General features: G+C 38.3%; 5 protein-coding genes and 1 long non-coding RNA gene across 8 annotated transcripts; 3 read left to right on the forward strand and 3 right to left on the reverse strand.

Annotated features, from left to right (window-relative positions):
• The first annotated feature begins 206 nt into the window (after positions 1 to 206).
• LOC126619668 (uncharacterized) lies at positions 207 to 3,332 on the forward strand. Of its 2 annotated transcripts, XM_050288088.1 has the most exons (7): positions 211 to 633; positions 1,108 to 1,167; positions 1,268 to 1,350; positions 2,153 to 2,217; positions 2,309 to 2,342; positions 2,501 to 2,571; positions 2,716 to 3,332. In XM_050288088.1, exons 1-7 carry the CDS (start codon positions 351 to 353, stop codon positions 2,804 to 2,806), a joined length of 687 nt encoding a protein of 228 aa, XP_050144045.1. In that variant the 5' UTR covers positions 211 to 350; the 3' UTR covers positions 2,807 to 3,332. The 2 variants fall into 2 exon arrangements, with proteins under 2 accessions (XP_050144046.1, XP_050144045.1); XM_050288089.1 differs by lacking the exon at positions 2,309 to 2,342 and having other exon boundaries at positions 207 to 633; positions 2,716 to 2,758.
• Positions 3,273 to 4,593, reverse strand: LOC126619669 (uncharacterized). The gene is made up of 2 exons (XM_050288090.1): positions 4,280 to 4,593; positions 3,273 to 4,059 (listed from the first exon to the last, which is right to left on the reverse strand). The coding sequence occupies exons 1-2, from the start codon at positions 4,337 to 4,339 to the stop codon at positions 3,469 to 3,471; spliced, it is 651 nt and encodes a 216-aa protein (XP_050144047.1). The 5' UTR covers positions 4,340 to 4,593; the 3' UTR covers positions 3,273 to 3,468.
• Positions 4,594 to 11,914: 7,321 nt separating this feature from the next.
• Positions 11,915 to 14,641, forward strand: LOC126619665 (putative transferase At4g12130, mitochondrial). 2 transcript variants are annotated; one of them, XM_050288084.1, is made up of 5 exons: positions 11,915 to 12,718; positions 13,216 to 13,469; positions 13,570 to 13,668; positions 13,899 to 14,057; positions 14,150 to 14,641. In XM_050288084.1, exons 1-5 carry the CDS (start codon positions 12,267 to 12,269, stop codon positions 14,386 to 14,388), a joined length of 1,203 nt encoding a protein of 400 aa, XP_050144041.1. In that variant the 5' UTR covers positions 11,915 to 12,266; the 3' UTR covers positions 14,389 to 14,641. The 2 variants fall into 2 exon arrangements, with proteins under 2 accessions (XP_050144041.1, XP_050144039.1); XM_050288082.1 differs by having other exon boundaries at positions 11,918 to 12,718; positions 14,144 to 14,641.
• Positions 14,642 to 15,175: 534 nt separating this feature from the next.
• LOC126619661 (probable leucine-rich repeat receptor-like protein kinase At5g63930) lies at positions 15,176 to 18,733 on the reverse strand. The gene is made up of 4 exons (XM_050288079.1): positions 17,957 to 18,733; positions 17,099 to 17,359; positions 16,102 to 16,977; positions 15,176 to 16,012 (listed from the first exon to the last, which is right to left on the reverse strand). Exons 1-4 carry the CDS (start codon positions 18,384 to 18,386, stop codon positions 15,531 to 15,533), a joined length of 2,049 nt encoding a protein of 682 aa, XP_050144036.1. The 5' UTR covers positions 18,387 to 18,733; the 3' UTR covers positions 15,176 to 15,530.
• Positions 18,734 to 53,328: 34,595 nt separating this feature from the next.
• LOC126618387 (uncharacterized) lies at positions 53,329 to 54,171 on the reverse strand. The gene is made up of 3 exons (XR_007621673.1): positions 54,115 to 54,171; positions 53,492 to 53,549; positions 53,329 to 53,388 (listed from the first exon to the last, which is right to left on the reverse strand). It is a non-coding gene; the product is annotated as an uncharacterized LOC126618387 (long non-coding RNA).
• Positions 54,172 to 69,550: 15,379 nt separating this feature from the next.
• LOC126618911 (probable calcium-binding protein CML13) lies at positions 69,551 to 70,340 on the forward strand. Its single transcript, XM_050287126.1, has one exon. The coding sequence runs from the start codon at positions 69,679 to 69,681 to the stop codon at positions 70,120 to 70,122; it is 444 nt and encodes a 147-aa protein (XP_050143083.1). The 5' UTR covers positions 69,551 to 69,678; the 3' UTR covers positions 70,123 to 70,340.
• The last annotated feature ends 1,134 nt before the right edge of the window (positions 70,341 to 71,474 follow it).

The following is a 71,474-nucleotide window of genomic DNA, read 5'->3' on the forward strand; positions in this document are numbered from 1 at the left end:
TGATTTTGGCAAGATAGGTGAGGGCTGCCAATATATGTCATGCTGCATCAAATTTGGTTCTTCAATTGGAAAACATTGTTGCTATTTTTTTTTTTAACTTTTTGTGTTTACTTGAACATTTTGACATCTTCTTTGACGATACCATAATAATAAAGTTACGATTTGGACCATAAGTTGTGTGAACCAGCCACTAAATTAATTGAGGAGAAGCTCCTCCTCAATCACGAGGAGCCAAATCTTTCTCTGATAAAGAAAAAGGGCAACAGAAAAAGGTGACCAGAAAAAAAGAAAAGAATAAAACTGATAATTTAACATTTAAACGGTTTTAGGGCTTTTCTCAAGCAGGGAAAATGGCGGTTCTGAGAACCACGACGAACATGATCCTCAGGCACATCTTCCGACCATCCTTGTCATTTCCTTCATCAATCCCTACGATTGTACTCCGCTCCTCCAATGGAGGAACCGGAACCGGAATCGGAATCGGAATCGGCCGTGTCCGTTGCGCCGCGTCGGACTCCGGCGGCAGCGGGAACAAGGTGTCGGCTCGGCTCTCGCAGGTCAACCAGCTCCTGCAAGCGGCCGAGGAGCGAGCTCTCTCGGCTGACAAACATCCCCCTCCTAAAATCACGCTAGGTCACTGCCGCTATTCCAATTATGTTTCTATTGGTTATCGAAAAACTTGTCTAATTGCTTAATTTGCAGCATAATATTATGGTTATTATTTCGTAATTAATTTATTGCATCGTGTAATTAGACAGAAAATGATAGAAATTAAGTGTAGAATGATGGTTTTTTTCATTCTCTATGTTGTGTTTAAAGTGGTAGAAATTATTTATTAATGGGACTAACGTCGAGGATTCTATCCATTCGACTTGCTATGAGAAATCTAATACCGCCAATTGATTTAATCATTCAATTATGTACTACTTACCATTCTATGAATTTGCATACATTGCCCGGCGAACATGAATTATAGCAACCGAGACTTACTTATTTGCCAACAGCCGGGGGCGGTTGATTGCATGTTTTACCGCAATGTTTTAGTGTTTACGTTAAACATTCTTCTATTTGATCATTTGTGTTTTTTTCTTTTATGTATGTGTGAAGACCATGTAACTGTTAGTTTTGCCAGAAGTGGAGGGCCTGGAGGGCAGAATGTTAACAAAGGTCTGTGAACGTCTTTGCTTTTGTCCATGGATTGGAGTTTTGTATTCTTTTCTTTTGGTATTATCCAAGTGTTACTTTTGTTCTGCTATCGATTGCACAGTGAACACCAAGGTGGACATGCGCTTCAATGTAGAAAAGGCGTATTGGCTAAGTGAATGGGTCAGGGAGAGGATTTTGCAAATGGTATGTGGCTGTGAATCCTACTTTCCACGACTTGTGTTCTTACTGTTAAGAAAAATAAGAACGTCTTTGTTAGATGGAGGGCAGTATTGATCATTATTATTCCAGTCACTGAAGTAAGATATGCTCAGAAGTCAGAACGCATAAGAGTGGTGGATTTTACTTATATGCATGTAATACATAGGAGTAGGTGGGGTTTTAGATAAGGGAATCCCTTCATGAGAATTTTGAAACGGAAATGAGAAAGAGCTCATATGGTAGTCCCTGCATAATGCCTACCGATATCTCATTAATTTTACTGGACAGTTGTGTAACTTTAGAATATTTGGGTGTCCACAAACTCTTTTGATGTTGGCATGTTTACTCATATTGCACCCAACGATGCCTCAAAACGACAAACACTACATGAGCATGTTGAATGTGCGTGCTCTAGAATAGTAACCCCAGCCTCAATAATTTTAATAAACCCATACTGTATGCATTATTGCCGAGCCTGGTAGCGTAGGCTTGTAACTAAGCAGGGCATTAAAACGATTGATGGATGATGGAGCCTTAGTCAAGTGAGGCATGGTGTTCGAAATTCTGTTCACCACTCTTGTGAAGTCACTTTAAGCATGCCCTAAGCCCCTTGGGTTAGTAGGGCCGCCCCACCCTTACGAGTGGGGTAGCAAACTTTCTTTCTATTGTCTATCTACAATTGTATGCGTTATATGTTGGTTGGTAGTCTCCTTTTTGTTGTGATTAGTTGACCAAACTTTCTTTCTATTGTCTATCTACAAATGTTCATTTTTCTGGTTATTAACAGGAGAAGAATCGGATCAACAAAGATGGGGAGCTTGTGATTTCTTCAACTAAGACTCGGACGCAAAAGTAAACTTCTTTTCTCTTCTCTCCTCTATGTTATCAGTTCTGCTTATGTTTTTCCAAATGAATTTGGTTTGGTGCAACCATTTTTCTTCAGGGGTAATATTGAAGATGCTCTGGAGAAATTTCAGGTAGTAAAAATCAATGCGTATTATTTACGTTTTGTGGGATGATGCGTTATGGCCAGTGTTTTGGTGCAAATACATAAGATGATTCACTCAATTATGGGAAATAAGATTGCCTAGATTTTGGCCATTCCCCAAACCGTTCTGATAAATTAGTGAAACAGGCAATTATTGATGCTGCTTCTTATGTCCCACCTCCTCCCTCGGAAGAGCAAAAGAAGAAGATAGCTAAAATGTGAGAGCTCGTTATCATGTGTTTGCAGATTTTTTACCTTTAGTTTTGCTGCTGGCCTCTTCACAATACACCTTGTACTCTGTAATTTCTTTGTGTTCGGAATTGTTTTGGCTCTGATATTGTCATTGTCTCTCTATTTTGTAGGGCTGCCATTGGGGAACAAAAACGCCTTAAGAGCAAGAAGGTTCTTTCAGACAAAAAGGCATTTAGAAGAAGCCGAGACAGTTGGGACTGACTGCTATTATAGTTGATAATTTTGTACGTGTTGGAAGTTGGCACGCTCTCTCCTCACCCGCAATCCGGTTGTTTGTCATTCATAAGCTGTTACTACTATGTCCGTCCTGCACCGCGTCTAAGCAATATTGATCCAAGCCGAGGCCGGTGCATCATGTTCGTATGGAGACAATTCAAGGGCAGACACCTCGGATTCAAGGGCAGACTCGCTAAATGTTAAGGGAATACGTTGTCCATGAGTAATGTTGAAAATACCAGTTGCTGAACATGGCATTTCAAATCTTTACCTTGTATATGAAATTCAACGTAGAAGCTCGGGTTTTCGCCTCTACCATAAACTGCTCGTTGCTTAGATTAAGACGTGTTTCCTCAAACCCTCAGTTGCTTAAGATTTGCAGCGCGTTATTTCCGCAAAGGCTCGGATATTTTCCAGCTGCCGGTAAACGCTTTCAGAGGGGAAAACAATATAAATTGAACTGAATGTCTGAAATTAACATATTCCGGAACACTACAGAATTTTTGTAAAAGATGATTGGGTCCATGAGACAAACTTTGTACACAATTGGGTTCACAGAGACAAAACTATGTGCATTTACAGATTAAAAAAAAATTATGGAAAAAAGTTACAAAAAAATTAAAAAAATTACTATTTCTCGAGGAAAATTACTTTCTGATAACATGTTCTTCCCCGGATCGTTGATCAAAATGTTTAACCCATTTATTTTCTCCTTTTCCCGACTCCAAATTCCCTCCACTGCTGGACACGTGCGCCATATCCAGACCCTTCCCGACCGGCAAAAAAACCGACCGGACCACGCGCCGCGACCCACAATCCACCACGCTCCGCCACCGGAAGCTCGAAGCGTTTCTCGAACTAGCGTTTTTGCACACAAGCACCGCCCCCCGATGGCTGAGCCGCGCCTGCCTTAAAACCCTTGCGAAGTCCTTCCGCTTCGAATCCACTACCAGAAAATCCACCCCCACGAGCCCAGCCATCACCTCCTCCGGCTCCCCCACAAGCACCTCCGCCTCCATCCCCGCCTCCTTCATCGCCGCCGCGTATTCTTCCCTCGACTGCTCGTCTGGCACCACGCACACGTGCCTCCCGCGCGTGTGGCGGCTGGCGATTTCAAGCCCAATGCTGGTGGCGATCACCCCTCCCGAAGACCACGTCTCGACGATGAACTCCGCGTTCCAGCCGGCCGCCATGGCCGAAACAAGCTCCGCCACGCCGGATTCTTGAAAAACCTCGCACTGCGAACAAAACCCCCATCACGAAATTAATTAATTCGCTAAAATGAATGATTAACAAGGCATCAAAATTGATTAAAGCAAGAAACTTTTGATTCTTCGGACAAAACCCAAATCGCAAAATCAATAAAACCGATCGAATTAACCATTAAAATAACAAAAGACCATGAAATTTAATCAAACAAGGAACTTTTGGGCTTTGAGGAATGAAAGAATTGCTTACGGATCGGACGGTGTCGATGTAGGCCTTCGTTGCAGTATCAGGGGACCAAATCAGCTTCATTTTCTATGTCAAATTCCACTTCCGATTCTTCTTCTTTGCTTTTAATTGTTGCACAAATGGATCAAATGGTTTTTTTTTTTTTTTTCCCTTCTAAAGTTCTAAATTTTGGAAGAGGTGGGTGCTTTTCCTTGATGGAAAGCTAATAAAATTCTGGGTTCGAGAAACAGTGTGTCCAAGTTTGGGGTTTATATGCGAGAGAAGGACAGAGGTCCTTCAAGGGCTTCTCGAGAACCGTTGACATTGTGCCGCTGCCGCGCATGACCAACGTGTTCGATTGCTATTAGTTTCAAGATATGTCTAGCTTTTTATTTATTTATTTATTTTGTGCACACCAACCTGGTTTTCTGTGTGCTTTCTATTTAGGTAAAATGTACAGGTTGGAGAGTTTGTATTTGTGTTCCAATTTTGTCAGATAACCCAATTTTTCTGCCTCAATTCCTCCTAATATTGTGGATTTGAGTAAATACTACACTTGGACAAAATCAAATCAATTCCCAAAGTTTGGACTTTGAGTAAAAGTGTGTTTTAGTAGTTGTTTATATCCGTGTCTGATCATATCTATGTTTATTTTTAGCACGTAAGATATTGTATGTTATCCACGTTTATTTTTAGCTAGATATCGTTAACGATGCTGTAGTGTAACTAAATTCATTTGTTTCGCCTTATCCGAAATAAGAAATAGATGAAAACATAATGTTGCAATGTATCTAGTTGTGGTTGAATTTGTGAGTGAAAATGATGGGTGCGATTGGTTTTATATGCATTAAAACAGAAGAACTCTATGCTTGTACGGCACTAAAATAACGTACCTGTGTCAAATTTCAAATACCATGAGAATATAATATATATGATTAGATGTTGAACCATGAATTTACATTTATTTTTAATTTCAAAGAGTTGTTAAATCTCAAATTTTAAAACATTTGACCCCAAAATAAAAAGGAAAATATACAACAAGTTGCCTCAGCCGTGATGATATATACTCAGCGTCACTTATCAAGACAAATTAGAAAATTTAAAAACAAAACAAGGTACACAGATTATAGTTAATCAGGGTTAGTGGTTTTATGAAGGGCTGATTTGGTATTGATGTGCTTTGAAAAAAAACTACTTCTGCTGTGTTGTGAGAATAAGCAACTGTAAAATAATGTAGTAGGGTGTTTGGTAAACTTTTTTGTAAAAGTGCCTTTGAAAAAAAAAAGCAGTATTATACTGTTTGGTAAATTTTTATGTAAAACAGATGTGAAAAAAGTCGGTTTTTCAAAGCTGGGTTTTGCAGCTTTGTGTTTTTGGCTTTTTTTCACCTAAAACTGTGAAAAAAAACTGAAGCTGAATATTTACCAAACACAAAAAAACTGTCAACTTTTTTTTATACCTATTTTTTTCATAATTACCTCGGTACTAATCCAGGCCTAAGTGTATGCATGGCAGCCAAAGTCAAATATGAGAGAAAGAGAAAGAGAGAGAGAGAGAGAGAGAGAGAGAGAGAGGGGACGGCGTCCCTAAACCGGAGGGTAAGTGGGAAGCACAAAAAAGCCAATGTCAACGTCCTCCACCTGCCTTTGACGTCAAATCTCTATCGCTTCACGCTGATTGGGTGGTGGTTGCCACGTCATACGCCTGTGGACCAGTTCTCGGGCTCATCTTTCTAGGCTATCTGCAGACTGCAATGCACGTAAAAAGTGAAGTTTAATGTTAATTTTTTTACTTCAATTTTGACCCAATTTCCTTTTGATGCATAAAAAAAAAAAGTGATATCCACACATTTTATTTTACTTTTTACATATCTTTTTAATTTTTGACCGTCGGATCGGATGAATTGAAGAAGATCAACGAAGAGAAAATTATCAAGAATGTGTAAGAAGTAAAATAAGGTGTGTAGATAGTACATCCTAAAAAAAAAAAAAAAAGTTGGAGTCATATATGTCTCACGAGTTAAGTGCGAAGTTATACATGATTATGCATTTGACCACATACGTTATATTTGATTCTTAGTTAATGTGCATCGGGGTTGATATAAAACTTTGAGCTAAATTTGACTCTATAATTGACTTAAGAATTTTAACTTTTAACTATTAAATTAGAGATTTCTCACGTTAATACCGTCCAAGCTTAAATATGTAAATGTATAACTTTGTCACATAGGAATGGGTATCTCTAGACATTTTTACAACACTAAACGGTTACAATTATTTTGCCCATGCACATATGATTGATTTCTCATTGTTAATGCATATGAGTCTCATTATCACACACTAATACAAATCAATGACTAAAAGCTAATTACACATCTACTGAGTGACCCTAACATTTTTCTTTGACATGTAATATATATATATATATATATATATATATTATATCAAAGAAAAGTACAAATGCTTTTTTCACATGAACTGTTATGAACTTTACAGTACAAATACTTGTATAAGAAGATAATATTGGACTTGCTACTTATTACTACATTTTATGTGTACAATTTCTTTTTATTTGTAAGTGTGAAATTTTAAGTTTGAATTATGTGGACGGAATACATGTTGGTGGTTGGTCCAACCATAAGGATATAAGTGCAAAAATGAGTAAACTGTCGGTTTACCCCCTGAACTTTCACCTCACTTTCGATTTCCCCTGAACTTTTCCATTGGAAAATTAAGGACTCAAACTAATTTTTTTTAGCCAATTTGCCCCCTACCGTTAGTTTTTCATATATTCCATCCATATTTCCGTTAAGTGAGACCATGTGCACAACATGTGAGGGTAGTTAAGTTATTTCACTCTTAAAAATGATTAAAAAACTGAAAAATAATAAAAAAAGCAAAACTTTCCCTCTATTTTTTCCCGCTAATTCCTATCCTCGATTTTATTTTTCCCTCTCATTCCTATGCATGAGAAATGACATATGGTGTTATTGTCTACCATTTTTATTTTCTCTAACAAATTAATAATTTGACAAATGCTAATGGTGCTATTGTCTCCAAAGCAGTGCATTAATATAAGAAACCCTAGTCTTTTTTATGGACATGTTTCTTATATTAATGCACTGCTTTGGAGACAATAACACCATGAGCATTTGTCAAATTATTAATTTGTTAGAGAAAATAAAAATGGTAGTACATGCTTCAAAAAAAAGATTAACTTAGCTACTTATGAAGACAATAACACCATATGTTATTTCTCATGCATAGGAATGAGAGGGAAAATTAAAATTGAGGATAGGAATTAGCGGGAAAAAATAGAGGGAAAATTATTATTATTATTTATTTTCAGTTTTTAATCATTTTTAAATTGAAATGACTTAACTATCCTCACATGTTATGCACATGGTCTCACTTAACGGAAATATGGATGGAATATATGAAAAACTAACGGTAGGGGGCAAATTGGCTAAAAAAATTAGTTTGAGTCCTTAATTTTCCAATAGAAAAGTTCAGGGGGGAAATCGAAAGTGAGGTGAAAGTTCAGGGGGTAAACCGACAGTTTACCCGTGCAAAAATATATGTTTTAACTGTGCAATGGAACCGTACTTAATTTTATATATTGATGCTAAAAGTCTCCAAAGATTGTTTGAAGTTTCACTAAGGATAATGGTGGTCACGGGTAGGGTGAAATTTCCAACTAGCCTCCTCTAAGCTCGGAAGGAGTGGATAATTGTGATTCGTCATCAGTTGTCCCCCATTTTCAACCAAAAAAAAAGTAATTAATTTTACCTATTCAATTCATTTGTTTTCAAACATGGTGTCTGGGTTCTCTCTCCGTGCAGATTTCTCTGGCAAGAATAATTCTCTGATATCAAATCGTTTGAACCAACATAAAGGTGAAGCCGGAGAATTGGATTCAAGGCCACACTTCTAGATGTTTTTTGAACCCAAAAGGGGACTCTTGAAAGTTTGAAACTACTTTTGTGGGCGTATATAGAAGCATTCTCTGCAAACCTAATTTATTTGTCATTATGCAAGTGGCTCTTTATCATAGTGGTGAAAAGTGTTGAGCTCTTGCATAAAGGCGTGAGTTCAAATTTCGTCGGTGGTTAATCTAACAACTAATCTAACAAAATTTATCATTTGACAAAAAAGAAAATTAATTTTCTTTATCTTCTCTAGTAATTCTCTCCAAATTTGTTTAAATAGCATTCTACATTTCTTTTAATACTGCCTACAGAGTTCCAATTTAAAACTTCAAACTTACATATAAAAAAGAAATGTACCCATAAGCTGTAGTAATAAGAAGCAAGCATCCAGTATTATCTTCTTATATAAGCATTTGTACTGTAAGAGCATCTCCACCTTTTGGTGGAGACCAAGGGGTTAATATTATTATTTTTAGTATAATAATATATTTTACACTACGAGAAGGAGAGAGTTCGGCTAATCCACATAATGAACAATCTAATTTGATATCAAATTTGTCATCCATAAAATTCAAACTTAAAACTTTTTACTGACAAATAAAGAGGAATTCCACCGTTTAGAAGGAGTAAGGACAACGTACATGCAATTAATATTCACAAATATATTTTTTAATTTTTTTGGCGTTTTCTTCGAACCGCCCTCTCATTTTCCACCGGTGGATAAACTTTCTGTGGGCAAATATCCAAATTTCACCCAATTGCAAGGATAATTAGGGATGGATGGAGATGCTCTAAAGTTGATGGCAGTTTATTTCGATATAATATTATGATTAATGCAGAGTCGGTTGCCACCCAATAACAATAATTCGGTAAACTTTCCTCCAAATTTATGAATAAACAATTATTAGATGACCAACATGGATTAGCATATATTGATTTGATGCCACTCTTTTACTTGCACCACAAACAATCCAATACAAAGATTCCTCTAAGCACCCAAATAAATAAAAATGAAACGTTGTTTAAGGAAGTCAATTCATGAATATGATCTCTATTTTTTAATTAAAAATAAAAATACCTTCTAATGATAATTTTTTTTAGAACAAATAATCGTACACTAAAAGGGTGTGGGAGTGGACTAAACCTTATAATGGACTTGCCATAATAATATAGTTCAATTTTGTCTTTAACGAGAATCGAACCTAAGAGTTTTCACTTAAAATTGAAAAGGAATATCCCTAATACTAAGTGGCATGATAAATCTAATTTATCTTCTGTTTTTTATTTATTTTCTATCCGGCCTCCTTTTAGAATTGTAAATATTAATTAATCAGTCAAACCACATATACATTCGATATAGATTGTGGTATTTTGGTGTATCAATGCATGTATGGTTGTCTAGTTAGCATGGATTATCCTCCAAGTCATCTGCTATGAAACAATATCCAGTCAAGTCTTTTGGGTTTAGTCAAGTCTCCAAATATCCAGAATTTATAAAAAGAAAAGAAAAAGAAATATCTAATTCCTAATATCCTTTGCGTTTACAGATTTAAGACATAAAAAATAAAATAAAAAAGATATGTACACGTGTTCACCTTAAAATTTGCAATACCTTCAATATCACCTAAAAAATAATTTCTTCAATTTCTTACTTTCTCAAATTGCTGGTAAGTTGGCGGTGGGACCGATGCTAGGGATGGTAGAAAGTAGGGGTGGGTTCAAAAAATCAAAAACCGAAAAAAATTAGACCGAATACCAAACCGAAACTGAAAACCTGAAAATGAAAAAAAAATCAAACCGTAAAAGGAAAAATCAAACCGAACTTTATTAGTTCATTTTCGGTTTTGGAGGTTTGGAAACCAAACCGAACCAAACCAAATCCCTTTACACTTTATGGATGTATGCCCATAACGTTTCTTTTGGGAAAACTTTGTTGCCAAGTTTGAAACTAAGTCTAGGGCTTTTTCAAGGAGCATACTTGGTTTCAATTAGGGAGGATATTCCATTAGTTATAGAGGAAAGTTTTGGAAGACTTTGGAACTTGGAAGAACTTTTCTATTTGTTTGCAATTTTTGAATGGATAATGTGATCATTTTTCTTTGAAAGGGAGGTTGTTGATAGAATAGGAATGATTTATGATCTTGTATAACTTTCCCCATTTTCTTATTATTAGTCTACCAATACAAAGCCTCTTTCTAAATTCCATATTAAAAAAAAAGAGAGTCAAGTTTTATAAAATAAAAAAAGGGAAACTGTACCGAAACAAAACTGAAAAAAACCGAACCGAATGAATTTGAACCGTAGTAGAAAGGGTGTTGGCGCTGTAGTTCGTAATCATTATGGTGAATACAATGCAAGGGGTGAGAATTGTATGCGTCGAAGGTGGGGTAAGAATTGGCGACTGACGCAAATCTGCTTCCCCGTGTTGTGATTCGCAAGCGTCTGTCCAGCTGATTTTACAGGAAGGGGAGTGTATGGCTGTCATTTTGTGTTGTATTCAATTTCAAGGGGTGCTAATGGAGTTGTTCATCGCCTTGCGAGCAAGGGCTTTCGTTGGCTGATGGATTGTATCAATGATGAAATTGTACGAGTTTGAGAGTTTGATTCTTTGTTTATGTTGGCATGCTCGGCCTCTTTTCTTCGGGGGAGGTTTTTTCAGAGGCCTTTTCTTGAGCATGCCCAATCATATTAATGTGCGTTTCCATCGGTGTTTTGCTTGGTGGTCTTTTATATATTTTATTATGTTAAATTTAACATGCGTTTGTTACTTAGTACTACAGTCTAATATTTTTCTTCATTACTTGTAAATGTAAGGTTATAGGTTTAAATTTCATAAATGATGACTTCGATACCAATTTATTCTCTTACTCCTTTAGTGTAAATATATCATGATATCAAAAAATAATTCAAAAGGAGAGTTTAACCGATGATCACACTTATAAAGCAATGTATAATATATAGTAGGACTCTAGTTAGGGTACAAATATCCCAATTTTGGTAAGCTCAGAATTCGATTCACACAAATCATGAAAACAGAAAATGATAAGATAATATTTTCATTTTCCATTGGGAGAATGCATGCATCCCGCTATTTATGAATAATGTATAATTACTGTACAAATATCATAAGTTCATATCCGAATGAACAAACGATCTCATATTTAAATGTATTTTTGTAAGAGTGTGATATTCAAATGCCAACAGGATCCTCTCCGGATCTTTTTGGTGATGATCATTGGGATTCGTAAATGGTGTCCGTTCATCGTATATCGTACGATTAATTTTTGTTAGGTACTATTTGTATTTAATTTTAAATAAAAATATTTAAAATGATTTCTAACCATACGATGTACGATAAACGGATATAATTCATGGATTCCCGGGATCTAAGAGGATTCGGCGAGAATCCGGATTCATTCAAATGAGCATTAAAAACTAAGCGGTTCTTATTATATAACATATAAAATGAAAATACATTATTTTAAAGAATGGGAGATATGTATTTCCCCATGAGAAGATGCAAGTGTTATATCTAGTTAGTCATGGGCTTATTTTTTTATTTTTTTTGACAAGAAATGATAGTGTGATATTTCATTAATCAATACAAACAAATACAAGGATGTCGTTAGGTACATAACTCTCGTAACTAATAAATTGATTTGAAATGAATTTGCACAAACAAACAAATAAGAGTAAACCCCCTAGTATACTAAACTTGCAACCCAAAACCATCACGACTCACGAGTCACATCACGTGATCCCAAAATCCCAGCCCTTTCCCCAAAATCCCAATGCACACCCGGCGCCTCCAGCTGCACCTACAAAAACATTGCCTTCCTCATTCGGGACTTTCATCGAACACCTTCGACTCATTCAACCTTTACATTACAAACAACCGCCTTTTAACTACACGTGGCGCGAACCCAACACGCCCACAATCACACGCGTCACCACCAAGCAATCTTCGCTTTGCCACCGCCACCGCCACCGCCACCGCCACCTCCACCTCCATAGCCTCCATAGCTCCCTCCCTCCACCTTCGTCATTACTCCTTCTCCTTACCCAAACTTACAGTAACCAAGAATGCACCGTTTCAAACTCCCCCTGCAGTTCCCTAAATCCATTTCCTGCAGTTACAGAGCCCTCCACGACAAAACCCAGTTGGACAGCGCTGGGTCGCTGGCCTCCGTCCTCAAGTCGAGGGCGGTGGTCAGGTTCCGTGGTCCGGACACGGCCAAATTCCTTCAGGGTCTGCTGACCAACGATGTACGGAAGTTCGGAGAACCCATGGATGAGAAGACCTCCACTTTGGCCACCCTCAATTTGTCCTCCGTGTCCGAACGGCCCATGTACGCCGCGCTGCTGACGCCCCAAGGGAGATTCTTGTACGATTTCTTCTTGTACACTCCGCCCAGGCCCGATACCAAGCTCAATAGAACGGGGTCGGCGCCCGGCCCCGGCCCAGATGAGGGGGTGGAGGTGTTCGCCGACGTGGATGCTTCGGTCTTGGATGAGCTATTGAGTACCTTGAAGAAGTGAGTTTTGGTTAATCACTCTGTAGCTTTGGTTATCCTAATAAGGCTGTTTTTGTAATGGGTTCTGTTTGTTTACAAGTTTTGAGTGGGAAAAATGGATTTTTCTTTTGTTTTTTTTTTTACGGAATTTAGTTTTAGTTGAAATGTGGTTGCATATGCATGTTAAGGCTATAAATTGTAATCCATCTCCATGACTAATCCATGTTCTACCTTCAACTCGGATAAAATTTGGAACTTGGTTGCCATGGTTTCCTTCAACGTTCCTTGAATCTAGCGAGTTATCCAATTCAATCCTAAGCACCATACATGGCCTGAGTCTAACTAAATGCTTTCGATATATGATTCGAGCAGTTTGGAAATGTCGCTTTAGTTTCAGCATCAAATGTTCGCATTTCCTTGGACATTGTGTCATTTTCCTCTTCTTATAGTGCTTCACTTTGCAATGTAAGGTTGACGTCTGTTTCCTTAATATGTGTTTTTTTTTTTCCATTTTGCAGATACCGTTTGAGGGCTAAGGTTGATATCGAGAATATGGCAGAAGAGTTGAAATGCTGGCAGTGTTATGCGGGAAACGTCTCTGGAAAATCCTCCTCTGTGGAAGAACCAGAGGCTGCTAGTGTTGGGTGGGGTGCTGGTGTTGATCATTCAGGCATGTCATCTGCACGCAGGAATGCTCTTGGATGGCAATGGTTTAAGGATCCCAGATTGGATTGCCTTGGTTTCAGAGGGATCTTCCCGTCGGATACATTACGTGAGTTTTTAACCCTTGGCTGCTTTTGAGCTTTGGATGTGGGATACTTCTTCACAGACCTTGTTAATTAAGCTACGCCTTTTTTCTTCTTTCATTGCAGCACCTTTGGTTGAAGCTGACAAAGAAACAGATGAACAGAATTACCGTCTATGGAGAATAGAAAATGGAGTTGCAGAAGGCTCAACAGAGATCCCAAAAGGTGCATCTTACTTCCTTCCCGACGCTATACTTGAATTTTTAATAAATCCCGAATAATATCTACGATATAAAACTCAAATGTTCTTTGTTCATGATTTACTTGGTAAGATTTGGCCTTCATTCTCCGTGAGTGGTTCTATTTTGTCCTGGAATTGCCTAGACCCAAGAAAATGTAGTTTTATGTTATCCCATGTACGTTCTGTCGTCTGAACGTGTAATTATCATGTCTAGGTGAGGCAATTCCTCTTGAGTATAACCTGGTGGGTCTAAATGCAATTAGCTTTGACAAGGGGTGTTATGTGGGCCAAGAGCTTATAGCTCGTACACACCACCGAGGGGTCATTCGGAAACGCTTGCTTCCTTTAAGGTTTCTCGAGGAAAACGGAGAAGGTAATCAGCCTTCCAATTCAACTTTCATAATTTTATTTGTCCAGTATGTTTCCAGAGTCCCAACCCTTAACTTTCTGTTATTTCAGAAGCAGAGCAGAAAGTTGCTCCTGGCTCCGAAGTGATTGATAGCGCCACGGGAAAGAAAGTCGGGACTGTCACAACTCAACTCGGGTGCCGTGGGCTGGGTGTCTTGCGTTTGGACGAAGCCTTCAAGGGATCAAGTACATTGACCATACAAGGACAGAAAGATACAAAGGTTGAGGCTATTAAACCAGATTGGTGGCCTGCTGAATGGCTTCAACAGCATCAACATCAAAGTGCAGTTGCTTAGAATGATGGTGTTGCCCTCTACAGACTTGTTTGATCCTGCATGCCGTCGCCGTGCCGGCAGTAAATGTACTTCTATACATTTATTTATTTTTATTGTTGAAATAAAATAAAAGAATGTGTTTCATTGAAATGATGAGACGAGCCGTTTTGGGGCTGCTATGCCAATACTTCTGTTGATTCCAACTCTTCCTAATAAGGGTATGAGATTGCAAGCGTTGAATACAACACAAAACTCCTACACGATTGTTGCTGCACTTCTTCTTCTGTCTTTTCGGATGCTTTAGTTTAACTTTCTGGATTTTTTTGAGTTTGACTTTAAACTAAATGAAAATAAGTTTGATTGGTTCCTAATCTTTGAAGCATTTTTCAAACTCCCAATTGTCGGCACCTGATTGCTGTAAAGGCCAATATCTGATCGCTATGGGTCATCAATATTTAATTTTGATCAGTAATGGAGTTTTCATATGTCGTCAACAATAACAAGGCCTTATCCCACTAAGTGGGTCGGCTACATGAATCCTAAAACGCTACTATGCTCGGTTTTGTGCCATGTCTTCCGTTAGATCCAAGTAGGTCCAAGTCTTTTCTTAGTCTCTTTCCATGTCTTCTTAGGTCTTCATCTACTTCTTTAGCCCTGAGCTTCTTTCTCGTAATTGTATTGTAATCATATCTTCTAGATCCGTCTTTATATATTTAATTTTGTTTTGATTTCTGATCAATCAAATATATTTGACGTGAAAGAAATTAGCCGTGTGTTGGTTTTCGGTCCTTCTGAAGAGGAAATGACATTCCATGACATGGTATCAGCTGAAGCCGATGATTTTATTAGTTATTGTCTAACTGAAAAATTATACATTACTAATGATGCAACCAGCACCAGACTTTGAACAGTAACCAGAATACATCCCTAAAATGTATGAGAAACCATCGGATAGAATTTCACAGATGGAACAAATGAATCTCAACTCTCCTTTCAATTTCCTCGACTTTCACCTCGAAGGCTGGCTTTCCAAACATAGATTACAAGTAATCACAGGGAGGTCATTTAGCTGGTTCGCCACTAAGGGTGCAACTCCATTGAGGCCTCACTTTCCGGGGTTAACATCTGCAGCAGTTTATTCCACATGGAAAATGGCAGTGGTATCAGGAACTGGCTCCGAGGTTGTTCAGCTCCTGAATGACTTCCGCCATTGTTGGCCTGTTGTCAGGAAGCTCGTGGGTGCACACCAGTGCAATTTTTGCTAGTGCAGCTGCTTCAGGTTCTGAGAATTTCCCCTTCAGGTTGGCATCGACAAATTCTTCATATCTGCATGATTCTGCAGCTGATCGCATTGAACTACTAAGTTGCAGTTTCCCAGATATAACCTGAAGGATGATGACTCCGAATGCGTATATATCACTCTTCTCAGTGAAACGACCCGTGGTGATGTATTCAGGAGCTAGGTATCCCATGGCGGCACTTGTTTTAAGAGTGGAGAAGACAACGTCATCGGCTAGCAACTTAGGAAGGCCAGAGTCCAAAATCAATGGGTTAGACTGCTGATCTAGGAGAACCTTGTCAACCGATATGTTTTGGTGGATTATGCCAGGTTTAGTTGCTTCACTGCTGTGTAAATATCCGATACCTGGTCGGAAAATAACAAATAATTTCACAAACAACATACTGGAATATGCACACACACATGGACGGGTCATTCTAGTGAAGATAACTTACCTTTTGATATGCCGTTGACGATAGCGACTCTCTTGGACCACTCGAGGACTTCATTCGTTCCATCTCCTACATCAAGATATCGAGAGAGGTTTCCCTTGGGAATGAAATCATAGATAAGGAAGCATTCACCCCGGCCCCTAGAGCAGCAGAAACCTTTAAGCTTGACAATGTTTTCATGTCTCAGTGAAAATAACAGTTCTAGTCCTTTCAAAAATTCAGATTCTTCAGACTTGCAGCTGGTCACATTAATGCTCCTTACAGCCACAAGAGAACCATCTCTTAGAACTCCTTTGTAGACAGAAGAGAACTTGCTTCTCCCCAATAAATTCACCTCGGAGAAGTATTGGGTTGCAGACTCTACATCTTCCATGTTGAACCAGTATTTATTCAAATACTCCTGGGAGAGACCAATTCCGTTCCGACCATCAGCCAAGGGATCCCATCCGTTAGCGTACTCAAGACTCACAAGTGGAGAGGGACTTCTCCTGTAGAAATCCCTGGCCTGATCAGTGCTAAGACGACCATCAGAAGGATCTGACATATTTCCAATCTTTTGTTTTCGTTGCCTGTACCGGATAAGGGCTAGAAATACTGCCCCAGCCAAAGTGACAGAGAGGGCAATAACGCCTGCAACAACTGCACCTTTCGGAAACTTGGTCGATTTTCTGCAATGGGTTTGGTTGCAAGACGCTTGGACATCTACAGATTCAGGGTTAGCTTTTGGAGTGGAATCAGTTATGTTTGGTCCAAGTGGTAGTCCATGAGCATTCACGTTGTCCATGTCAAAAGATGTGCAAGCTCGCAATTTAGAAAATCCAACTCCACATAATTTTGGGTTGTTCTCGCACTGGAATCCTTCTTTTAATCGTTTCAAAGCTTTCATTACAAATTATGGAAATAATCAGAACGGTGAAAATACACAGAAAATGCCAAACGAAGAAAATAGAAACAACAAACGATTTATGAAAATAAGTGAGGATGGATTGAATAGACATACCATGAGGGGCAACTCCAGAAAGCGAGTTGCTTCGGATATCTAGGACTTCCAAGGATGGGATATCAGCTAGTTTTGCAGGAATTGTACCGAAGAACTTATTGAAGCTCAGATCAAGCCTTTTAAGCACTGCCAGGTTCCCCAAGCTTGCAGGAATTTGACCGGTTTGTTTGTTATACTGCAAAGCAATAACACTTAGCCTCTTTAAGGATCCCATCTGGGTAGGTATATTTCCTGTCAGCTGGTTACAACATAGCTGTAGAACTGCGAAAGACCAAGAAGAAAACAAGAAAAATTATTATATATGGAATGGGATTAAGCCAAGAACAACTAAATGTAAATGAGCAATTGAAGATGAAACATCGATAGACATAAATCGAAGAATATACACTTGACTAGCAACCAATTCATAACCAGGAAAAACAAACCATCTTTACAATATAAGATGAAAAAAGAAATCAAGTAAGACGAGTGAGCTTCATTTCCTGGAAACCAAACACCAATTTCTCCTCGGGAAATGATTTCTGCACGCCCCTTTTCTCATTCTGCATTTCTCCGTTTATTTTTCTCCCTTGATCTCAAAGGCCAGACAAAAATCTGAAGGAGCGTGCGGAAATCACTTCCCTCTCTTCTTTCGTCGTCTTCTTGTCTTGCTCGTCTAAGGGAGAAAACATGACTATAAAATTCACCCAATTATACTAGTTCAAATAGCAGAATTGAACTGAGTTTTGACGAAAAATCAAAGCTTTTCACCACTACATTAAGCTATTTCACCCAGTAATTATCCATTCTTACCTACAAAAAGACGGAAATTTATTTCTCTCAGAAACTGAAACATTTCAGACCAAAAAAATTACCAACCTTGGAGACCAGTCATGTTCCCAATCTCAGAAGGAACACCCCCAGTTAGATTATTGATGTTGAGATACAGATCAGTGAGTTCGGTGAGATACGAAATCTCTTTAGGAATCTCTCCTGACAAGTTGTTGTAGTGCAAGTACAGACCCGACAAGCACTTAAGCTCCGCCACTGCCGGTGAGACCCGACCCGAGAGACCCTTCCCCACCAAAGAAACATTGGCCACTTTGCGGTGCTCGTTGCAGGCCACGCCTTCGAATGAACCACTACACGGGTCACCTTCTTTGGTCCACGACTTCAAAACCCTGCCTTCCGGGTCCAGAGAGGCCTTCAACTCCATCAGAGCTCCGAGCTCGGCATTCCCACAAACAGGTGGTGGGGTAGAACATGCGAGCAGAATAAACAGAGAAACGAGAAAATGAATCAAACCCATGTGTGATTTCGGGTCAAAAACTCGAACTTTGTCCGAAATTCTTGATCTTCAGTGCTCACAGTAGAAACCCATGTTGCTTTTGCTACTAAGTCGGTGAGGTTTTGTGTATTTTTTGTCAGGTAATGCAGATGAGAGAGAGAGAGAGAGAGCACAAAGGAATGGTGCAGTATATTCAAAACGGAGACTGCAATAACTTCCAACTTTTTAGAGTTGCAGAGACAGGTTCACATTTGGATTGGGGTTTAGATTTGGGGTTGACAGTTGTCTTTGATGGCTTTTGACGATTGGCGCATTTTTTGCATCGTGGATTGGAATTTTGGTAGAAAGGTTGATGTCATTTGGTCGTCAGACCTCGAGTGCTGTAAAAAGGAATAACACAATGGAGTAGTTTTCATTCATCTTTTGCATGCGCTTTATTTTTAGAGAAAAGCAAAGGGTACTCTCCAGATTTTATAGCGTATATGGTCGGATTATTGTATGTTATTGTATAATTAGAGAATATATTTTTTAAGTGTCCTTTTAGTTGTATAAGAGCAACTCTATCGTTGCTTATCACTTTGGAGATAGACAACTCAATCCACTCATTCTTTTCAAAACACTTCAGCCCACTCGGACAATTGGATTCAAGGTGAGCCCGATGGATAAGTCAAACAATAATCGCCTGACCTAGCAACCTGCTCATGTGATGCAAGGCTGATGTCACCATGACATAAACCATAATTTAAATTATTAAAAAAATGATAAAAATTGTTAAAATTATAAAAACTGTTGATGCACAAAACCAGAGGTCTTAGAACAACGTAAATTTGACCGTGGATCTGCAAGAAATGTAAATAACACAAGATGTATCGTGGTTCATCCCAATGTTTGGGCTACGTCCACACTGATTATGTATTTATCTGAGATGTGAGGAAGAGAACATCTGAATATGAGAGGGGATGTGAAAGGGGTGAGAAGGCTTCAAAAATGGCCTCCTCTAATTGTGAGGGTGAGGGGTTCTTTTATAGAATAAGGACTCTTCACTTATTACATATTTGCCCCTTCCTTGATCACATAATTACATTTAAGTCCATCGAGTATTTGTACGAGATCTAAATACGAGGCCCTAAATATGGTATAAACAGTAGTCCCCCAAGTCTTCAGTTAAGAGAGTCTTTTGGCTGGAGACTTGAAATTCAATCCATGTGTGGGCCGAAGTAACTAAATGTTGTCTTGAACTGATGTTCGATATGAGGCGATGTTCAATCTGAAATAATGCTCAACTAGAAGTAGCACATGCTGCGAGGCTGCTTGGCTCGTGGCTTATGTTGCCTTGGTTGGCTCGGTTTGTGGCGTTGAAGGTGAAGGAGTCCCTTTTATAGAATAAGGGCTCGTTCCTCAATACATGAATGATGGGCTAGAGTTGATGCTCTCTAATGATGGTGAGGGAGTCCCTTTTATAAAATAAGGGCTCGCTCCTCAGTACATGAATAATGGGTTAAGAGTGATGCTCGTGGCGAGACAGTTGCTCAGCTGGGGGCGATGCTCTCTAACAGACGTGAAGGAGTCCATTTTATAGAATAATGGCTCACTCCTTAGTACATAGATAATGGGCTAAGTCCCCCAAGTATTTTTCATGAAGCCTAGTTGAGGCCCATAGTGTAGTCCCCCAAGTCTCTGGTCAATAGAGTCTGTTGGCTGGAGACTTCAAATTGAATCCTTTTATGGGCCGAAGTGGTGGTTGTTCGGAGGCGGTATTTGTATAACCTACACTGAAGCTTTATAGGTGAAGCTTTGCAAGGGAAGCTTTGAAGTTGGATATCTGTAAATGAAGCTTTCGAAGCTGGAGCTCTGTAAATGAAGCTTTTAAAGCTAGAGCTTTTGTAAATGAAGCTTTTGAAGCTAATTGACATGAGTGATGCTCATGAATGTTTATGTTGATTGACATGAGTGATGCTCATGAATGTTTATGTTGATTGACATGAGTGATGCTCATGGATGTTGACATGAGTAATGCTCATGAATGTTTATGTATGATTGGATGAGTGATGCTCATGAATGTTTATGTATGATTGACATGAGTAATGCTCATGTATGAGTACTGAGCGTACTTTTGATCACCTGGTTGGTGGCATGAAGGAGAGTACGGGTTGTACATTTCATCACCTGGTTGGTGGCATGAATGGCTAGTTGCCAAATGATATTAGAGTACGGGTTGTACATTTCATCACCTGGTTGGTGGTAATAGCGGCAGGTTGCCGAATAATTTTTGGAGTACTGGGCGTACTTTTGATCACCTGGTTGGAGCTATTTTGGGATTATGGACCTTCGCCCTCTACACAACATTCCAGCCCATTTATTTTGGGCTTTGCCTTTTTTTTTAATTTTTTTTTACCCTCTAATGGGGTTTATACAGATGTCTCCGAAAGATAAAAAATAATTTACACCATTCAGAAACAAGAAAAATAAATCACATCATTCTGGTGGGGTGTTTATTCCTTGCTTTTGCTTTCTGTTGCACTCTCTCTGTCTCTTCACCTGGTAGACAAAAGGAATCGTAATAATAGGAACCTTATGATTTTGCCCCTTTTCTTCTTTTCTCTTTCTTCTTTGCTCTTTTCTTTTTCTGCTGTATTGCAGGTTTACTGCATGGGTGAGGAGCGCAAAACCCTAGCAAAAGGTGGGTAGTCCAGCTGTAAAAGGTCAGTATCCAGGTGCTTTATCCCTTTTTCTTTTCCTGCTGCATTGCAGGTTGTTGAGTGAGAGGCATTTGGACAGCTGCCTGGTTCTTAGCAGCCTCACCGATTAGTCTCTCATTGTCAGAGAAAACCACCCATGAAGGGGTGATATGGTTACCCTGGTCATTGGCTATGATTTCCACGTGACCATTCTTGTAAACACCAACACAGGAATAAGTGGTTCCAAGATCAATTCCAATGACTGTTCCAACTTGGTCACTTCTTCTTCCGCGATGGAAATTGCAAAAAGGCATCTGAATGTGACCATCGCAAGCACGACGAGAGATCCTCAAGCTCTTCACGAGCCAGCCATGGCGTCTGCGCAGAACGAAAGCTCTCCGCGTCTTCTCTCTACGTCCGAGGATGACTGCGTTCTTGGGGTGAATGTAGTGGTCGACAGCCTAGCGGACGGTGTGTGCGCTCTCGTCAGAGAAGTTGACGATGACACTGAGCTTGCGGAGGGCTCTAGCGGTGGGGGTGGGAGTGGTGACGAGGGGAGTTGGGGTGGTGGATTCTGATATGGGGGAGTTGGGAAGGCTGCTACATGTGATTCATTTGGGTTTTGCAGAAGCTGCCCACAAGTTCATACATATATCTATGACAAACTTCGAATAATTATAATGTGGATGATAATATATGAAACTCACGAGCCATTGAGCCACTCAGGGTCGATGAAGTTTCCATCGCCTTTAACCGCTGGTTCCAAGACTTATTTGCCGCAGCAGCAACCACAATGAACCTCTTAGGAGTAGGAGAAACACCACCAACCTTGCTTCCAACGGTGGCAGCAGAGAGCAAGGCCTGACTTCTCTTGCCCCCACATAAGAAGGCTGCCAAGTTCAACCCTTTGAGCCCCGCACCGGTGGTTGCTGCCATCTCTCTCTCCCCCCTCTTTCTTTCTAGAACTAAGAAAAAATAGAGTTCAGAGAGTTTTTCTGGTGGCAATAAATGTTTGAGAGTTGTTTGGGTGGTGGTGTTTTCTCACCGTGAGTTTTAGAGAGAGAGTTTGCGGTGTTTTGTTTGAAAAGGTGAAAGAGATCAGAAGCAACAGAGAGAATTTTGGTTGTCATTTGGGTTTTGCAGATCCATGGTGGACAGTGGTGAGGTTGTGAAGGTTTCACGGTGGTGAGATGGAAAATTGAAATAGAACCGACATAGTTTTTTGTGTCGATTCCCATAGACGGCGCCAAATGTTGATGCACAAAACCGGAGGTCTTGGAACAACGTAAATCTGACCGTGAATCTGCAAGAAATGTAAATAACACAAGATGTATCGTGTTTCACCCCAAGGTTTGGGCTACGTCCACACTGATTATGTATTTATCTGAGATGTGAGGGAGAGAACCTCTGAATATGAGAGGGGATGTAAGAGGGGTGAGAAGGCTTCAGAAATGACCTCCTCTAATTGTGAGGGTGATGAGTCCTTTTATAGAATAAGGACTCCTCACTTATTACATATTTGCCCATTCCTTTATCACATAATTACATTTAAGTCCTTCGAGTATTTGTACGAGATCTAAATACGAGGCCCTAAATATGGTATAAACAAAAACCAATTAAAAATATAAAAAAATTATATATATATATATATACACACATACACACATAACCACGTTCTTTCACTTTACACTACATTTCAATATTTTCAAATATTTTAAACCAATATTTTATTATAATTTGAAATTCGAAATAAAAATATTTTATTATTTTGTAAAATAAAAAATACTAATATTTTAATACGAATTGCCTGAGCTATTCAATTTATGGGTAAAGATGCACTGAGGCAGCTATTGTTCACTGCACAAAGTTATTGTTTATTTAAAGGGATTAAGTTGCCTATTACCTAGGAGCCTTACTACACTAGAAGTGCTCTAATAATGTGTGATGTTCGTGTTTTGGGCACATTGAAAAATCTCTACTCAAATTGAGACTCTCCATGCTCTGTCACCTCACATTTTATTGTCAACTTTTGTGCCAACATTAAAACATTGTGTCAAAAATATGAACCTCCTTAGAGTAATGCTAAGTAGACCAATTTTGTGGACTAAATTGCAAACTAAATGATGTGTTACCAATAAAAAATAAGTATGTTAATCAATATTTAAGTGATAATCTAATTATCAACTTGCATGTCATTTAGTTTACAAAATTTTATCTCCAAATTTAGTTTCTCTAGCATTACCCGTCTCCTTAACATTTCTCTTATTTTTGTTTTTGAAAATTTGAAATATGATGCTTTATTTTTATTCTTATTTTGTCTTTTTTTTTGGGTAAAGATTCTTATTTTGTTTTAAGCAACATACATTTGAAACTTTAGGTACACTATGTAATGTTTGGGGTGTTTCAATATAGATCCAAATTTCATAGGCTTATATGTCTTCAGTGGTTACATATGTGAACATTTTATCTTACTGTTTGACAATCTCATGTTATCACATACCTTATTTTTAGGAATGCTAGCATCTTTTTGTTTAAACATTATCGTTCTACCTTCTCGGCTTTTCTTCTCATGCTATAATATTGTTGGATGGAAAATTTGTCTACTTCTTACATCACTCTCTAAAAATTAATATGCTAAAAATTAACAAACCTCAAAATCGTCTAGTCACTGACAAGTGGTCATTTACCATAGTGGTGGAAAGGTGTTGAACCCTTGCATGACAGCGTGGGTTTAAACCATGTCGGTGACTAATTTAACATCTAGTCTAACAAAATATATCGTTTAACAAAAAAAAATTGTTTAATCATTTAATGTCTATCCAATGAATAAACGAAACAAGTTACGTAAAAACTAAAACTTTGACAAAGTATATTGTAGTTAAATGATTTCTGACTTGGTTGATTTTTTATGAACTTGAACTTCGAAGAGTGATCGACAAAGTTGACATTTTGAATCGTCAAGCAACGTTACAAGTCAAATAAAAAAAGCTAAACGAGAATGTTCAAGTGAGAAGATTGATTGTATCTTCATAGCACAAACATATTGTGGATGCAAATTTCCGCCTTCTTCTTCTTGGACAAAATTGCACCTACAAAACAATCAGCACCTTTGGTCAAGACCAAAATCCTCACGCGCCCACGATGAATGGGGGGGTGGCTTTGGCTGAAGAACCTCCGATGCCAAAGTTAGAATTTAGAGAGAAAAAGTGTTTAGAGGATTTTTGGGAGTTTTGCAAGAGTATCAACTTAGATTTTTAGAAGAAATAGGGTCATATATATAGGGAATGGGGTGTTATTTGGTGATTCAATTAGCAATTAATATATTAATTGGCTAATTATCATAATAAAAGAAATGTTTTGGGAGGTTTTTGGAGGTTATGGAATGAGGATGGATGAGACAAATTTGAACTTGTTACCTGTTTTGGGTACTTCTGATTTGGTTGATGGATGATTCTCCACTGCTCGCATGTAGGAGACCTGGTATGCCTCGAGGATAAATTTGTCATCTTCACCCAAAAATCCACATGTCGTTTTGTGATTATTTTTGGCTCCACAGATGCCCCCACACCTGCTGGGATTCTTGTAGGAAAGTGCAACAAGTGTAGAGATCTTCTTGCTATAGGAAACTTAGGACTGCTTCCTGTTTTGATGTAGATTCCTTCTTTAATATGAAATTAGATCCTTCTAGGAAAAGGAAATAAATTTCTCTCAAAGCCTATTTAAGTACACCTTAAGTGGGTTATTAAATCAACTTTGGAGAGTGATTTATTCTACCATTCAAGAGAGAGAGAGAACTTAGAGGATATTTGTTCCTTATCCTCTAGCAATCTTCTACATCTTGCCTATGCAAATGACCGTCTTTTGTAGCTTTCTTCGTCTTCTCCGTGCCGCACCAATGTAATAAAAACTTAATTTTTTCTTGCCTTCTTCTTGGATAGTGCTATTGCGGGGCAGCTGTCGGGGTGGTGCAGCACGTTGGCTGGCCTATGAGTCGGCTTGGCATGTGCCAATGAGGTGGTGTGGCAGGGGCCATTGCTTGTGCTGCTCAACTTGATTAAAGCCAAGGATTAGCTCGGCATAGGCCGAGGAAGTGGTGTGGCATGGGCAACGGTTTAGGCTGCCATGTTTGGTCTGCTTGCCAAAAATGAGGAAACTGCTTGAGTTTGATTTCTCAGCTGCCGTAGATGGAGCAGTCAAGGATAAAGCTGCCAAGATTGGAGCTGCTAAAGATAAAGTGTCGGATGAGTAAACTGTTATGTGCAAAAGTGGCTGCTGCCCCTGACCATTTGCTGCCTAGTTGATCTTTAAGCATTTGATCTTTTAAGCTATGTGGCCTTCTCACAATGAATAGCTTACCCAGATGGGTGTTAGTGAATTAGTTTACCCTCTCATACTGGAGAGTAATTAGTTTAACCTCTCGCGCTGGAAAGCAATTAGTTTACCTTCTCGCGCTGGAGAGCAATTAGTTTACACCATCGCGCGGGAGAGCAATTAGTTTACCATCTCGCACTGGAGAGCAAACCCATATGGGTGTCGAGGAATTGGTTTACCCTCTCGCACTTGAGAGTAAACCTATATGGTTGTCGGGGAATTGGTTTACCCTCTCGCACTGAAGAGCAATTAGTTTATCCTCTCGCACTGGTGAGCAGACCCTTTTGGGTATCGGGGAATAGGTTTACCATCTTGCACTGGAGAGCAATTGGTTTATCCTCTCGCATTGGAAAACAGACCCTTTTGGGTGTCGGGGAATTGGTTTACCCTCTTGCACTGGAGAGCAATTAGTTTTTCCTCTCGCACTGGAGAGTAAACCCTTTTGAGGCTTAGTTGGTGCGAGAAATTGCACAATCACTTGGTCAAGAGCCTTTCTACTTCTTCCTGAATTTTCCTTTGTTGGGGTGGCAGAGCTCTTGACTGCCCCCGATCGTGATGTGCTGGTCTAAGCTGTTATTCCATATGTTCGGCTCGTCTATGCCGCGGCTGCTGTGGGTGTGGTATGTTACTAGCAGGTGAGCATGTAACTCACATGTTGCTGGTTGAACTTGAGTCAGATTGAGTGACTGCTTTTTTCCGTCTGCTGTGCTGCCTGCTCCGATGTAATGTGGATGATACTCTTTGCGGGCCTAGCCGTGAATGAATACTTTGCTTGGAAGGCTGCTCATGTTGATTATCGGAGTGCGTCCTCAACTGTGAGTGTATGCTCATCCGTGGGCCTAGTCGATAGTGCATGTTCTTCCGCGCACTAAGACCAGAGTATACGCTATCTCGGGGGCCAAATCAGGAGTGTACTCTGCCCAAACACTCGGTTCGTGGATGGTTGAGTGGCTGCTTGCTGGGATGCTGCTAGAGAGGTTCTTCATCTGCCCTTGTCCTACGTTGGGACACCTTGTTTGGGGCACGTTGCATCTTGGTGAGCTGCAAGAGCTGGTTCACCAAGGTTGTTTGCTGTGCTAGGGCGCTTGTCAACTCTATGACTTGTCGAGACAAGTGTTGTTCACCATTTGGATTGGAAGAGCTTGGAATGAATGTGCTTCTTTAAGCAGTGGAAATGTGGTAGACTCTAGGCGCAAGATTTGATTGAAAAATGTCAAATCTGCGGATAAATGTGATGAGAATGCCTCCGGTTCGATCATAAGCCCAAAAATTTGAAACCGGGATGGTTGAACTAATCTTGGACCGATTTGGGCTACGAAAGTGGGCTACTCGGCTGGAGCAGGCTGGGCTACGAGAGCAGGCTAGGCCATGGGAGTGGACTGCTCGTCGGGAGCAGGCTAGGCCACGAGAGTGGGCTGCTTGGTGGGAGCAGGGTGGGCCACGGGAGTGGGCTGCTCGTCGGGAGCAGGTTGGGCCACGAGAGTGGGTTGCTTGGCTGGAACAGGCTGGGCCACGAGAGCAAGCTAGGCCATGGGAGTGGACTGCTCATCTGGAGCAAGCTGGGCCACGAGAGTGGGCAGCTCGGTGGGAGCAGGCTAGGCCATGGGAGTGGGCTGCTCGTAGGGAGCAGGCTGGGCCATAAGAGTGGGTTGCTCGTCGGGAGTAGGCTGGGAACAGGCTAGGCCACAAGAGTGGGCTACTCGGTAGGAGTAGGCTGGGCCACGGGAGTGGGCTGCTCGGCGTGTGATGCTCGCAAATGCGAGGCTTGAGCTCAACTTGGCAACGCATAGGGCTCGCGTTGGGCATAGAGTGACATGGCTCGGGCCGTGGTGGTAGAGTCATGGACCTCGCCGTGGGTGATTGCCATGGTGGCCACTGCGGTGGTTGCCATGATTGAGCCTTGTGGTGGCGGTGCCGCTCCCCCTAAGATCACATTTAGTCTTGTGGATCGCCACGGTCCTATTTCTTGAATATTGAAATTTTCACTTGTGGAATTTTCTAAATTTCTAGCCATTGTATTTCTCTTTCATGTTTTATCAAAGAATCATTGCAAATTAAAATTTCTAATAATAAGAACGTACAAAAAATACAAATGGACTAGTAAATAGAGAAAATAGAGAAAAAAACCTTTTTGTGTGAGAGTCTTCTACGAGTGTGAATCTCAACTCTCAATGAAACCACCAATTTGTGGATGCAAATTTCCGCCTTCTTCTTCTTGGACAAAATTGCACCTACAAAACAATCAACACTTTTGGCCAAGGCCAAGAACCTCACGCGCCCACGATGAATGGGGGGGGGCTTTGGCTGAAGAACGTCCGATGCCAAAGTTAGAATTTAGAGAGAAAAAGTGTTTAGAGGATTTTTGGGAGTTTTGCAAGAGTATCAACTTAGCTTTTAGAAGAAATAGGGTCATATATATAGGGAATGGGGTGTTATTTGGTGATTCAATTAGCAATTAATATATTAATTAGGTATAAATATATTAATTGGCTAATTATCATAATAAAAGAAATGTTTTGGGAGGTTTTTGGAGGTTATTTAATGAGGATGGATGAGACAAATTTGAACTTGTTACCTATTTTGGGTACTCCTAATTTGGTTGATGGATGATTCTCCACTGCTCGCGTGTAGGAGACCCGCTATACCTCGAGGGTAAATTTGTCATCTTCATCTAAAAATCCACGTATCGCTTTGTGATTATTTTTGGCTCTACACATATTACTAACTTTAAGCAACCTAAATTTCAAATTTAGGAATGCTACTTGATCGTTAGCACAAGTCTTGTTTTTTTTCAAAATATATTATAGAGTAATCATTGCATCGTTAGCTCAATCACTGCCTTATTAGTCAATGAGTGGGAAACCTAATTCACACAACATTGATTTTGCACATGGTTCATGGCCTCATGAGTCATTGGGGTAGACTATTTCATTTTGCCCAGTGTGCCCCATACCATACGTTTGGAAAGTAATTTGGAATCAGTATATACGGCATAAACTTCTTCTTCTGGGATCCAGCTCCATTGTTCACGGAGTGTGATACTGGACTCGATAGGATTTCCATTTGTATTGATATCATGTCAATATTTAATCCTATAGGATGTCGATAAAGATATGCCAATATGGTGTTGATATGGACGTCGACATGTTCTCAAAACATGTTATTGGTATGTTTCGTTATGTTGTCATTATAATTATCAATATGTTGTCTAGTATCTTGCTAAATAAACAATAGTGCAGGTTGGCGTTCAAGCATACGCTTCTCACATTGACTATTTAGTTTTGTTACAACCAGTCTTCAGTTTACTAAAGAAGGTCCTAAATTCAAATTTCTCGAAACTATAGCTGTCGAAAATGCCAAGTGGAAGAAGAAAAATAAAAATAGTTCAGTGATAAGGAGATTAAAAGGATGGATTGACGCAATTATCATGAATTTTTCTTCTAAATAGGATGCTCTCTTGTATTATCGTATATTGTTGTTGATATACAGCCAAAACATTTCTTTTCAACTTGATTCATATACATTGTACTTAATCAACAGGTCCCATGAACAAATACTTTATACTATCGATTAGTGTTTTAATCTTTGGGTAGATACTTCTCAAGTAGTTATAGGACAAATATATCTTTCTTTAACCTTGGACTTCCTTTATGTCTACTATTTTAGTGAGAGAATAGAGAAGAGGTGGGACACAGCGAAAAAGAGAGAAGAGATTTGAAAAATTTAAGAGATTTGAAAAATTTATGTGTTGTAGTTTTTCACTGCTTTGTTCCTTTATTTAAAGTAAACATTGCAAACTTTCTTTTCCTACATGAAATACAAAATCCAATAGGAAAGGTATAGAGCATAATCATAAATACAGTCTACTAAGATTTATACAATCATACTCCTAATTAATTAAAACTACAACACCCTTTTAAGTGTGTAAATACTTAAGTTGATGGCGCATTAGATGGACCAACTTCCTCCCCCTGAGAAACGGCTAGATTAGTGGGAACCACATGCCCGAACCATAGCACATCCTGAATCTGATGAAATAGGATGAATTGAGACGGTATTTTACAAATACATAATTATCTTGAATATATTAACTATTTCTTTATTTTCCGATCGCTTGGAAATGACAAAAGAAACATATTGTTCTTTCTTCAACAATTTATGATCTCTAGTGGACCCCTCAGTATGATTCAAACCCAGATGAAGTTCTGACTATCCGTCAGATAAAAAAGAACGAATGGATCTTGTAGGATTCCCAAGAAATTCTTTGATTTCTTTCGGAAGCAGATACTTATTCATCTGCTTCTCACGTTCCGTGAATAGCCAGGATATTGAGGAATATCCGAAAATGCATTTAGGGAATCAGCCTGATTCTATCTCAGTTCGTTCCGTTTGAAGAAAAGAAGGATCCCAAAGATTCGATCTTCCTTTTAGTTGTTGAATTTCTCTTTAATTTGTGCCAGGTCTTTGTGGATGATGTAGAAGTAGTTGATGAAGTCATCTCGTCTAGTCGATACAATGAGTAAACACAAGTCTCAAATAGGGAATGCATATAAAAAGTAAGTTCATAAAACCTGGATATGGTAAAACACAAGGCAGGACAAAACCCATAGTCTAAGAAGAAAAGTGAGTTATACAATATGTTAACACTTCTGCATGAGGCAAGTAGGATGTACACAAGAGCACAACCAACTCATGATGGTACCTCATCAAAACCTCGTCAGACAACAAAAACCCAATGGGACAAAATGATCCTGATCGTAGTGAAAAGAATACATTAAGGTCAATTGAGTATACTTTAGAATACATCCCCTGAGTTTGACAAAACTTCCCCTAAGAACTACAAACATTGTAACTCAAATAATTTATGCATACCAATTCCTTGAACAAGCTTCTGAAAGGTGGACTTCGGAAGTGACTTCGTGAAGAGATAGGCAAGTTTTTCTTACTAACAGATCTGATTCACTTCAATCTTCTGATGCTCTTAATGCTGATGTGAAAAGAAAAACTTTGGTGCTATATGTTTTGTGTCATCTTATTTGATGTATCCTTTCTTGATATGGTCTATACAAGCAGCATTATCTTCATAAATTGTTGACATCAATGATAGAAGAAAGTCCGAAAGTGCTTTTAAAATTCTCAACAACAACTCTCAGCTAGAAGCATTCATGTGTAGCTTCATAAAGGCCGAGAATCTTAGCATGGCTCGATAAAGTAGCAACTAAGCTTTGTTAGGTTGACCTCCAAGATATTGCAATGTCCCAACAGTAAAGACATAAGTTGTTTGAGAACGTGCCTGCGGGTAAGATAAATAATTTGTGTCAGCATAACCAATAAGGCAAGAATCAACTCAAGATCGAGCGGGCGGCGACTCCACTCTAGGATGAGTAGGGATAGAATAACTCCAAATCCATAGTACCTTTGAGGTAACAAATGATGTCTTTAACACCATTCAATGTCAGCACATTGTTGTATCTTGCTAAAAGGTTAACGACAAATGAGATGTCTGATCTAATGCACTGAGCTAAAGTGCCAATTGCATTTAGATATAGAACTTCAAGCTCCAAAACCTCTTCTTTATCTCCATTAGGAAAGAAAAGGTCTCGCTTAGCAACTAGTGTTCAGACAACCATAAAAGTACTCAAGGGCTTCACTAATCCTTGTTGCAACACTTTTTAGGTGTAGTTCGATTGGCGGACTAGAAAACCATCTGAATAATGCTCGATTTCTAGGCCAAGGAAGTATCGAACTTTCCAAGAACCTTCATCTCAAATTCTGACAAACTGCAACTATCGAAAATATGGAATGTGACTTTTTAATGAACATACATGGGTATATTTCATTATTTGACATATCTTTAACCAATCAAATACTCTCTCAGATGGTTATACCACATCCCACCAGATTGTTTCAACACGTAGGTCTGTTTTAATGAGGGAATACGGAGAAGGTGGGGCATAAAGAGAGCTGAGAATTTTTTTAGTGTAGTTTCTCATCACTTTGTGCCTTTATTTATGTAAATATAACGGGCTTCTTTGCCGTATAAGAAATACAAATCCAATAACAAAGACCTAGAACATAATTCTAGATACAATTTACTAAAATTGACACAATAACACTACTAATTAAATTAAAACTGTAACCTGTAATATATTATATAGTTCGATTCAATATAACCACCTATAATATATTAAAATACTACGTATTTTGTATGTTATTGGTACCTACAATACTGTAGCATTCTCATTTTGTATAACTGATGAAGACATCATGCTTAACTTTCCTTTATGGAAAATGTTGATGCACAAAACCAGAGGTCTTAGAACAACGTAAATCCGACCGTGAATTTGCAAGGAATATAAATAACACAAGATGTATCGTGGTTCACCCCAAGGTTTGGGCTACGTCCACACTGATTGTATTATATTTCTCTGTTGAAGAGGGAGAGAGAGAGCTTAGAGCTTAGGGGGTGTGAAGAGGCTTTAGAAATGACCTCCTCTAATTGTGAGGGTGAGGGGTCCTTTTATAGAATAAGGACTCCTCACTTATTACATATTTGCCCTTTCCTTTATCATATAATTACATTTAAGTCCCCCGAGTATTTGTACGAGATCTAAATACGAATGCCCTAAATATGGTATAAACAGTAGTCCCCCAAGTCTTCAGTCAAGAGAGTCTTTTGGCTGGAGACTTGAAATTTAGTCCATGTATAGGCCGAAGTAACTAGATGTTATCTTGAACTGATGCTCGATATGAGGCAATGTCCAATCCGAAATGATGCTCAACTATCACATGTTGCGAGGCTACTCGGCTTGTGGCTTATGTTGCCTTGGTTGGCTCGGCTTGTGACGTTGAAGGTGAGGGAGTCCCTTTTATAGAATAAGGGCTCGCTCCTCAATACATAATTAATGGACTAGGAGTTATGCTCGCGGCGAGGCGTTTGCTCAACTGGCGGCGTTGCTTTGTAATGAAGGTGAGGGAGTCCCTTTTATAGAATAAGGGCTCGCTCCTCAATTCATAAATGATGGGCTAGAGTTGATGCTCTCTAATGATGGTGAGGGAGTCCCTTTTATAAAATAAGGGCTCGCTTCTCAATACATGAACAATGGGTGCTCTCTAATGAAAGTGAGGGAGTCTCTTTTATAAAATAAGGGCTCGCTGCTGAATACATAAGTGATGGGCTAAGTCCCCCAAGTATTTTTCATGAGGCCCAGTTAAGGCCTAATATATGGTACATAATGTAGTCCCCCAAGTCTTCGGTCAATAGAGTCTTTTGGCTGGAGACTTCAAATTGAATTCATGTATAGGCCGAAGTGGCGGTTGTTCGGAGGCAGTATTTGTATATCTTGCACTGAAGCTTTGTAAGTGAAGCTTTGCAAATGAAGCTTTGAAGCTGGAGCTCTGTAAATGAAGCTTTTGAAGCTAGAGCTATTGTAAATGAAGCTTTTGAAGCTAGAGCTCTGTAAATGAAGCTTTTGAAGCTGATTAACATGAATGATGCTCATGGATATTGTCATGAGTGATGCTCATGAATGTTAACATGAATGATGGTCATGAATGTTTATGTATGATTGTCATGAGTGATGCTCATGAATGTTTATGTATGAATGACATGAGTAATGCTCATGTATGATTTGAAGTACTGGGCGTACTTTTGACCACCTGGTAAGTGGCATGAATGAGAGTACGGGTTGTACATTTCATCACCTGGTTGGTGGTATGAATGGCTAGTTGCCAAATGATTTTAGAGTACGGGTTGTACATTTCATCACCTGGTTGATAGTAATAGTGACAGGTTGCCGAATAATTGTGGAGTACTGGGCGTACTTTTGATCACCTGGTTGGTGGTAATAGCGGTAGGTTGCCGAATAATTTTGGAGTACTGGTGTACTTTTGATGACCTGGTTGGTGCTATTTCGGGCTTATGGGCCTTCGCCCTCCACAACATGCCAGCCCATTTATTTTGGGCTTTGCCGTTTTTTTTTTTAGCCTCTGATGGGGTTTATACATATTACCCTCTGATGGGGTTTATACAGATGTTTCCGAAAGATAAGGAAAATAAATTACATCATTCTGGTGGGGTGTTTATTCCTTGTTTTTGCAGTGTTTTTTTTCTGCTGCACTCTCTCTGTCTCTTCATTTGGCAGACATAAGGAATCATAATAATAGGAAGATCTTTTGCTTTTCTCTTTTCCTTTTCTGCTTTTCCTTTTGCTTTTGTTTCTTCCTTTTCTGCTTTGCTTTTCTTTTCTTTTTCTTTTTTTGCTTTGCTTTGCTCGTTCAATTATGGGGTGGATCATACGGCAAGGCCCACACCACGGATCCAGTATGGGGTGATTTCAACCACCGAGAGGTCTCTGTAACGAGGCAACCGATGTAACGACAACAAAGCAAGTATAAAATACGACAGCAAAGCAAGGATAAGATAACATTACCTAAGTAACGACCATACTTAGCATTGGATGTACACTTAGTGGAAAAGATGGCACATAAACCAAGGTTCATGAAGATGGAAAGATACCGTTCTCATCCTCCTCTTGCGTTTCTACTTCAAGATCAGACGATGGACAACCCACACAGAGAAGTGTATAGCCCTTTGATTTCAATTTGGTAGAAATTGATCTTTTCTATACTTGTCAGCTTTGATCACCCACTTCATCCCTCCATGGCAGATATGGCAGACCCCATCATATACCACGACACCTGGCTGAAGGAGAGTGGGTTGCACAATCTTCGCCGCAACGGAAGTAGTCAAGTTGGAGTAGACGGACACGTCATCACCTTCATCCTCACCCAGATCAGTGAGTTCAAACGATAATTAATGCAGCATAAGTTATAGCGCCAAAACGAGACCAGGCACAGACTTGTTATCCGAGAGCTTACTCTGCCAGACACATTGGCAATTCCCCGGTTGTGATCTGATATGCAGTGAGGATAACCGGGTAACCGTGACAGACGTGCTGTAGTGTTCCCTAACCTGGGTGATAATCCCATCAGTGAAGATCCACGCATGCACCCACGAAACGGAATGAACATCGTCGTATCTTTCAGCCAGTACCATTGATCCAAATGCAATGATCGAGAGAGGGACGAATTTGAACGATGAGTCATACGATGGTGCACCGGTGAGTAGGCGGTTTAGATGCTGGTGAGTTAAGGGGCCATGGAACCACCACTCGAGGTAGGGTGCGAGGAGAAGGTGGACGACATCAACGTCCTTGGAGGTTAAGGCTTGGTATAAAGCCGTCACTGTCGTTTTGTTTTTGGCTTCTTCGGAATCTTCTCCCTCAATTGGTATAAAGATGTCACTATCGTTTTGTTGAAAAGCAGCAACCCAGATGGTGGTAGCTCATGGTGGGTGTTGTGCCATGTGTCGGATCTCCAATGGCGGGCGGTGCTGGGCCAGGTTATGGGCCAGGATTGAGTTCAACCCAATTTATGCTAATGGATCTGTAGGTGGAGACGGGGGTCGCTAGGAGGAAAAGAAGTGTGCCGATATTTGGGGGTATTTTCTGGGTTTTTGTAACTGTTTGTTTGGGTTTTTTTTCTAGGAAGTGATTGGAAAAACTGTGATATCTCTGAAATGAGATTTGGGTGTTTTGATTTGTTTGGTAGATGAAAATGGAGATCCGTAGGCATTTTGGATTTTTTTTGCATATCCACGGTGGATAGTGGTTGTGATGAAAAAATGGGAAATAACCGACATAACTTTTCATGTCAATTCCCACAGACGGCGCCAAATGTTGATGCACAAAACCAGAGGTCTTGGAACAACGTAAATCCAACCGTGAATCTGCAAGAAATGTAAATAACACAAGATGTATCGTGGTTCACCCCAAGGTTTGGGCTACGTCCACACTGATTGTATTATATTTCTCTATTGAAGAGGGAGAGAGAGAGCTTAGAGCTTAGGGGGTGTGAGGAGGCTTTAGAAATGGCCTTCTCTAATTGTGAGGGTGAGGGGTCATTTTATAGAATAAAGACTCCTCACTTATTACATATTTGCCCCTTCCTTTATCACATAATTACATTTAAGTCCCCCGAGTATTTGTACGAGATCTAAATATGGAGGCCCTAAATATGGTATAAACAGAAAGAATCATCATCTTCATCCTCATCCTTAATCCATAGGCGATAGATTTTAATTGCAAAATATTAGTGCTTTAAGTTTATGCAATTGTTTGAATACTTTTTATATTTTATGTATTATGATTTTTAGGTTTAAGATTTTATAAATATAGTTTGTAATTTAGTAAGTTAGTCCAATGTAACTGTCATTTTGTATGGCAACATTTTTATTTGTTTTTTCGTTAGTAAAATAATATCTGTAGTTTCATAATCTATTTGTTTGTATGTTATCATATTCTAATTTTCAATTGTATGTAATCGAGTTTGAATTTGTATTGGTTTGTTATGCTCAAGTTGGAATGTTTGGAGGTCTCCAATGGTAACTCATGCTTACGTCTGAACAACAGTCCGACTGTGCATGCATGGAGGTCTCTAGAGTTACGGTAACGTAATTACAATGGTATTTTGCACTGAGAGAGCGCAACGATGCAACTCGAGGAGAAAAACTTTTATGAGATGTTGTTGCACACGCTTCTTGTATTGTGTCTATCTTTGTTATTACGTAGCTTAATTTGTAATTTGATGAGAATTATAAGTATGTCAGAAAAGAAAAAATAGTTTATATAGTATAACTTGGAGATTTTTTTTGAAATGTCATATGAACTTATTCATGAAAAGAAAAAATAGTTTATATAGTATAACTTGGAGATTTTTTTTGAAATGTCATATGAACTTATTCATATTTTTCAATTTCTCATAAGAACTAAAATTTTGAGTGATTTGTTATATTAGTTTTTTGAATTATTAATTTGTTATCTCACCTAACTCCACGTTAAGTTTTTCATCCAAAATAAGTTTGTGTTAAGAATTATTTCATACTTTTATTTTTATACAAAAATATAAGTACACTAGGGGTGCGGAAGTACATTGAATTTGAACTCCTGACAGTCTTTTCCTAAGTTCTCTACTTTTATTTGGTATAAATCTAGAAAATTTGACTAGTTGAAAAAAACATGCAAGGGTCATTTCAAAATTTTATGGTGAAATACTAAAAAGGACATTAGGCTCACAAATATGAGTTTAGCTAATTGCAAGTTTTAAGAATTCAACATGATTAATCATGTCCACTGAAAAGCAGTACTCAAAATTTTTCAAAATAATCTTGAAAACAAGTCATGTGTGAAGTTAGAGTAAGATTACAAATTAATGATTTCAAAAAATTTATATGATAAATCGTTAACAATTGTAGTTCATAAGAAAAATTGAAAAAGACATATAAATTCATATACCATTTCAAAAAACAATAAAAAATTCGTATAATTTAACCTTCAATCATAATCCAGAGAAGGAACTAAAAAAAGTTATGATCACCAAAGAGAATATTGAAGCTGGTTGCAAAACTTTAATAATTAGGTATTTTGAACAGGAACATATATGCCAAAGTCTTGTTTCTCTTATTGTAACGTCATCTTCAATGATCTAACCTTTTAACCTCCACTTAGTGTTGTCTCATATATAAATTATGTATGGCTGAGATAAAACATATATATGCTACTTTTATAGTGGTAGTGCTGTCCCTTTTTATGTGTTCTTTTTTGGTGTCTTTTTACTAATATTTTAACACAATGTTCAATGACTTAACTGAGAGATAATTCTATTAATTTTTTTGTTAGGCATTTATAATTAAAAAAAAAGGAAAACTAATGAAAAAGGCTTGAAAACTTTGAGTTTTAATGATAAGGACAAAATAAAGGGTAAAGGACAAAATAAAGGGTAAAGTGAATAGTACCAGGATTGACTTTTTAGTGTAAAAATGTGGTTTTTCGTTAAAATGAACAGTACCGGATGCTTTTCGTTAAAGTTTCCTTAAAAAAAATCTAAAATACGAAGAAATACTAGCCGTATGGAAGTCTGTTTAAACAAAAGCGCATGATGGGTCGATCTTTGTCTCCACTCTCATCTCTCAAACTCTAGCAAAATCCCATCACCATTAACCCTTCACTTTTTTTCCTGGTTTTTGGTTGACAAGGTGGGCAGAGCTCCCAATTATTTCTCCATGGTTGTAAAAGCTATTTTCTCTATGGTATTAAAAATCTCAACTGTATGGAAATTTTGGTGTACGTTCTTGTGCACCATCTAGTTCAACAGATCCACTTCTTGAGAAGTAACAACATACACAAAATCGCAGGTGAGATATGAATTCTCTCGATAATCACTTAAGACTACTACTTTGCCGCCCTATCAACATGAATTCTCTCCATACGCTTTTTCTTGAAGCGGACCTCCTTCATACGCTGCTTGCATATTTCTTTGGATTTTAGTTTTTATATAATTTTTAAATGCCAAATGCTTTTTCTTGAAACGGACCTCCTCCATACGCTGCTTGCATATTTCTTTGGATTTTAGTTTTTATATAATTTTTAAATGCCAAATAAAAACGCTAACAGGATTATTTTCAATTAAATCAAAATAAATCTGTCAAAATATGACACGTAAACAGCAGACCTGCAGTCGACAGGGACCGTTGTTAACAAGAAAGTAGTGTCATTTGAGTGGGAAGTAGATAATAGTGGGGTTTTGCCTTCCAAATCATTCCGCCATTTGCGACATGATTGAATGAGATCAAAAAAGAAAAATAAAATAAAATTGGAGAGTAGAGTAGATACCTTTCCATTTCTCAAAATTCATATTTTATTTAATCCATTATTTTAATATGTTTTTGCTTTCGGTTTTAAATTAAATAATTTGGGTTTTAGGCTTTTGATTATGGGCCATATGGGAGGTCATGTTTAAAGGTATTTGCTTGGCCATAAAAATTAGTAAAAATAAGAAGTTAAGGAAAAGGTCTTTCTCACTTTCCATATCTTCATGCATAGTTGCATTTTTGAAAGGAAAAAGGGAAAAAGAACTCATTAAACTTTCTTTGAAGTGACTTCTTGATTGGCTACGACATTATTTATACTAAAGGGGTGAAAGTGAACTAACTTCACAATGAGCTACTAATAATATGATTCAAATTCATCTTTAAATAAATAAAAAATATAATTACATGATGGTACTCAGTGAACCATTTAGACTTTGTTGTGTTTCAGAACTTTAATTTTCCATTAATTATGTGAGCTCTAAAAATTCAAATTCAAAATGGTAAGCATGTCATAGGACTCTCCATTAATTATGAGTGCTCTAGGCTTCTGCAGTCTACCCAGTTTGAGATGGAATACGCTTTAATGGCATTTTCTTTCTTTGGATCAAAAATTGATTTATATTTTGAACTCCTACATTATATGGTATGCAACTGGACTAGCATAAATTCAGTACGGCTTTTTTTAGTGAAAATGATCTTTGAAATTAACATAATTTTTCACTTTGGTCCTTGACATGAAAATCGATCGAAGTGATCCCTGAGTTTGTTTGCCGTAAATCATTTTGATCTTGTCGTGAAAAAACTATCAATATCCTCATTAAGTGGAAGGGTTGGTTTGACAAAAATACCTTTAAAAGGTGGTCATGTGGTTGTTTACGTGACAATTTAATGAGAATATTGTTGGATTTTTCCCAAAAAAACCAAAATAATGCTGAACAAGCATTGTCAACTACCAAAGTAAAAAGTTATGAAATTCCAAGACCATTTTGATTAAAAATTCAAATTACAAATCAAAACGTATAAGTTGAGTTGTACACTATACTGGGCAATCGAGTCAAGGCTATACTTGGGCCTAGCTTTTTTTTGCTTTAAACATGGGCCTGTACTTCGTATTAACGAAACCAGTCAGACTTGAAATCATAAATGGGATTCGCTGAGGCCCATGTAATGCACGGGATATATAACAAGGAAAAACGAACATTAAACCCAAGCTAGAATTCACTAGGATATTGAATAAATTCAAGTCTGATTGAATAAATAGATGAAAAGATAACAATTCCACACCTAAGAAGACGATGGTTTGGGATAGTAAATGAAGGATTTTGGCCAAAATTCTCGTGACTACTTTATCTAAGGCGATCCTCATTTTTATGTTGCCCTTAGGCCTCCTTAGACCATCTCCAACCTTGACCTAAAACTAAAAATATTTAGCCTAGAAAATTTAGGTTTTAGCCCAGAAACAGCTTTTCTACTCCAATCCTTTCAACCTAAAATTTTAGCGCAATATTATAAAAAAATGAATTAAGGCTAATTTTTTTTTAAATTAACTTTTAAAAAAAAAATTATGTAGACTATCCTAAATTAATTTTATGAACATTTTAATTTAAAAATATTTAAATTCTAAAAAATCACTAAATCAATACATGAAAATCATGATAAACCACATAAACTTAAAAAAAAAAAAGACAATTAATAAACCACATAAACTTAATACAATCGAAAACTCATAGACTACATAAACCTAATAATGATATCCATCATCTTGATTTGGTGGTGGACTTGGGTGATAGTCTTGAGATGAATCATCATCTTGAAATATACTCCTTGTGGCATTCCTTCGTAAAATTTCGTTTTGCTTACCACATAAGTACCTCTCCCTCTCTGGAGTGTATTTGTCGAGGTCCTCCATTATCAAATTAGTTTCGTACCTTTCTTGCTCCCTATCCCCTTCTTACTTCATGGCCAAAAACATTTGGGCCGATTCTTCTTGCCGACGACATTGGTTTTCGTTCATTCTTGCCATTTCGCTAGCAAATTGTGCACTTATCGGATCTTGGGACTTCCCTTTTCTCTTTGCTTCCTTTTACTTATCTTTACCCGAGGGCCTTGGCAAAGAAGAAGTTGGGCTCATTTGGTCGATACCTTCATTGTCGGCAAAATTCACACCTTCATTGACATCATTTGGGGGTGGGGCTTCATTATGAAATAATCTTCCACATTGTTGATTCGCATCGGTTCCCCACCTTGGACAATCCTTGAGGATGTTCCAAGCATGATGCAACTTAAAAGCTTGATTTTTTGGTGTAGTTCTTGTCTTGTAAATTGCCATTGCTTTGTTACCCTATGCAACAAATACATAAAAATAATTAGTTGCAAAATACTATTATGTATATGACAAGTAAAATATCAACAAAGAAACTCACAATTTTTGAGGCGCCCATTCTACTAGGCATGTCAACCATGGTTCTCTCCAAGCTTCCCTTCCACAAAGTGCACGCTTTGTTGATAATCTTCCACCGATCATAAACACCACCAACTTCCCTTTGATCGGCGTTGGAGTTTTCATGGAACTTATCAACGATTTTACCCCCACAAATCCTTTCTATTTTGATTGGTGCCGACGACACCATCTTCACTAATAGAAATCCATGCCAAACATAAAGCAATATCTTCATCAAAGGTCCAATTACGACCTCTAACATGCTCTTTTGCCTTCTTGAAAATTTTGGAAATGAGAAGAAATGGTAGAAAGAAAAATTGGAAGAATTCTAGGAGAAAAGTGAGTTTTGTGTGGATGTTTGAACAAATACATAGGTATTTATAGAGTTTTTGGTTGAATTTTAAGTTAAATATTTTTTTTAAAAATTATTTTAGCTGTTGGATTTAAATTTAGACCGTTAGATCTTTCTTTTTACCGTTAGATTTGATTATATTCGATCTAAGCTGTTGGATTCAATAAATATATAAATATAAAACTAAAAAAAAATAATTTGAACTCGGACTATTGGATTAACCAACGACCCATTTAAATGGAGCCGTTGGATGAAGAAAAGTAGCCGTTGGGCTATAGTAACTCTGACGGGGGAAGGGGACAGCCTACGTGGGTGGGCCTTCTGCTGTCTGTTTTGTGGCGCGTGAGGAGAGTTGGGGAGAGTGGGTTTTGGGGTGTGGGCTTCAAAGCCCACTTTTCACTCTCAGCCGTGGGTCCCACTTCAATTTGTGGGCTAAATTGTGGCCGGAATTTGCTTTCTTTTTGGGTTTTAGGTTTTAGGTTTGGTTTAAGTTTTGGGTTGGAGTGGATTTGGGGGGAGGGGGGGGGAATTTAGGTTATGAGTCACCATTGGAGATAGTCTTATAAATTGGGCCAACTCTACAACTTGGAGACTTTTGGCTCGAACTGCGTACTATCGACAGAGATGTGAATTCAAATATGATTCATTTGCAATTGTTAAGACCCAAACTCTACTTCCTAATATATTGTATACAATCTCTCAGTATTACATTCAACAACAAAATAATTACACACCTTTCTTCTTACAGCTATCTCCCTATATACTAACTTGCCACTTGCTATGCGAGCAATCTCCCTAACTGTCTAACCGATTACACTTCCACCCAATTCTAACAACAATTCTAACAACCTGATCAGATAGCTATCCATCTTGGCGTACACTTGGACAACCTAGATGGTGCCACTTGGCATCCTAACAATACCCCCGCCTTCAAACTGATCCTAAAATTGTAATGTAATACCCTGAAAAATTTAAATATATGAGATAGATATTCATAATATGTGGGGAAAATCGAAAATAAATCGATCTATGATTATAGAAATAGAATTGGGGAATTTTATAGTTTTGTTATTGAAAATTTTTATAAGTTACGTAAAGTGTTATTGAGATTTTATGTTATTCATTGGGAAATTATATTAATTTATTTGAATCTAGTTTTAAATTAAAATAGTTACGAAGTTTGAAGTTGGAAATTAATTATTTAAAATCCATCGACCTTTTTAGGTCACAATTTATATGTGTGAATAGCGCTCGACCCCACGAACACGTGGGCGCAAACCGTTCGTGAAATGGAGTTATAACGAAGAAGATATAAACAAAGTCAGGGATGAAACGGTCATTCGACCATTTTCTGGAGAGCTCTAGATCTTTTGGAGCATGGGTGTGTAGCCACGTGGCGGGTGGTGAGTGGAGGAAATGGGCACAGCCCAACCAGAAAAGGGAGAAAGGAAGGAAAGGAGAGAACAAGGGGGGAGAAGGGGAAAACACGGGTCTTTTGACCCGTGAGGCATAACCGGTGAGATTCATCATCTCCCGGCCAAATTCCAACGAAATTAAGGTCCCCCACCACTTGAAAATTATCTCTAATCATCTCTTTTACCTATTCTACCACAAATTGGAGTTAAATTGGTCTTAGAATTGGGGAAAACACCTCACGGGTGCCGCTACAACCTTGCTCGATTTTAAACAATTGTAAAAGGTTTCCCTCCAATTACCACCATTGCTAGACTCCCCTTGAGGCCTAGAACAAAGCCCAAACAATGGTAGGGGGCGGAGCACCAGAGTTAAGAATTCGAGGCCACCCTTTTTTAGGGTTCCGGCGGGTTTTAGTTAAATTAGAGCTTTTCCCGGCCAAATTGGCTTCGGCCACATGTATGAAAGTTGTTCTACTCATTAAGATCTTCATTTCTGTAATTTTTGGAAATTTTTAGAAATAGTTGAATTTTCCGGCGAGTCAGGGCGACCGACCGCCACCCACGGCGGCGGGGGCAGCGGCGCACGGCCAGGGAGTCGACATTTGCGTTGTTGTATGAATTTCGTTATTTTAAGTATGTTGTTTTTGATCTAATTGTTATGGTTTAAATATTAATATGACTGTGGTGTATGTGGGAGTAAATGAATAGTTTTGTATTTGGTTCAAACTTTGAAATTTTGAACTACAAAAGGCTTGATCCCTGTTGAGGGTATGTAGGCAGTCTAACGAGACGTTAGACGCAGCCATAAAATATGTGAAGTTAAATTAATTCGAGAATAAAGGTTACATAATGGAAATTGGTCCCTACAAAGAAATGGTACTAAATTGGAAGTTAAATTGTATGTTCTGGAAAAATGAATAATGCTTATAAATTGCTTGTGGGATGAAGGATTTTATTTGGAATTGTTAATTAATGATAATAAACTAAATAAGAGTTTTATTTTGGGCCTATCACTAATATTATTATTTCTCGAAATAAAGTAAATATTTTGGGACCGAGGCGTTACATGTAACACAATGCTTACACTTTGAGAAATCATTACACATATCTTTACAAATGTACAATATTTGGAAATTTGGATTTGAGTTCATGGTAGTTCTCCCATGTAGCATCTTCTGTGGTGTGATTCTGCCACTACACTAGTACTTATGAAATAGCAGTGTGACCCTTCTTCACCATTCTCCTATCCAAAATAGCCATTGGTACATCCTGTAATATGCCAGATTCAGTAATAACCGGTAAGTGCTCAGAAGGTTGCACTTGATCACCCATATGCTTCTTCAGACAGGAAACATGAAAAACATGATGGAGTTTTGAAGTCTCCGGTAACTTCAACTTATATGCCATTGTTCCCATCTTTGCCAAGATTTCAAAAGGCCCATAGAATTGGGGATGCAGTTTGTGAACTGAGTGAGAGGATAAAGACATGAACTGATAAGGTACAAGCCTGAGGTACACCCAATCTCCCACCTCGAAAACCTTCTCAGTTCTCTTTTTATCACTTTGAACCTTCATTCGATTTTGTGCAGCCTGCAAATTAGACTTCAATACTGCTAATATTCGATTTTGTTCCTGTAAGGTCTGATCAACTAAAGCAACCTTAGTGGTGCCACTGTCATAAAATGAAACAAGTGGAGGTGGCTAGCCATAAACGATTTCATATGGAGTCATCTTTGTAGCAGTGTGATAACCTGTGTTATAACTCCATTCCGCCCAAGACAACCACATAGCCCATCTTCTTGGTTGTAGACTGCAGAAACATCTCAAATATGTCTCAAGGCATCTATTGAGAACCTCAGTTTGTCCATCCGTTTGAGGATGGTAAGTAGAATTGAAACTCAGTTTGTCCAAAACTTGCTCATGAAGATCGGATCTCTATCACTAATAATGGAATTAGGCATCCCATGCAATTTGAAGATGTGATCCACAAACAATTGAGCAATCATAGTGGCAGAATAAGGATGAGCAAGTGCTAAGAAGTGAGCATACTTAGACAATCAATCAACCACCACCTATATTACACTCTTTCTTTTACAAGGAGGTAATCCCATAATGAAATCCATAGAAATGTTAGCCCAAATTTTATTAAGAATAGGAAGTAGATGGAGTAATCCATTAGGTGATAATGTCTCATACATGTTATGTTGACAAATGAAGCAGCTAGACACCATTTCTTTAATGTATTTCTTCATAACTTCCCCGTAAAAAGATATAGAGATCCTCTTATATGTTTTGAGAAATCCTTCATGGCCAGCAATAAGACTCGAATGATGTTCTCCAATTTTTTTTTCTCTCCAACAGCTTTGAGGACTTATAATAATTCTGTGCTTGAACTTCAAAAACCCATTATCCAATTGGTATATGAGATTTCCCATAATATCCTTAGCTGCAGGGTTGGTGAAGACCTGTTGGATTTTGTGCAATATCCAAAGATCATTCTCCATATGTCTTCTCAATTCATCCATCCACTGAGAATAAGGGTATGAAATTGCCAAACATTTAGGAGGGTTTAACAATTCTAATGCAACTAATTCAGTACCTTCTAGACTCCTTGACAGTGCATCAGCTGTTAGATTATCACTGCCTTGTCTATAGTGAATCTCATAGTCAAACCCCATAAGCTTGGACACCCATTTTTTCTGGAATTGGGTATTTGCTCTCCCTTAAAGAAAATATTTCAAACTGTGGTGGTCAGTTTGAATAATGAAATGGTTACCAACCAAGTATGATTGCCATTTGGTGATGGCATGAACTATGGCTAACAGTTCCCTTTCATAAGTAGACAATTGTTGGTTCATTGGACACAAAGCTTTGCTAGTAAAAGCTATAGGTCTACCTTCTTATTGTAGAATTGCTCTAATCCCAAAACTTGAAGCATCCGTTTCGATTACGAATGGTTTGTTGAAGTCAAGTAAGGCAAGGACCTGTGGTGATATCATAACAGTCTTGAGAGTATTCAAAGTTGTTGTAGCCTCTTCAGTCCAATGGAAACTATCCTTTTTTGTTAAGGTAGTCAATGGACGCATAATTCTTCCGAAATGAGGAATGAATTTTCTATAATAATCAGTCAACCCCAAAAACCCTCTCAAGGCTTTGACAAAAGTAGGAAGAGGCCATTTTGCAATTGAGTCTAGTTTGGAAGGATCAACAACCACTCTTTCTTTTGACGCAATGTGACCTAAATACTCTACTTTATCTTGGCCAAAAACACATTTTGACTTCTTGACAAACAAGGAATGACTTTGTAATGTATCAAAAACTGTCCTGAGATGTTGCAAATGAGATTCCCATGATGTACTGTAGACTAAAATGACATCAAAGAAGACCAATATGAATTTCCTCAAATAGGGTTTGAATATCTCATTCATTAAGCATTGAAATGTTGCAGGGGCATTTGTCAATCCAAATGGCATAACCAGAAACTCATAATGGCCATCATGAGTCCTAAATGCTGTCTTTTCTACATCATCTGTAGGCCTGGCAAACAGGTCGTGTCTGTCGTGTTCATATCATTTTCGTGCAACACTTGTTATCTTAACGGGTTGTGTCATGTCACACCCGTTATCTTAACGGGTCCTTAACAGGTTGGGTCACGGCTAAAGTGACCCGACCATTTATGACCCGTTAAGAAAAATATATTTTTTTTCTTAAATTTGCACATACCGCACATACCACACATTACCACATAAAGATTACTTCAAAACATTAAAACACATTTGTCGTTTAAGTACTACGTCTACACTCGAAAATAAGAGCCTAATAAACAAACATCCATACACTACTAGTCTAATACAAAATATTAAATGTTCAAGGATATGCAAAATAAAAGAGTTATTGTTTTCAAGGTTGTGAAGCCTTTCTCAAAAGTTTAAACCTTGCCAATGGAACTCAAAGCTTGCACGTTATTCCTTTTACAAAATCCTCAATTTTCATCGATCATCATGACATAAGATTTTTTGGTATTCACTAGTGTAAATATTTTAAATTGAAGATCGAATTCATTCATTGTATTCATATAGGATCAAGGAGTGTAACTGTAAAAAATAATCAAAATCGGAGTTAAAATAACTATTAAATCGTGATTTTTCGTTAATAACTGTCGAAACGTTTTGTCCCGTTACTTGATCTCTGAATATTTGTTTTTTGCGATTTTTAGCATATGCGATCTCGAAGCATATACAAACATGTTTGACGGTTGGATCGTTGAAATTAGTTTCGAAGAATGCGTATCCCATCAAAACAATAGATTCACTAACACTTAAGAGTTTATTCATACTTTCATTAAGTGTAGCATAAGATTTTGTGGTATCCACTAGTGTAAATATTTTAAATTGAAGATCGTATTCATTCATTGTATTCATATAGGGTCAAGGAGTGTAGTTGTAAAAAATTATCAAAATCAGAGTTAAAATAACCGATAAATCGTGATTTTTCGTTGATAATCGTTGAAAAGTTTTGTCCCGTTACTTAATCTCTGAATGTTTATTTTTTTGCAATTTTGGGCGTATGAGATCTCGAAGCATATACAAACAAGTTCGACGGTTGGATCATTGAAATTAGTTTTGTAGAATGTGTATCCCATCAAAACGATAGATTCACTAACACTTAAGAGTGTATTCATACTTTCATTATGTGTAACATAAGATTTTGTGATATCCACTAGTGTAAATATTTTAAATTGAAGATCGAGTTCATTCATTGTATTCATATACGGTTAAGGAATGTAGCTGTAAAAAATCATCAAAATCGGAGTTAAAATAACCGTTGAATCGTGATTTTTCGTTGCTAACCGTCGAAAAGTTTTGTCCCGTTACTTGATATCTGAATGTTTTTTTTTTCAATTGTTGGCGTATGCTATCTTGAAGTATATAGAAACATGTTTGACGGTTGGATCGTTGAAATTAGTTTCGTAGAATGCATATCCCATCAAAACAATAGATTCACTAACACTTAAGAGTTTATTCACACTTTCATTAAGTATAACATAAGATTTTGTGGTATCCACTAGTGTAAATATTTTAAATTGAAGATCAAGTTCATTCATTGTATTCATATAGGGTCAAGGAGTGTGGCTGTAAAAAATCATCAAAATCAAAGATAAAATAACCGTTAAATCGTGATTTTCTGTTGATAACCTCGAAAGGTTTTGTCTCATTACTTGATCTTTGAATGTTTGTTTTTTGTGATTTTTTGCTGATGCGATCTTGAAGCATATACAACAAGTTTGACGGTTGGATTGTTAAAATTAGTTTCGTAGAATTCATATCTCATCAAGTTCAATGGTGTGTGCGTGTGCGTGTGTATATTATTATAGTATTTTTTAGGGTTATAAATTATAAAATTAATATTTTACTTATCGTGTATCGTGTTACCCATGTGTATACTCGAATCAATCCGTTATCTTAAGGTGCTTATCGAGTTACCCAATAATGACCTAATTCATTATCGTGTTGACCCGAACACCTGTTAATTTCGTGTCGTGTCGTGTCGGGTTATCGGGTCGTGTCAGGAATTGCTAGGCCTAATCATTTGGGTTCATCCTTATTTGACGATACCCTGCTCTCAAATCCAACTAGGAAAAATATTGAGCTCCATACAATTTATCCAGTAATTCATCAATGAGTGGAATTGGAAATTTGTCTTTAATAGTTATCAAATTGAGACCCCTATTATCCATGCACATCCTCCAAGTACCCTATTTCTTTCTTACTAAAATAACAGGGGATGAGTAAGGGCTGTTACTAATTCTAATGAAACCAGATTGCAGCAATTCACTAACACATTTCTCTATCTCTGTCTTTTGTATTGGTCCATATCTGTAGGGTTTACAATTTAGGGGTTTGCTGCCACTAATTAAATGTATCATGTGATCATGCATACAATGTGGTGGTAAGGATGTTGGAGTAAAGAACAATACCTCATAATTTTCCAGTAATGGCTGTAACTCTTGCTGTTGTATAGCAGACAAATTCTGAGGCAAGTGTTTTTCTTCAGTTTGATCTATAGTTGTTGCTTCCATATGACACAGAAAGGCTCAAACCGTGGTTTCTTGCTGCAAAAGCTTTTGCATCTGTAATGCAGAGACATCCTCGATTTGGTGCAAGGAAGAACTATGATTGGAAATGCAAAACGTTTGAAAACCCCTGGAAAATTTCATATACATCTTGTCGAAATCCCACAGAGTTGGACCAAAAGTTCTTAACCATTGTACTTGAATGACGATATCACAGCCCCTTAGTGGAATAACATACAAATCAGTTATGCAACTGAATTCTTGAATTTTGATAGAAACTTGGCTTAGGGTTCTTTTTGTAGCCACTCTTCCACCATCAGCAACTTTAACATTGAATATATGTCTGGTATCCAACGTATACTTCACTCTCTTAACCAAACTCAGATCAATAAAATTGTGAGAACCGCCAGAATCAATGAGGATTGTAACTGGAAAATTCTTGATGAATCCTAGAAAACGCATTGTATTAATCTTAGGAGGTGCATGAGTGCCAAACAAGGCACATGCAGTAATCTCAGGTTCCTTAGTTTCAATGATATTGTTCTCTTCTTTTTCCAAATTATCAGCATCTTGAACATCTATAAGAAGCCGTTGTTTCTTCTAACACATGTGACCCTTCCCATATTTTTCCTTGCAATGAAAACACAGACCATTCTTGTGACAGTGATCAACTTATTCGGGGGTTAATCGCCTCACAAAAGGGTTATTGTGATGATTTTCGAGGACTGTGGGATTCATTACATTTTGTGAAGTAGGTGATCGAAATTTAAGCTGAAATGAAGGAGTTATATGAAAAGACTTCACCTTCAAATCTAATAGCTTAGCATCAACTTACTGGGTAAATGATGGAGCTTTAAGGACATTTCTTGGCTTAAGCAGTTTCACATCATGGCGCAATTTCGCTTTCAATCCCCCAATAAAGCATGATTTGAGAATTACAGGACTCATATCCGTGGTTCGATTGAACAATCTTCGAAATTCCACGATATAATCCCTGAAAAGACCTGTTTGCTTCAAGTTTACCACATTTTCAACACAATCGTCGAATTTCGATAGGCCAAATTCTTGACAAAAAACCCTCGTAAATTCACCCCATGAAGGATATTGAGTGAGATAATTCACCCATTGGAACCACTGTAAAGCTTCTCCCTCCATATAGAACGATGCCAATTTCACCTTCTTTGAGTCTTCGATAGTAAAGAAATCAAAGTAATGTTCAGCCTTATACACCCACCCCAATGGATCGTCTCCATCCACAAATATAGGGAAATCCATCCTAAAAAATGGTGGTTGACCATCATTTGAACCCAAATCTTGGGGATTGTAATTTTGATTAGGGTTCATCCCTCATGGAAAATTGGGATTCGTCGGAGTCGCCTCAGAAGATTCCCCACACGATCCCCGACTGCCTTTCGCTGTAAGTGATTGCAATTGTAGCAAAATCAATTCTTGATTGGCTTTGATCTTAGCATTGAGCTCCGATCTGAGATCTTCGATTGTGGTTTCAAGATCAGACAAACGGTATCCAGGGCTTTCCTCGAGGCCTAACGTGTCATACAACGATGAAAGCTTGAGCGGATCAAACACTGGTTGATACCAAATGTTAAGACCCAAACTCTACTTCCTTATATATTGTATACAATCTCTCAGTATTACATTCAACAACAAAACAATTACACACCTTTCTTCTTACAGCTCTTTCCTTATATACTAACTTACCACTTGCTGTGCGAGCAATTTTCGTAACTGTCTAACCAATTACACTTCCACCCAACCTAACAACCTTATCAGACATCTATCCATCTTGGCCGTACACTTGGACAACTGAGATGGTGCCACTTGGCATCCTAACAGCAAACAAGGTAAAAACATATGTTAGGGTAAAATGAATGTCTCATTATATACGAGTTGGTATCATTAATAGTGCTCTTGCAAGATTATTGTGTGACGAGTCAATTAATATTTTGAATAAAGTATCATTAGAATTGAAATATTAAAATGCCTAGTGAGACGTGTGCATATATGAGTCTAGATCCTCGTCGGATCCTCTTTGGTAAGGATCCTAGAGATTCGTGAATCATGTCCGTTCATCGTACATCGTGTGGTCAGAAATCATTTTAAATATTTTTATTTAAAAATAAACATAAATAGTACTTGACAAAAAATGTCGCACGATGTACGATGAACGAACACGATTCACGAATCTCCAGGATCCTTACCAAAAGAATCCAGAGAGGATCATGTTGGGATCATATCCCCTTATGATGTGATAATAAAAGTGTGATTGGATCTCTGAGAACAATTGTTAAATTAGTTAGTGTCATGCTTATGTGTCTTTGCAAGGCAAGTGATGGATTGAGCGTTTGTTGCACCAGACTAGCTTCAGGGACTAAGCTGGATTAGCTTGGCATATACTAAACAGTACTAGAATTGTGAAGTATTTGATGCAATGCCGGACTAGCCAGGACTAAATTTTTAGTTTTTATTTTTTATCTATCTATTCTATTAAGAGAAGAGGGCTTGTCAACTTTTTGCCTTCTTTTTTTTCAATTTTGCCATCACTTTTGAATACACAATGTTGACATGAGGAGGGCAAAATAGTAATCTTGTACCTTTTGACAAAATGACAATCATATCCCCATTTTTCCTATTTTACCCTCACTTTTGATACACAATATTTACATAAAGAGGGCAAAATGGTAATTATGTAATATTAAGAAAAATATGCCCTTATTAAGAGATTCCATCATCATTGTCTCATACTCTTTTTGAAAATTTTAAAAACTAATCACACTCCTTAATCAAAAACAAAAAAGAAAATGAAATTGTTCACACACAGTGTGTGTTTTTTTTTAGAAAATGACAATCATATACTTAATTTTCCAATTTTAACCTCACTTTTGATACACAATATTTACATAAGGAGGACAAAATAGTAATTATGTAACATTAAGAGAAATTGTTCACACACACAAAGTGTGTACTTTATGCTAGTATTTAATTATGAAAACTTCCACTTTCTTGTCTAAAAACATTTTTTTAAGAGATAAAAATGCTTTATTGAAAGTATCATTCATCTCATAATCAAAACGGGGAAAGAATTTGCTTTACATGAAAGTCTACATATTTTTTTTCACCATCATCAGCTATCAATACATTTACAAGTTCGAACTACTTGTGCTTAATCTTGAGTTCCTTTACATATTCTTTAGTGCCCTTCAACTACGTATGTAGATCTTGAGTGCTTCAATTGCAACTGCACAGGCTACGGGGTGTCCAGAATATGTAAACCCATGAGAAAAAAAACCAACCTTGCTACTCTGAGAGTGTATGACATTTGAAACTTATGGGCTCACAAGAATGCTGATTGGCATATATTCTGAAGAAGAGCCTTTGTCACAGATACAAGGTCTGGTTTAATGTTGTATTTGTCACACCTATACATGTAGCCAAGCCTTCCAAATGCACAGATTACATCGTTCCAAATGCACAAATTACATCATCATAAATAGAATGCAACAATTGTCTCTGATCCCTTAGTGTGCAATACAAATGGAGCTAGAACATCAAAATTTTGTGGGTAGTCAGTTTGCAATACAAAGGGAACCATAAAGAGATGCTCATGTAGACTTCTAGATACAAATGCCAACTAGAACACATGAGCAATAAACGATAATTTGGTAGATAATTTTTTGAGTGTCATTTACGAACACTAAAGTTAAAAAAATATCACCAAGGACAACTCAATGCACTTTGTAATTTGTAATGATACTACAAGTAAGCACTAGGCAATTCATGTTTCAACATACACCACCCAATTATAACACAAAAACACAAATGGAATTGAAATGCTCAACTACTAGATTTGCATTCACAAGTCCACCAAGAAAAAGGATGCTCGTGAATCAATCAAGAACAATATATATTATAAGTAGTTTCAAGAAAGCCGTAGATAGCTCAGATAGAACCAACCTCAGAATTTACAAGAATCTAGAAACATGCATCAGACTCATTCCTTTCAAACAAAGAGGAACATACAACTTTTTATGAAAAGGTTTGTCAAACTAGACTAATACTACAATAATAACACATTCAACAACTACAATGAATAAGTCTTACATCACCATCTCCTGCAATGTCACTCTCCAATGCTCTTTTGTACTCTTATTTAAGCTCAGCAGCTTTATCCACATAGAGTTTCTTCTCCTGAACACATTTTACATCAGACACAAGAAGAAAATAGGATCAGACAAAGTCTAATTACCATTTCCTGTCCACAGGATTAGATTAAAGGTCAATACCAAAACCATAAAGAAAAAACAAATGAATACAAATACAAACCTCATCAATCAATGTAATTTGTAATGATACTACAAGTAAGCACTAGGCAATTCATGTTTCAACATACACCAACCAATTATAACACAAAAACACAAAAGGAATTGAAATGCTCAACTACTAGATTTGCATTCACAAGTCCACCAAGAAAAAGGATGCTCGTGAATCAATCAAGAACAATATATATTATAAGTAGTTTCAAGAAAGCCGTAGATAGCTCAGATAGAACCAACCTCAGAATTTACAAGAATCTAGAAACATGTATCAGACTCATTCCTTTCAAACAAAGCGGAACATACAACTTTTTATGAAAATGTTTGTTAAACTAGACTAATACTACAATAATAACACATTCAACAACTACAATGAATAAGTCTTACATCACCATCTCCTGCAATGTCACTCTCCAATGCTCTTTTGTACTCTTATTTAAGCTCAGCAGCTTTATCCACATAGAGTTTCTTCTCCTGAACACATTTTACATTAGACACAAGAAGAAAATAGGATCAGACAAAGTCTAATTACCATTTCCTGTCCACATGATTAGATTAAAGGTCAATACCAAAACCATAAAGAAAAAACAAATGAATACAAATACAATCCTCATTAATCAAAAACTTCCATTTCTCACCACCCTCCTTTGCAACCTGAAATTCCATTTTAAAGTTATGGCATTAGAGGTTGCACAAACTCATCAAATCATAGCATGTCATACAATAATGGAGTGCTAAGGTTGATAACACTATATACCGTCTTAACACCTTTAGAATCAGGATTAACTTCCTTGTAGGATTTCCTGAAATCATCCCTGCAACATACAAAATCCCCAATTGACCTCAAACAGTGTCTCACACAAAGGGGACATCATTCAAATATGTAGCGGATATTGCAGTTGTACATCATTGATAACATGTAAGAGAAACAGAAACAACAGGTGAGATGAGAGTTATAGGAAGAGGAAGAAAACAGTGAAAGGGCGTTTGGGTGCATTTGGATCTTTGTCCTTCTTGGCTAATTATTACTAATATTAATATGAACAAATGTGCAGCCTCGTGCACCAGGCTACTGTCATTGCAGAGTATTGCAGAGTCATTGCAAAGTACACAGACAAACAATTTGAACGACGATAATCACCCACCTGCCTCGGACCTCTAAGCCACTACTGATTTATGAAATTCAACCCAAATCAAAAACACCCAAAACCACAAAATTCAAGAAAACTAATATTATCTACAAAATTGACAATCTTTGATGTAAAAATTCCAAATTTTCTTAGTTTTTAAACCCAAAACAACGAATTGATGAAAACCCAGTAATAATTTAATGACCTGAAAACAAAATCGAAGAAATAATTCGTCAGATTCGAAATTTACCAGACTAGGAGTAGATGATGACGAGCAGGAGATAAGGGCGAGCAGTACGAGGATAACAGAGCTAAAAATGAGCGAGCATGTGAGAACGAGCGATGACTCTCTCTCGATGACGGGCTTAGGCAGTCTTGTGGTATTTGGGGTTCCTCGCTAATAACTCTAAGTGAAGGAGAAAAATTTAGTTGTGACAAGAATACGGATGGTACACCACGTGTTATTATGCAAGTGGTGGAAATTTTTAATTTTTAAGTTACTAACATTTTAACACACATAACCCACCATTTCTATAGGGACACGTGGTATACCACCTCGTTTGATGGTTATATTGAAAAATCTCTCCTAACGAAGTAGATAATCGGAGTGAGTGAGGGCTAATCTCATTACACTTGTCCTTTTGCCTACCAAACATAGGACTACACTAATAATTAGTGTAGTCTAGTCCAATGAAACTTAGTGAGCTCAAACAAACACCCCTAATTGTATTGATGGCGATTAGTAACGTGGATTAATCAAGTGAAAGTGTTGTGTGGGTGTAATGTATAATTCTATATTATGAATTATGAATATAAATAATGAAAACAGAGTTTTAATGAAAAGGGCTTGACACTATTCATTTTTAATCAAAAGGACATTTTGTTTATGAAAAGTCCATAATGGATCAAGCTTTTTTCTTTATTTACTCTTATGCCATTATTTCATTATTGTAGCGGGGTCCACAATGATGTTGACATTTCTGTCTGATCAAAATACATTATTTTGCATGATGCTATTCAACTTATGCTAATTTGCTACTAGCTCTTCATGCTTCCATCATGTTGTCGATGTTATGCAGCTCTTCTTCTGTCAAATTGTTCTAGTACTATTCATCGCCTTCTACTAGCTCTGCATCTCTTTCTCTATCTTCTTTCACCTTGTAATACATATCTTCTGTTTCTCCTTTAAAATTTCAAGGCTTCCAGTATGGTTGATGGTGGACTTTTGACTTGCTGTAAATATGTATTTCTTCTTCTTCTGCTACTAATATCATATCATACTTAAAATCTTCAAACTCATCTAAGGCAAACATTTGGATCCCTAGAAATTTTAGAATATTTTTGTATGAAGGAGTCCACCTATGTGAGGAGATAGGGGATAGTCTAAAGGACTCTTCATTAATCATGGCTATATGCCTAGCTTTCTCCTTATGCATATGTACATACCAATATGGAGGCCTACTCATAAAACTTATGCAAATTTCTTTCCACTTTTCTAGATAATCTTTTGCTACTTTTATAAGTTTTTTAGGAAAATATTCTAGTTGGGAAATATGGCTAATGAATATTTTATCAAGATAGCTAAACTCTAATAGTAAGGCTGGGGTAACTTCTACGACATTACGCTTTTTCTGATGCTCATAACTAAAATACCATGGTCTAAAATATCTCATGTTAATCTTGGCCACAACTATGTTAACCTCTGGTTTACAAATACAATTTTCTGTACTATCACAAAGATATGGTGGACACATCTTTTTAGTAATATCCATCCTTGGTTTTGGATGTAACAGCCCGTCCCTAAAAATTATGATTTTTATAATTTTAATAAGTGATGTTATGAAAATGTCCTTCGAGGCAAAGCGTTGATTTTTTTTGTTAACCGTCTTGTCATGTCATGTAAGGTTTGTTTTCTTAGCGTATCCTCGTAGTACTTGTCGTTACGGATGCGTAGGCGTAAACGGAATACAATTTGGAGTGATAACGGAGGAGTTATTAACGTTTAAAGTTGGGGGCATTTTAGTAAATTGGTTAATATCTAGAAAATTCCAGATTTTTGGAGCAAAATATGGGATGCCACGTGTGTGGCCTAAATTAAAAGGAACAAATGATGGTCGGTGCAGATGGAGTATAAAGGAGAGAAAGGAGGGAGAGGTGAGACATATCAGAAGATGAGTGATGTGAGAACTAATAGGAAGCCAAAAAAAGGAGGGGAAGGGAGAAAAACGAGAAGCACAGAATCACCTTTGACCCATGCGACCCGCGAACCTGGTTGCGACCTGTAGGTTTCTCTGGTGAAATTCATCATTTTTCCGATGGATTGGGCCGATCTACTACTCCCAATCCTTATATTGACCATTCCTTTACCATTTCTACATCAAATTTGAGGAGATTAGGTTCGAAATTGAGAAGAAATGAACCCGTGGGTGCCATGAGACCGTGGTCAAGATCCACTAAACCTGAAACATTTTCATTCAATTAACACCACCAATAGACTTTCTATGAACCCAGAAACAAAGCCCAATCAACCTTGGGGGCGTCGGAGCTTGTATGGAGTCGAATCAATAACCACCATTTTCTAGGGTGCCGACGGATTTTCTTGAAATTGAGGCTTTTTCCGGCCAAATTGGCTTTAGTCACAGGTATGAAAGTTTCTCTACTCATTGAGATCTTCGTTCCTGTAAAATTTGGGAATTTTTAGAAATAGTTGAATTTTCCGGTGAGTCGGGGTGGCCGATCGCCACATACGGCGGTGCGAGGGTCGAGACGTCCCCTGATCTTCCTAGGCTAAATTTGAATACCCTGATTCCATTGGTGAAGTCTGATTGAAAATTTTTTGTCATTTGAAAGTAATTCTATTAAGGTCTGCCGCTTGATTGTTATAGCAATTGACAATCCGATTGTTGGATCGTCACCAAACTTTGCTACGTTGTAGTACGTAATATTTGAGGATATTAGAAACTTACGGATCAGGAATTCAACGTACAGATCTTCTCGAATAGGATATGTAAGTTACATGTTCTATTGACAAGAATTCTAAGACATGTTTTGATAATTGTTTTAGGCGCCAATCATTCGTGACGCCTTGATGTTTGTGCTAGGAAGTTGTAGCGCAGACTTCAGGTGAGTGGGATTTTGTTTTCCATATATACGTATATATGCTTTACGATTTCCAGAAACTGTTTTTAAATGAATTTATGAATTAAATGTCATGTCAAGGATGCATTATATCTTAGTATTTACATTAGTATAGTTTTGCATAATATGGAATGATGCTGCGGAGGCCCAGGTAAGCTTCAGATGAGTGGTTGCATTGTGTATGGTTATGCGTAGATGCATTTAAAGCTCATTATCCTGCACTCCGGTGTTAGTGCTCCGCCCGAGGCCAGGGCTTAGCCTTCACGTGATCGTTCACCTCCCGTACCGTACGCTCACCTTGGATCCAAGGCAGATGCTAGTTTGTTGTACAAACCATATTAGGTGGTTTCAACTCGTAGGTGACTTGCGATACTTCGCACAGCCTTCACGTGATTGTAGCACTTGAACGTATTTATTTACACCAAGCCTATCATACAAACCATATTAGGTGGTTCCGACTCGTGTGCAGGAATTGGTTATGAGCTATAGGTTTAGCCGTACAGGTCACGTTAGGTGACTTCGGCTGATATATCATTTTATATTGATTTACATCACCTGGCTTACATATTTATTATTGAGATACTTGACATGGCACAAACTTTGGTTTTCATTGCTTTCCAGCCTGATATCTTTATACGTATGTATTATTATTTTCTGAAAAATTATACGGGTTTTATGGTGAGGGGTTATATGGTTTGAAAGTGAAATGGTTTTAAAAAGCTTTGTTTTTGCCCACTCACGTTATCTGTTTTGCGCCCCTCCAGGTTTTAGATGCTGAAAGTTCGTATTAATAAGGATTCGTGGAAAATCTTAGTATAGGTGGCTACCTCTGAGGGTATGATCCTTACCCACACTATTGTACTTTACTTATCCTCTGACTTCGCGTGTGAAATGGGTTTACTCCCGCTTACAGTGCACTTTGGTCTTTAGGTACTTTTAGGCTTAAATTTATTCACATTTTCCACATCACTATATTTTATGGCTTTGTCACATTCCAGGTGTTGGCCAACAAAGCTGGATTCGGAGTCCTAGTGGACATTCCGGGTCGAGATGTGTCATTGGATCAAAGATTGCCTGATACAAAGCACATTATAATTGTAACTCTTTCATGGATTGTGATGCTCTGCTCAGGATTTCATTTTGCATATCTAGTGGCGTTATTCTTAATTTTGTTTTTGGAATTTCTTCTAATAAAATATCATCTAATATTAAGTCTAAAGATATGTTCCTAAGAAAACTTTCATATATTTCTTGTTGTTCTTTGTTACTTAGGTGCTGTTACTGCTCAATTTCAATGTCTTCTTCCAAGAGCTCAATCTTAATTTCTTTTATGGGCTCATTAGCCTCTTGTTCTATAATAACCTCTTTTTCTTTATTTTTATGTTGATCAATTTCTAAACCTATTTTCAATTCGCTTCTCAAGGTGTCGCCTGCCTTTTGCTGCATTCTAAGAGATTGGAGTTCTTGGTTCATTTTGGTAAACTTACCAAGTAATGACTCATGGTCTCTAGAAATGGCTTGAAAAGTGTGCTCAAGAGAATGAATATGTTGCTGGCTTTGATGGAAATTAAAATTAAAACTATCAAACTCTTGTTCTAGGGCTCTAATTAATTTTTCATGACCTAGCCTCATGCTTGGCTGTTTGATTTGGATATTCCAAAAATTATGTAAGAGAACCTGTTGCCTATTAGATAGTCCTGGTACTCTTGGCCTATATCTCAGAGTTGGATTTCTGATTCCTTCAACAATATTGCCATTAAAAAAATTTGCCCTGTTTTGCTAGTTTTACTATGTAATACTGTTATTTTTATGCCTAAATCAGGGATAAAATTTCTTGCATAATTTAACAATCCTAAAAATGTTTGTAACTGTTTTTTATCTTCTAATTTGTCTGGAAATTCTAAGACCCTTTTAGCTATATGATCTTGTAATTGTATTGTGTTTGTACCATACTTGACCAATCCCGAAACTAATGAGCACTGGTCAACATTATACCGTCAAGGGCCTAGAAGAGCTTCCCTCCAACCAGGAGGCCAATCACAGCACGACACGTGTCGACATTAGAAGCCAATCATAGCGCGACACATGTCAACATCAGAAGCCAATCACAACACGACATGTGTCAATGTTAGAATGAAACTAGAAACTCTCTTCTATAAATAGAGATCATTCTCTCACAATATTTCCTAATGTCATTTGTACTAAATCATTTGCTAGTACTCACTAAAGGAGAGCTTGAACCTATGTACTTGTGTAAACCCTTCACAATTAATGAGAACTCATCTACTCCGTGGACATAGCCAATCTGGGTGAACCACGTACATCTTATGTTTGCTTCCCTGTCCCTATCCATTTAAATACTTATCCACACTAGTGACCGGAGCAATCTAGCGAAGGTCACAAACTTAACATTTTTTGTTGTATTAAAGTCCTCACTGATTTTGTGCATCAACATTTGGCGCCGTCTGTGGGAACGACACTTATTCTCACTCTCTTCAGCTTTGTTAAGCTGGTTTCCACCATTCGTACACTCTCTTTTGACCAGGCATCCCTCTCCAACATGGGGAGTGAAGGAAGCTACAGCACACAGAATGACACCCCTTTTGCACCTAGTGCGAAGCAACGAAAGAAGGAAGGACAGAGGGTTGCTCTTCAAGCTAAAGTCGATGAGCTAGAATCTCAAAACAACAAGATAGCAATAAAGAATGAGGTCCTCCAGGAGCAGTATGAGAAGCTCTTTGAGATACTCCATGAAACTAGGCGTACTCAAACACGCAAATTCGTTACCCCTATGGACATCAACCATCATCTGGATGCCTTCCAACAAGGAGGGTCACCTTCCTTCGACATGGGTATCCTTGATGAGGAACGTGCTAATCATCAAAACATTGATCAGCATGAGACTTTTCTCAACCCAGCTGCTTTTACCCGAAGCAGGAGAAGTGGAGGAAGACACCTCCTTGCAGAAAGGTTGGAAGGATCGAAAGCCGTTTATTGTGACTGTTGAGACTTCCTAAAACAACGTCGAGAGAATCCCCTCCACATAAGCTCGAAGATCAATGACCCAAGGGTTTCTGAAAGACTCGGTCCTTTCCCACGTCCCAGGCCGGCTACCAATTTGGGGAAGGGGCAACAAGCCTAGAGAAACACGAAGGTATAGGGGACTCAGAGATGTTTCGACAGACATACCTTAAAAGTCAGTACGGCGAGTCCAGGGAAAAATCACATGCTCTTGATCAAACCTTCCTACTTCCAAGAGGAGATGGAGATTTACGAAAAAAAGCTCCAGTGGTACATAACTCCACTCAAGACCCTTTTATCCTACAACTTCTTAAGGAAGTAAACAAGTTGAAGGCCGAACGACAAGCTGAGATACCTGATTGGAACTAACCTAGGCCTGGCCCTCTTACAAGGAGGATCATCGACACCCTCTCCAAGCAAAGACAAAGCAGAAGCTTGGCTTGTAACTCTATACTGGAAATAAGGACCCGATTAAACACCTTAACCTCTTTGAGTCCACCATGGCATACCGGATGCACACTGATGAAGAGCGATGTCTTCTCTTCCCCTCCACCTTCTCTGGCGGAGCTCTAAACTGGTATTACCGTATTCCACCTGAGACGGTAGACTTATTTGAGGAATTGAGGAAACTGTTTGTTTCTCAACACATTTTCCAAACCGATCGCTTGCATTCTGCAGATGACTTGTACACTATTCACCAGAAGCCGGACGAGTCATTACGAGAGTATGTTGGTCGCTTCAGCCATGAGTATTCTCGCTGCGTTGAGGCAGATGACAAAACTGCCCTCAAGGCCTTCACAGCAAGCCTACGTGATTGTTTCTTCAAGTACATGATCAATGCCAACACTTGGAAAACTTACTCTGAGGTGATGGCACAGACTTACAACCATGCCTCCGTCGAGGCAAGTACATATCAAGGGAAACCCCCCCACAGCCACCCCTTTTCAGCAAGTAGGGAGTGGAAGCCAGATCCAACCAAATGAGAAGACCTCGACCTTTTAAACGGCAGCGGTGCCTCCCCCTGCCTTACGTAATACTTTGCCAAGTCAATAGACATATCAATCTCAGGGCAAAAGGAAAGATTTCCATCCTCACCAGTCTCATTTTAGTAAAAGGAGTAAGGGACACTACCGCAATAACCAAGGGTATCGCCACGATAATCCCCGACCCCAGGCAGTCAACACAATGAGTTAAGCACGTGTCAGGACAGCCCCTACACCGAGGTATGAGACATACACACATTTGAACGCCACATGCGTGGCCATTTACCCCAGCATAACACACCTGATACCGAAGCAAAAGTCGAGGCACCAGGATTACAAGTCCATGAAGAACACGGGCACGTTTTGCTATTACCACGAGTATAACGGCCATGACAGCGAGAAATGTATCACCCTTCGTGATCATATTGAAGCTTTGGCACGTGAAGGAAAAATTGATCAATTCCTCATTCACCATTCAAGAGGTAACCGTAACCAACGCCAGGTGAATGTGATATATTCCATAAGTGGTGGCACACCCATATCTAAATCTTCCGATGGGGCCATGAAAAATAATGAACGAGCTTTAAGGTCTGGCCACCAAGTGTTTCACGTGGAAGACATCAGGGGAGGCAAGTATCAAAGGCTTAACTAGGATCCAATATGTTTCTACCCTGAGAAAGAAAGAGGTATCATCTACCCTTACAACGACCCACTGATCATGGAAGCTCACATAGCCAACTTTGAAGTACGATGAATCCTGGTAGACACGGGGGCTTCGGTCAATATCATGTTTGCTGAAGCTTTCAGGGCACTTAATGTAGCTGAATACTTGCTTGATCGCTCGATTTCCCCTCTAATAAGCTTCTCCAGTGATATCATGCAACCTTTGGGGAGCATACACTTACCTTTCACCATTGGTATAGGCCCTTACACAGCTACCATTACCACTAACTTCCTGGTGGTTGATTGCCCAACGGCATACAATGTCATCTTCGGACGCATATGCATCAATGATCTCAAGGCCATGGTATCCATACATATGTTGTTTATTTCCAACCCCTATGGCAATGGTTACATCAGAGGAGATCAACTTAGTGCACGATCATGTTACAACACTTCGGTCAAGAAACAGCACCTGCCTGTGCCCAAGGAAACCTTTTCTATACATGACCAAGTCATAAAGACCAGACCAGACCAGACGAAGCTAACTTGGATCTTCACGGTGGTAACAGTCAACCCGACGATCCTCGAGATGACTCTTTCACCCAGCAAGCATAACCCGCTGAAAAGTTGGAGAAGGTCTCTATCTTAAAAGATTATCCGGATCGCATGGTGAAGATTGGTATCACCTTGTCACCACCCATTCGGTTGGCATTGATCTCTTTTTTGCAAGAGAACACTGAGGTCTTTGCCTGGTCATACGAGGACAGGCTAGGCATTTCTCCCGATATAATATGTCATCACTTAAGTATTGACCCCAAGACCAAGCCAGTGAGACAGAAGCGAAGATCTTATGACGCTGAACAGTAAGAGGCAATGAAGGCAGAAGTTAAAAAACTCAAAGGTATAGGCTTCGTCCGCGAAGTCAATTATCCAACGTGGGTAGCAAATGTTGTCCTTGTTAAGAAGAATCCGACCAAGGAAAGTCTCCTGCTCCAAAATGTCTTGTGGATAATGTGTGTTGATTACACCGACCTAAACAAAGGATGCCCGAATGATAGCTTTCCTCTTCCTCTCATAGACAGACTTATAGACTCTACGTAGGGTGTGAATTCCTGAGCTTTATGGATGCTTACTCAGGATACAACCAAATCCTTATGAACCCTCCGGACCAAGAACACACAGCCTTCACTACTGACAGGGGACTATATTGTTATAAAGTCATGCCCTTCGGCCTAAAGAATGCAGGAGCGACTTATCAGAGACTGGTCAATTTAATGTTCGTCGAACAGATTGGGAAGAGCATGGAAGTTTACGTTGATGATATGCTAGTAAAGAGCAAACATGTTGACCAACACATCACCAACCTATAAAACTTTCACCATTTTGAAGAGGTATTGAATGAGGTTGAACCCCAACAAATGTGCATTCGGTGTAGGCTCTGGCAAATTCTTAGGCTTCATGATAAGCCAACGAGGCATTGAGGCTAATCCAGAGAAGATCAAAGCAATCCTTGACATGAAGAAACCGGTAACTTAAAAAGACATCCAGAGCTTTACTGGCAAAGTGGCAGCCTTAACTAGGTTCATCTCTAAGGCCACAGACAGATGTGCTCCTTTATTCGAAGCACTTAAGGGAAGTAAGAAGTACATTACATGGACTGATGAATGTGCTGAGGCATTCAAGAACCTTAAAGACTACATGAGTAAAGCCCATTTGCTCTCCAAACCTGAGGTTGGTGACACTCTCACTATCTATCTGTCGGTATCAGCTTCAGTAATAAGTTATGTTCTCATTCGAAATGATGGTAATGTCGAACGACCTGTCTACTACACTAATAAGGCCTTACAAGATGCAAAGACACGATACTCCAACATTGAGAAATTGGCTCTAGCATTGGTCATGTTTGCTCGAAAACTTCACCCTTACTTCCAAGCACACTCTATCATCGTGCTTACCAATCATCCTTTTCGCCAAGGATATTACTGGCTAACACTCCATCAAGATGCCATCAGAATATCCCGCTCATGTGATAAGTGTCAACGATACGTAACTATTCCTCACTCCCCTCCTGAGCCGCTCACTCCTATGATCAGCCCTTGGCCCTTCGCCCAATGGGGACTTGATTTGATCGGTCTAATGCCTACAGGGAAGGGCAAGGTTTGCTATGCAATCGTTGCAGTTGACTATTTCACAAAGTAGGCTGAAGTATAACCCTTAGCAACCATTACTGAGGCAAAAATAGAAGAATGGAAGAACATCCTTTGCAGATTCGGCATTCCTAATGCGATAGTCACTGACAACGGGCGATAGTTCGACAACAATAAGTTCAGGATGTTCTGCTCTAAGTTCAACACCAACTTATGTTTTGCCTCCCCAGCTCATCCCCAGTTTAATGGACAAGTTGAAGTCATCAATAAAATAATCAAGCGAACTTTGAAAACCAGCTTGGACAAGGCTAAAGGTTGTTGGCCAGAATTTGTACCCCAAGTTCTTTGGTCATACCGCACTTCATATCGGACATCAACAGGAGAAACCCCATTCTCACTTGCCTTTGGTACAGAGGCAATTGTCCCAGTTGAGCTTGAGCAAGCAACGTTCCGAGTCCAGAACTACGTGCAAGCGAAAATGACAAACAACTTACACTCAATTTAGATCTAGTCTAGGAACACAAAAACCAGGCTTACTTTAGGAATGTCGCCTACAAGCAACGCATCTCCAACTACTATGACTCAAGGGTCAAACCTTGTTTTTTCAAAGTGGGGGACTGGGTATTGAAGAAAAGATTACTCTGCGACAGAGTCCCGAGTGAAGGAACACTTAGTCCAAACTGGGATGGGCCGTTTGAAGTTGTTGACATCAGTCGCCCTAACTCCTACAAGCTTAGAAGCTTCAATGGCAAGACCCTTGGCCATCCATGGAACGCTGATCACTTGAAGTACTATTACAAGTAAACTCACATTGTACAAGTGTTAAGCTTCAGTCATTCGGCATCCTATGTAACGAAGACTATTTGGCATGAATTCAATAAATAGGTGATTTAGACAACTCGGTCCTAATCCTCTTACATTCCTAGCAATGAAACACTTGGGGGTTCAAAGCTTCAACATGAATGCTTCCAACATGAAACAAAGTCTAAGTATATGTCAATAAGACTATACAAATAAACGAACAGCTTCACAGTATATTCGTTCAATCATACATTCCAACACATTCATACATAAGCCAACTGTGCTTTGAAAGGGTTCAACATACTTTGTGTCATTCGACACTTGCTACAATATGCCTAGACACCTTGCCCTTATTCTCACCAACCAGGTGATGAAATGTGATGAAGGAACTCATCTTCATGCCATCAACCAGGTCATGAAATGTATAACCCGTACTCTCCTTCATGCCACCAACCAGGTGATGAAATGTACAACATGTACTCTAATATCATTTGGCAACTTGCCACTCATGCCACCAACTAAGTGAAGAGTGAACTCATCTTCATGCCACCAACCAGGTGATGAAATGTACAACCCGTACTATCCTTCATGCCACCAATCAGGTGATGAAACGTACAACTCGTACTCTAATATCATTTGGCAACTTACCATTCATGCCACCAACCAGGTGATGAAATGTACAACCCGTACTCTCCTTCATGCCACCAACTAGGTGATGAAATGTACAACCCGTACTCTAATATCATTTGGCAACTTGACACTCATGCCACCAACCAGGTGAAGAAGGAACTCATCTTCATGCCACCAACCAGGTGATGAAATGTACAACCTTTATCTAACTTACTAATTTGTTAAACATATTCAAAGCTTACTAATTTCTGTCAAAGCTTGAATATATTTTCTGCTAGTTCTAGAATTGGTCATTAAACTAATAATTTATCTATTTTATTATGCAACTTATCTACTTGTTCATTAACTCTTTTTGCAATAATTGAATTGTTTGAACTTCTAATTTTAATTGCTCAACTATTTCTAATGATCTAAGTTCTACTTGCTTCGGCTTACTATCTATGAGGTCAACAAGCTCTTTTATCTCTCTTTTGCTAGGAAACCTTTGAATATTTTTATTATTATCTTCTAAATAAGATGTAATATAGTCTAAATTTTGTCTAATTGTTTTTATGGAATTTTTCTGAAAATGCTCTAACAACTGGTTTAACAATTGATTATGCTTATTATTTTCTAATTTTATATTTTCTGCTTGACTAATAATAAGATCTACAATACTATTGGCTTGTGAATTTTCTTCACTATGCAAAATATGATTATGCTTTCTCGATAGAAAATAACAAACCAAACTATTTTGGTCTAAGGTTATTTTTCTTTTTTGAGGTACATTAATTTCTAAATTAAAATAATCTATCATAAACTACAGTCTACATTTCCTTAAAGTTACGGCTAACTGGTTTCTTAGAAACTCTCTTTCTTCTCTCAAGGTCTTTAAAACTTGATATGTTGCTCTTTTTGCTTCTAAAACTTTATACTGCACTTCTGTGTTATTATATTTACGAATAAATGAAGGATGTTCAAGATAACCAAGATAAAACTTTTGCTTCTTCAAAGTCCTGCTAATTCTTTTGGATATATATGCTAATCTTCTCTTTATGCTAATTATAGTTGGATGTCTGGGACAATAAATACCTGGTGGTTGTGGTTGACAAGGTCTACAAGGACAATAATATCTGTTGTTCATACAAAATAAACAAGTGTGATATCAAATGTATTAATGACTTTCGTCCTCAAGGTACTTTACAATTAAAATTATACTATTAAAATGCTAAACTTGGCTCTGATACCAGATTCGGAAAGCAGGCCTGGTTAAATAGTGATTTGGAAAGCAAGCTCGATTAAATAGTTGGATGGCCATTATAACAACTAGACATAATACCTTGCACATGGAACTTGACATGTTTCAACATGACAACCACTCATAGTACAAGTATAAGGCCTTAACGGCTGAACTCAGAGGTACGAAGAACTCAGAGGTACCCTGGTTAATGTCCAGTTATTTGTATGGCAAACATTCAACTATAATAGAGTGCTCAAACAAAGTATGATAGTCAGTTTAGTAGGTTAATAATATAACTACAATAATGTTTCCCTGTTTTGGATTAGAACTCTAATTAAACAAACACATTAAAGAAAGAAAAGAAAACTTACTTAAGACTTGGAGATTGCTTGAATATGTACACTTGAACTTTTATTGATATATAAAAATGTTTACAAAGATAATTGTTTACAAGGAAGTGTTTACAAGGATACTATGAAGGCTACGAGTGAAAATGGTGTGAGTATATGGTGAGAGTAGGGTGTTTAGGTGTTGAGATGTTGAGAGATGTATTTTACAATGAAAGGAATTTCTCCTTATATACACTGAATGAGGATACTAACATACAAAATTCTTTACAATTGAATGGTGTGCATTATCTTCCACTTTTTTGCACTGTTTTTGAATCTGTAGACACTGCTTCTGATTTTGATGGGATCTTGTCTTTTCTTTCTTTTGCTTTGATAAAGGCCATGTGAACCCAAGTGAATATTCCAGCATGGTTTGTCTTCTAGAGCCTGTGTCCTTACTTTATCATTTTGCATTCAATTGTTGTCTAAAGGTTTTCAAGGGTTGCTGCATGTTTTGTCTCCCTGGAGCCTTCCTTTGTCACCTTTCTTATGCCCAGTTTGGGTATTATAAACAAAAATTTGTCCTGATGATTAAAAGGAAAGTTTTTTGGGGGGTTTGGTTAGTTTTCCATAATGAAAACTATGCATGTATTCAAAATTTGAGGTTGACTAGATTGGCATATTATTCTGGTTATTCATTATGTGGGGGTTTTTTTTTTTACACTCATTTACAGGTTTTTTTCACACTCATTTATGGGTATTTTTTCACACTCATTTACTTTGAGGTGTGCTATTTACACATCCTTTTTTAGTTTTCACACACTTTTTGTTAATTTCTGTAATTTGATCTTCTTTAATTCATCAATCCGATGGCAGAAAATTAGAAGAATGTGTGAGAAGCAAAAAGGAGTTTGTGAATAGCACACCCCTTTACTTTTTGTCTCACGTTACCAAGTGAGTTGTTTTGTAGTTAGACAAATTATTGACCAGGTGTTGGATTGTCAGGTTTCTCCTTGTTTATTTTGTTACTGTTCATTGGGTATGATTACGAGCATTATTTTAATTTTTTTTGTGAAGAACTTAGAATCTGTTTGGTATCCTATTTGAAAATTTTTATCATTTCCCAAAACATTTCTTAAGAACATTTCTTGAAAACAATTTTCTTTGAGACTCAAAAACTTGATTGGTTTGCAATTTAAAATTTTTAAATCTTATGACTTAAACTAGACAAAGAGATCTAAAAAGAGGGGGTTGCAGGAGAGGGAGAAAGAGGAGAGAGGAGGAAAGAAAGTAAGAGATGGTTGAAGGAAAGAGAAAGAAGAGAGAGGATCGGACGAGATAGAGAAGAAGAGGAGTGAGAGAAAGAACCGAGAGAATGAAGAGAGCGGATTGGAGGAGAGATGAAAAAGGTAAAAAAAAAAGGAAGAGGTGAGAGAAAGAAGAAAAGAGAGAGAGATAAATTTGGAGTGAGAGGAGAGGAGGGAAGGAAATATAACCTTGGGCCTGGCCCAGTAGAGTTCGGTTGAATCCTATCAGAAGATGGTTCTGCCTAGATAAGGGTGAAGTGGTCGAATCCTGGTAAAATAAGGCTTATTCATAAGCTAAGGATGCTTCGAATCACGGGTTGAATCTGAGTGATTAAAAAGCTTGGTTCAGAATCCTATAGGAGTTAGGATTGGTCGAGACCTAATCAGATTGGGTTGAGGAATTCTAGTCCAATGAAATTCTAACTCAGTCATTGAGGAAATTGCTATTATAAATAGAGAAGGGAGTGCATCATTGAAAACCCCTCCAAATCAACACACAACTGCCATGTGCAAACTCTCGCTCTATCCGAAACCTCTTGAAGACCTTGAGATTTTTATTTTCCTTTTTCCCTCCAAAACACCTTTAGTTTAGATAAATAACACTGTGGAGGCAACTTGCAACATCTTCATTTGGATAAACAGCACTGAAGCCGTAGAATCAGTCGATATAGGAACACCTTTAATTTGGATAAACAACACTGATTCAAGATCAATTGGTTATTTATCCAAGTCTCAGCTATCAAGGATTTCTGAGTCCTTGTTGGAAGAGGTTATCTCATTAGTCTTCTCGGCGAAGTGAGGTGTTACCAGGTTACTACACTCGGCACACTGAAAGTTGAATTCGATATTGAACTTTGCAAAACTAGCAACCTTATCTTCAGGCTTTAGAATCTAAAGGTCGAGCCGTGTTCCTTCCTCGGCCGCAGTCGCAAGATCAAGAAATCAGCAGTGCGCCCAACGCACATCAACATTCATTTTACTCTCCGGCTGAACTTAGCCAACGAGTTGGCATGGCCTGCATTCGACTGAAGACTATCTTTATATAAACCAAAATCTTTAGAATATATTAGAATATAAAATATATTTATTATATATATATATTTATTATTTTATATTTTATACAATTATATATATATATATATATAAATATTTACTATTTAAATTTTTTAAAATTTACATATCACGTAATTAGATTATTAGCTATTCGACCTGCACGCCATGTAGATTAAGTAATTTTTAGAGTCAACAAGACCGTAATATTAAGTCGTAATTGTTATTTAGTTTTTGTACGTAACGGACCTAACGGTACAAACCCACCCAGAACATGACAGACTCTTTTCTTACCTTGTAAAGCTTTGATTTATGAACTTGGTCGCAATCCTTATTTTGCTACGCCTGAAACGTCAACACGACATCATTACACAGCTGGTCCACCATCCCTAAAACGACGCCGCTTTAGCGCTCGCACAATTTCCTTTCCACCCTTCTCATATCTCCGAGAGAAGTTAAATAGAAAAAAGCCAGCCAGTTCCGTGGAGAGAGAGACCCGAAAACCCGAATCGCGAACCCGGAAAAAATGGGCAAAGATCTGAGCGATGACCAAGTATCGTCGATGAAGGAGGCGTTCACGCTCTTCGACACCGACAACGACGGCAAGATTGCTCCGTCGGAGCTCGGGATCCTAATGCGATCTCTCGGCGGCAACCCGACCCAGGCCCAACTCAAATCCATAGTCGCCGAGGAGAAGCTCACCGCCCCCTTCGACTTCCCTCGCTTCCTCGACCTCATGGCCAAGCACATGAAGCCCGAGCCCTTCGATCGCCAGCTCCGCGACGCCTTCAAGGTCCTCGACAAGGACGCAACAGGCTTCGTGTCCGTGTCGGAGCTCCGGCACATCCTCACCAGCATCGGCGAGAAATTGGAGCCGTCCGAGTTCGACGAGTGGATCCGGGAGGTGGATGTCGGGTCCGATGGCAAGATCAAATACGAGGACTTCATTGCCAGAATGGTGGCCAAGTGAGGGACGTAACGGTGCGTTTTGCATGGGTGAAAGTGTTTCGTGGAAGTAATTTGGGGGTAATGTATGTCTTTTTCTTAATTTTATGGGAAATTTAGGGTTTGTTTGTTTGGATTTTGTTTGTGATGAACGGAAATTGTCTCCAGTACTTGATAAATTTGAAGGTGTTTGGGATGTAAGTGTTGATGGTTTTACGGATGTAATCTGGATTTGCTGGATTATTTTGTGCTCTTTGATTTTGTTTTTCTGTTGGGAATTTTGCTGTTTTCGTAAAGCGTTGATCTTTCGATTGCGGTTCGATTGCGTTTGCATCTCAAGCTCAATGAAATGGTAAGTGAGAAACAATTGAGGCAATGCTCCATCCTCTGGAAATTTAATGAATTAGACAACTTCATTGTTTTGGTCAGGTGGGGTTTTGTTACCTAGTTCTTCCCATATAAAATTAGGTATATTCCTTCGGTTTGTCTAGGGTTCATGATCAGTTCAGTACAAGGATTTCCCGGTGAAGGTGACATTGGTTTGTAGGGTAATGTTCGCTTGCCATAGTCTGCCTATATAACATGTTGAGCCCTCTGGTAAGACCATAAGAGGAGGTTCCCCCCTCTTGTAAGATTTCTGTCGTTCGTGATTATATTTCAGCGACTGAACTTGATCATCGTTCAGTTGAAGACCAAGTGAATAACACAAGTTATGCTGCTATGGTACATGTAAATGGTGCAATGATATTTGTGTTAGTAAAGTGCATTTTGTGCCCTCAATGGATTGCTTGTTGCAATACTTTGAATGATCTTGGAGCAGCAATCCCAGTCCTGTGATGAACTGTGGAGGAATAAAGGATTAATGGGTAGCTTAGGAATCAAAGTACAAATGTAAGACCTCCAACTAAAGTTTGAAGCTTGATGTAGTTGCTAATGCTAGGGGTGTAACTTGTTTGGTGCCTAGGATTGGAATGGATTGGGTAACTCAAAAAGTTCAAGATATATTTAAGGTAGAGGTGAATGATTTAGAAGGGCACGTGAAGGAAGCCTTGCCCTTTTTATCAGATAATCTTACCACTTTGGGAGGATTGGAATGCACAAGTTTGGTTATTGAGTAATACATAATCTATCTTCGAGTCGAACATGACTTTTTCATTTCCTTCTTCAAATGTTAGTCATTTGAATCGAATCCTAGACAACAACCATGACGAGGCAGTGTTGTCGAGAGCTTTAACCAATGTACCCTACTACCTCATCATGGTTGCTGTCAGGAGCTTTAACTTGACCTCATTAGGAGAGACTTTCGTATCAAGAGGGCATTGCACACTCGTCTCTGTCTTTCTCCTCACTTGACTGCAAAATTACAGCTGCGTAGTA

The sequence above is a fragment of the Malus sylvestris genome, chromosome 4, assembly GCF_916048215.2.
Source record: "Malus sylvestris chromosome 4, drMalSylv7.2, whole genome shotgun sequence".
Lineage (NCBI taxonomy): Eukaryota > Viridiplantae > Streptophyta > Magnoliopsida > Rosales > Rosaceae > Malus > Malus sylvestris.

Bases quoted from the DNA above. Each gene is read 5' to 3' on its own strand.
- LOC126619665 (XM_050288082.1), top strand. From the start codon at position 12,267: ATGCACCGTTTCAAACTCCCCCTGCAGTTCCCTAAATCCATTTCCTGC. The intron at 12,719-13,215 runs GTGAGTTTTGGT...TCCATTTTGCAG, and splicing joins CTATTGAGTACCTTGAAGAA to ATACCGTTTGAGGGCTAAGG. The intron at 14,058-14,143 runs GTAATCAGCCTT...CTGTTATTTCAG, and splicing joins TCTCGAGGAAAACGGAGAAG to AAGCAGAGCAGAAAGTTGCT.
- LOC126619669 (XM_050288090.1), bottom strand. From the start codon at position 4,339: ATGAAGCTGATTTGGTCCCCTGATACTGCAACGAAGGCCTACATCGAC. The intron at 4,060-4,279 runs GTAAGCAATTCT...TTTTGTTCGCAG, and splicing joins ACATCGACACCGTCCGATCC to TGCGAGGTTTTTCAAGAATC.
- LOC126619661 (XM_050288079.1), bottom strand. From the start codon at position 18,386: ATGGGTTTGATTCATTTTCTCGTTTCTCTGTTTATTCTGCTCGCATGT. The intron at 16,978-17,098 runs GTATGTCTATTC...TTGTAATGAAAG, and splicing joins TTCTGGAGTTGCCCCTCATG to CTTTGAAACGATTAAAAGAA. The intron at 16,013-16,101 runs GTAAGTTATCTT...TTTTCCGACCAG, and splicing joins CGTCAACGGCATATCAAAAG to GTATCGGATATTTACACAGC.
- LOC126618911 (XM_050287126.1), top strand. From the start codon at position 69,679: ATGGGCAAAGATCTGAGCGATGACCAAGTATCGTCGATGAAGGAGGCG.
- LOC126619668 (XM_050288088.1), top strand. From the start codon at position 351: ATGGCGGTTCTGAGAACCACGACGAACATGATCCTCAGGCACATCTTC. The intron at 1,168-1,267 runs GTCTGTGAACGT...TCGATTGCACAG, and splicing joins AGGGCAGAATGTTAACAAAG to TGAACACCAAGGTGGACATG. The intron at 1,351-2,152 runs GTATGTGGCTGT...GGTTATTAACAG, and splicing joins GGGAGAGGATTTTGCAAATG to GAGAAGAATCGGATCAACAA.